The 72,089-nt window shown below is 44.2% G+C and overlaps 2 long non-coding RNA genes across 2 annotated transcripts; both read right to left on the bottom strand.

Moving 5' to 3' along the window:
- Positions 1-28,393: 28,393 nt before the first annotated feature.
- LOC142142859 (uncharacterized) lies at positions 28,394-29,593 on the bottom strand. Its single transcript, XR_012689365.1, has 2 exons — positions 29,431-29,593; positions 28,394-28,440 (listed from the first exon to the last, which is right to left on the bottom strand). It is a non-coding gene; the product is annotated as an uncharacterized LOC142142859 (long non-coding RNA).
- A 6,564-nt stretch (positions 29,594-36,157) lies between these two features.
- Positions 36,158-50,557, bottom strand: LOC142142858 (uncharacterized). Its single transcript, XR_012689364.1, has 8 exons — positions 49,916-50,557; positions 47,945-47,970; positions 47,092-47,111; positions 46,055-46,090; positions 45,705-45,740; positions 43,474-43,530; positions 41,778-41,801; positions 36,158-36,287 (listed from the first exon to the last, which is right to left on the bottom strand). It is a non-coding gene; the product is annotated as an uncharacterized LOC142142858 (long non-coding RNA).
- Positions 50,558-72,089: the final 21,532 nt, after the last annotated feature.

Here is a 72,089-nt window from a genome sequence, read left to right as displayed (position 1 = left end):
ACATATATTGCTGAGACTTGTTGTCCCCAGAGGTACAAATTCCAGGGCCAGCATTAGCGGACATGCCTCAACGGAAAAGGCATCAGAATGGTGTTTAGTACCCTTCTGACCCAGTGGATGCATGGACGCTGAGGCCCCACTACCTACTCCTGTTATGCCGGTGCAGGCGCACCTCCTGTATCCCTGTACCTGACATGGCTGTCTAGACCTCCAATGGGTGGACGGGTCTAGTGGCGACTCATCTATATGCTAAAGTACCGCTGAAGAATATTAGTTTTTATAACCTATCAAAGATATTGGCTGAAGGCCCAGATGGGCAAAGACACGAAAGGCTCCACTAAGAAAGCTTCTAAACAACCTGTGGCTGCTTCTCAACGCGCAAATTTACATGCTTTTCTGACATCTGCAATCGGGCTGGAAGCAAACGACATGGATTCGCCCACCAACCACTCTCAATCACCCCTACGTGGCTCCCAGGTAGCTGCGTCCCAGGTTGCCGCGACTCCTCCTGTCAAAGAGCAGTTAGAACTATCCCAGATCATGGGCATGCTCCGGACGTTGCCAATCAAACAAGAGGTCCCCTCCAAAAAGGACTTTGAGATGTTGGAGACCAGACTGAAGGAGGTGGTCCGCCACGAGGTGGCTACGCTTCAAGCAGACCTGGCACACCTGGGGCACAGGCTGGTGGCTCTAGAGGAGAGCAAAGGAAAGCCGATTTACTATCCTTGAATCCACGGTGTCGGCCCAGGGAAAGGCTTTACAGTAGATGAACTACAAGATGGACGACTTGGACAATCGTGGCCGCAGAAATAACTTGAGGATAAGGGACCTACTTGAGGATGTTCCTATACAAAATCTGGTGGACGCCCTTACGAAAATATTCAACGAAGTACTAGAGATGCCACCAGAGAATGTCATCACCTTTGATAGAGCACACATGGCATTGCGCCCACAAGAGGCCCCTTCAGAAAGACCTAGGGATGTCATCTGCCGCTTACATTACTTCACACAAAAAGATTAGATTTTGCGGAAGCTGCGTCGTCTGGATGGTCCCCAATTTAATGGCCAAGAGATCCAGGTCTTCCAGGACTTATCCTGGCATACGCTTCAGCAAAGGCGGATGTTAAAGCCCCTTACAGAAGAGCTATGGAAGAATAACATGAAGTATCGCTGGGGCTTCCCCTTTCTGCTGCCGGTGGTTCATGAAGGCAAATCAGCTGTTCTGGTGGAACCAGCAGGTCTTTCGGACTTTTGCTCATCGTTAGGCATCCCAAAGGTCACACTCCCAGAATGGCAAGTGTCTTTCTCACGTCTGACACTGATGGATGCCCCTCAATGGGTGGAAAGGTTTCGACAAGTGGGCAAGACGAAGAAGGCTCCTCAAAAGCGCCAAAATCAGCCAAACCAAGAGAGCACATGATCAACTAACAACGGTCTCAAGAGACTTGATATTGCAGGGAGGCGACTCAAGAAGGCTTATGCCGCTGTCGGTCTTTCGCTATTACACATGGGACACAGTAGAGTTGTCTTGCAGATAAGCTATTTGCTTTTCAGGTCCCTTTGTCTCTCCCTCTTATTGCACTACTCCCCTCTTCTTCTCCCCCTCCCGGTACTTGTTTCCATAGGTGGACAGTGTTCGATTGTCAAGAGAATGGTCGTAAAGCCTCTGAAAGGAAGGATCAGTTTCCTGTGGTCTGTGTGGCATGGACCGCTCTGTGTCTTTTCATTGTTTTACCTCTGAGGGGTCGGGGGTGGGGAGGGGGCCGCTCCCTGAGGCCAGTCGTTAGTCAAAACATTTGTAAAGTTAGGTTAGTTAAAAGCATAGCCAATGTTTTGTTCACCTGTATCAGTTTTGGTTATGTTAAGTTACATATTATTCCTGTATTAAGTTGAAATAGCAGTACAGAAGAAGTCTATTACAAAGTTGTCACTGACATTGTATCCCCCCAGTACCCCCTTAACCGCAAGAGTTTTTCCGAGGCTTGAGGGATATTTGGTCCCTCTTGTTTCCCCGGAGCAGTTTGTTATTTCTGTTTAAAGTACCAAAAGGTTATTTTCAAATGTTACTACTATCTGCATTTTCTCTCCCCATGTCCCTCCTTCCCAACCCCCACTTTCCCTGCTCCCACCCTATCCCACTTCCATTGTTTGGGGCCACATGGAAACGCATCCCACAGAACAGTAGCTCTACCAGCATGTATTCCCCTCGCAAAATAGATGACAAGGGATAAACTTAAATATATGACCCTTAATGTTAAGGGTCTCAATATACCAGGGAAGAGATCTAGGTTAATAAGGGATCTCATAGCAGCAAAAATAGATGTGGCTTTTCTACAAGAGACATATTTTAAGCTGGGAGCGGAACCGCGCCTTCGTAGCCAGCAATACCCACAGTTTCACCTGCAATAATCCTGATGGCAAGACACTAGGGGTAGCTATTCTTCTTTCCAGACGACTGCAGATTAAAGATATAGTAACCCACAAGTTGCAAGGGGGTAGAGGCCTAGCATTGACCTGTAAAATTTTTGACCAGCCCTTTACCTTGGTGACCCTATATGTGCCTAATCATAATCAACCTGTTTTCCTAGAAGCCATTCTGGACAAAGTGGATCCATTGAGGGAAGGTATTCTTGTGCTAGGAGGAGACTTCAACTGGGTGCTTCATCCTCCCGTCAATGCCTCTTCCGGGTTGACCAGGTATTCTGGTAAACTTTACCGCAAGGTGAGACGTACCATGCATGGACACCAGCTGGTCTACACATGGAGATTCAAACACCCTACAGAAAGAGATTATACTTTCTTCTCCCACCCCCACAATATATACTCACGATTAGACTACTTTTTCTTATCACACAACCACCTAGACCTGGTAAGGGAAACAACAATAGGCCAAGTCACATGGTCAGACCATGCCCCAGTATATTTATCTCTTTCACTACCCCAACCTGACCATAAAACATTTACTTGCAGGTTAAATGAGCTCCTGATTCAGGAGAACTACAGTAAAACACAAATTGAGACAACACTGGATGACTATATAATACTTAATGACACCCCCGACATATCAAAAATCTCACTATGGGAGGCCCACAAATGTGTTATTAGGGGAAAGATGATTCAATTAGGTACATTTATGAAAAAAGAAAAGATAGCTTACCGAGATCTACTCTTGGAAAAAATCAAATCCCTTGAAATGAGGCACAGTCTCTAAAGAATCAGAAACTCTGGCTGAATTGGCAGAGGTGAGAAAGACCCTCAATAGGCTGATGTTGGGTAAGATACAGCTGGGCTATCTCAAGTGCCGAAATAAATTCTTCCAGTGGGGTGATAAACCCGGAAAGGTTTTGGCCCGAGCCCTTCGAGCTCAGAGAGCTCAGCTGTATATATCACACATCAAATCAGACATCGGGAAACTCTGCATCACCTCCTCAGACATAGCTAGGACGTTCCACGCATATTACTCCAATCTCTATAACCTTAATAAGAAGATATCGCTGGCGGAAAGCTCTGCTAAACAGGAGCACATAGTGAACTACCTTGAGAGGGTTCAATTTCCCAAACTAGACACAGATGCCATACAATTGCTGGAGGTCCCTTTCACCCCCGAGGAACTAGAGGAAGCAATAAAAACAACTCCCTCAGGGAAGAGTCCTAGTCCAGACGGTTTTGCAATATCCTATTATAAAACCTTTAAAGCCAATTTGATACCGCTCATGCTCCAGGCCTTCAATGCGATCTCGGTCCAAACTCACTTTTCACACCAATCCTTGTCAGCACATATCACAGTATTGCCTAAAGAAGGGAAAGACCCAGCGCTTTGTCCAAGTTATAGGCCAATATCTTTGCTTAATGTGGACATCAAATTATATGCCAAGCTCATAGCAAACAGAATGAAACCACTCCTGCCTAAAATTATCCACTCAGACCAGGTAGGCTTTGTCCCAGGGCGCGAAGCTAGCGTCAACACTACTAAAATAATTGATTTGATCCAGCATGCCACTATTACCAAATCTTCCACCGTTTTACTATCTAAAGATGCGGAGAAAGCCTTCGATAGAGTGAATTGGCATTTCATACAGGGACCACTTAGTCATTTGGGTCTGGGGCCGGTGGGGTTAGCGAGAATTCAAACATCGTACACTCATCCAACGGCAAGAGTTAGAATTAATGGGGACTTATCAGAACCCTTTAAATAGAGCCAATGGAACGAGGCAGGGCTGTCCCCTTTCTCCCATGATTTTCATCCTATGTATGGAGGCACTCGCGCGATCTATTAGAGCAAACCCAGACATTTCATGGGTCAGGGTGGGAGAGAGGGAGTTCAAATTAGCCCTCTTTGCGGATGACCTTCTAGCCATCCTCACGAATCCGACCGTCTCAATTCCGAACCTGGTGTCGGAATTTTGTGTTTTTGGAGAATTATCTCACTTTAAAATTAATTATTCAAAGTCAGTGGCCCTTAATATTTCCTCCCCACCCAACATAATTGAAGGTCTGAAGTCGGCTTTTCCCTTCTGGCACCAAACGCCTCTCAAGTATCTGGGGGTGATCATAAACAAAGACAATTCAAAAATATACGCAGATAACTTCCTACCTATTGCTGTGACCATACGCGCCAATCTGAGGAATTGTCTTCAGAAGGACTTTTCCCTGATAGGTAGAGTTAATGTCGTCAAAATGAACTTACTCCCGAGAGTGTTATACCTACTACACACGCTACCAATTCAGGTTCCCACCTCATGGTTCAATGAGCTACACAAGGCCATTAGACATTTTGTCTGAAGGGGTAGGAGACCTCGCTTCAGACATGACATATTATATAAGCGCAAATGTGATGGTGGTCTGCAGCATCCACATTTTTCAACATATTACAACGCTGTTATGCTGAACAGGCTTCTAGACTGGTCACGAGGAGGAGGCGACAGACACTGGGTCTGGATTGAGGATTATGCTTTAAAGACAGCGATTGATCTTGTCCCATAGCAGCCTTCTCTTCCAATTGTTAAACACCCGACTATATCTCCCACCCTGGCCAGATGGTCAAAGCTGCGTCATATCCCAAACATCTCCACAAAGCACTCACCCTTGACGGCACTTTTTGATAATCCGGTCTTTCCCCCCAGCTTATCGAGACAGTCATTTAAACATTGGATCCAGGCAGGAATAACCTGTGTCGGCCAGCTGGTGGGCAGGTCTGGGGTCATACCCTTTGCTGAGATACAGGCAAAGTGGGGCCTACCTAATGTGGAAATTTGGAGACATATCCAGTTGAGACACTTTGCCTGCTCCAGGGGAATCCGTGAGGAGGCTGGCAGGACTCGCACACAGTTTCAGGTCCTTTGCACTGCAGCACACCGCTCTAGGCATACCCTATCATCTATTTATAAGATATTGATCGAACAATCATCCAAAGCGCTACCTAAATTCACAAGGGACTGAGAGCGGTAGTTAGACATAGTCATACCGGAATCAGAATGGGGTAACATATTTCAGCGTACCCATGTTAGTTCAGTCAGTGTGAGAGTGGTTGAAACTCATTTCAAGGTACTGACTAGGTGGTACCGTTGCCCCAGTCTCCTAGCAAAAATGATTCTCGGGGTCTCAGATCTAAGCTGGAGATGTCAGGGAGCTTTGGGCACTCCATTGCATATCTGGTGGGATTGCCCGGTAATCAGACCCTTTTGGGATACGGTTATTCTCATCTCCAAAACGATTGTGGGAACTGAACTACCAAATTGCCCATGGTTCTGGCTACTTAACGACACTAATATGCCAGTCTACAAATATAAAAAGTCCTTGGTAAAGTATCTTAATGGAGCTGCAAAGGCGGTGATACCGGTACACTGGAGGTCACCGCTGGTCCCTACCATAAAAGAATGGTTTACACGGATAGATTTCCATATGGTAATGGATGAAATAATTTATGCGGCAGAGGATAAAAATAGAGCATTTTACATACTGTGGTCGGAATGGATCGAGTTCAAAAATAAAGTGTTGTTCGCTCAGTGGAATGTATGAAGCTTATCACATACCCCCTCTATCTCCCATACCCACCCTCCCCCTCTTTCCTTCTACCTCTTTACCCCCTTTTCTCAGAATTATTTCACCTTATTTTATCGTATTTTCTCCTTTGAGAAAAATCAAGCAAATGTACCTCACCATGGGTGAAAACGCAACTGCTGAAGTGCAATGTAAAGTTTGAAGTATGGGAATTTTGAGCTAATGTTATTGCATATACTTGTATACGATGTTAAACTTCAATAAAAACAGATTATACAAAAAAAAAAATCATATCTTGCTTTTTTTTGCTGCTATGTCTTTTGTTTTTAATTCTACACTGACCCAACAGTACATGGGGGCATTATATTCACATGATGTTCAGGAGTTGCTCCTGCTAAGGGAGGAGGGTGGTTGCTAATTCATCTTTAATGTCACAGAGATGTAAGATAGTGTGTTCCATGAAATTCGTGTAAGTTGGAAACTGGAACTCTATTCTATGAAGTTTGATTTTTCAGAAGCAGAAAACAGCAAAGCACAACAAACAGATAAATCAGCATGAAGTCATCATACAAGTTGGTTTGAACTGGCCTCATAGCAGCATTCTAATAACTTCTTGTACTTTTTAGAACATATGTGTCTCTATGCAATCTACAATTCAGCATGATATCATAGAATTAGTTAAGCTGATGTCAGTTTAAGTTTCCCAATCTTTAAACAAGTTTCTGTAAAATCGAAATACTATTTATATCCTCCTCTCTTCTCCTCCCTCCTCCTAGCAGCCTAGATGTAGGCAGGAATGGAGGCCTGGCGCCACCATCTTGGTGAAGCTGATTGGCAGCTCCATTTTGGTGAAGCCCCGCATTGATGGTGCTCACAGTAAGGAGTAGATCGAGGAAATAAATTTCACATTTCTTTTCTTTCATCACCTTCTATATATATTTTATTTTGCTGCTTAATTTAATTAACATATAACATCATCAATGTATCTTTTCCACAATAAAATATACTCCTGGTGGTGTTGTTGTTCATAAGCAAAGGCCTTCCCATCGGAGCACACAAATCAAAGGCCATGAAACACAATTACCCGTCCGCCGGTAGCAGTGTGTTGCCAAGCAATTAACTGTTAACCAATCACTCTCACTTCAGCAGGACCTCCTATGGTGGTTGGAGGCATAGGACATGTTACAACACTAGACACCAGGGAGGGAGCATATTATAACATCCTCGCTGTACGAGGAAACGCAGGGCCTCTCACAACGTGTTCTGCTATGCTTCAGATGTAAAAGAAATTGTGGCGATCCCTAAGGAGAGGACAGTGTTGTACGAAGCCTTTTCCGTGGATGTGGCGGAGATGTCTTCAGCTTCCTGTATCTATGGGATTTGAGATAAGCTATTGATCATGTTATACAATGTACATGTTTTAACTTTAGTTCTTAACCAATTGAAATAACTTACTTCACACTAGTGGCCTCCTGGCCTTGTGTCACAGTTAAATACAGGAATACAGCTAGGAGCCACGAATATGGTGAAAATACTCTATGTTTATTTGCAGAAATGTACAAATAACAGGTAATCATGAGTTTGTAGTAAATACCAGGTGCAAGCTGATGCAGGAAGCAGGAGGTAATATGAATTTGCAGACACCACCAAGTACACAGCTAATGCAGGGAAACAGGAGGTATGGACAGATCCCAAGCAGCAAGTAACCAGAAGCATATCAGAAGGCAGGAACAACAAGTAACAACAGGATGTGACAACAGAGAGTAACATCAATAACCAGCAATGATTCCTGGGAGAGACAGGTATACACAGGGAACACCCAGGTGCCAGTGAAAGTTAGTGCAGCAGGTTAACTCCTAAGGAACTAGAAAGGTACAATAGCAGCACCTCTGGAGGATAGAGGTACTGCTGCAACACACAATAATAAAGTCTGATAATCCAGGAGGCAGGAGCTGCCAGGCAAAGCTGCATGCACTGCAAGTGGCTTGCAGGCAGATCCTGACACCTTGATTTTTGGGTGTCTGGTTGGTATGTGGGTGTTTTGCAGAACCAACAGCAAACAAGAATCATTATATAGGACCATTGAAGAAAGAAGATTTTATATTTCCAGATAAGCAAACTGTTGTCAATAATAGAGCTGGTTGGCTAAACTTACTGCACTATGGGGCATATTCAAATGTCCGCGGGATTGCCGAAAATCCCACGGTCCGCTCACGATTACCGATATTGCAGTAATCGTGTGCGGAAAAACATGTAATACGGTAATTTACTCGCTGTATTTTAGCTCGCAGCTCCCTGCCTACCCCTGTCCCGGCCGTCGCTATGGCGACCGGGACGTCACTTACGGGGGCTTGTCTTCCGTTGCCGGGGCAACGGATAGATGCTCCTCTCTCCAGCGCCGCGTCCCGGCATTGCAGGGCAGCCGGGCGCGTACACACCATCGGGGCAAGCCTGCGGGCTAATTTAAACAGCTAGATGTAATTAGAGAGCTGAGCTCTCATTAGTCTGCTTCAGTATTTAGGGCAATGAGGTCTGCTGCCTCATTGCTGGTTATAGCTTCTCCACTCCAGTCTGCTGACCTGCTTGTTCCCGTTCCTGTCTTCTGAACCTCTACTGATTTCCCGTGTATGACCCTTGGCTCTGAATTGGACTTCGCTTGTGTATCCTGTGACCCTGATCTCTGGCCTGTTTACCGTTTCTGCTATCCGCTTGTGACCCCTGACTTCGGCTTGTTTACTGGTACTGTTGTCTGCTGCCAGCCCTTGAACTCTGCGTGGACCTCACTCCGCTTGCCTGGGTTCTCCCCAGCCGGTACACACTTCACGACCATCAGGTGCTCCAGTGAACACCTGATTGGCAGAGTAGATTCCTGGTTGTGTTGTGCCGGCTTGAGGGGTTCCTAACATTATAACCAACCAAAACACTGAGACGAGGTTGTGATGGATGAAAGCGGATCCACACCGTCTCCGGCACAAGCCTAAGCAGGCCATGTTGAGTCCTTGTACCAGATGATCCAGGTATTGACTGAGCAGTTGTCCGTTCAAGAAGAAGCCGCGAAAACTTCACAACCCACTCCAAGTTCCAGCTGTGAACTTAAGGTGAATTTGCCGGATCGGTTCTCTGGAAATAGATCCCTGTTTCGGAATTTCAGGGAGAGCTGCAAGCTCTATTTCCGGTTGAGAACCCGCTCCTCTGGTTCAGAGCAACAAAGAGTCGGGATTATCATTTCCCTCCTACAAGGTGACCCCCAGTCCTGGGCCTTTTCTTTGCCACAGACCAGTCCTGCCATGCAGTCCGTAGATGCTTTCTTTGAGGCATTAGGTCTACTATATGATGACCCGGATCGAATGGCCTCCGCAGAAGCTCATCTACGGGCCTTGAAACAAGGCCGGCGGTCGGCAGAGGAATATTGCGCTGAATTCCGTAGATGGTCACCTGATAGTGGATGGAATGACCCCGCATTACGTAGTCAGTTCCGTCTCGGCCTGTCGAAACAGATTAAAGACTCTTTGGTGCAATATCCATCTCCTACTTCTCTGGAGGATCTGATGCACCTCTCCATCAAAATTTACAGAGCGGAAAACCAAAAAGGTGGCATCTTCACCTTCATCCGCCTTCATTTCTGTTTCCACGGATGGTGAGGAGCCTATGCAATTAGGAGCGTATCGTCTCTCCCCTAAGGAAAGAGACAGGCCACTTCTCCCGTTCCTTGCCAAATAAGCCGGGAAAAGAGCATACCTAGGGAACGAGGGGAAAGTTCACCTAGGTCTGCAGACTGTCTCCCCGAAAAATGCTGTATTGATCCCTGCACAGCTCACGTTCAGTGCTCGTACTGTGGACCTGTCGGCCTTCATTGATATGGAGCTGCAGGCAACTTCCTTGACATCGGGTTCACCTGCGCTGCTGAAATTCCAATGGTAAAACTCAATTCTGCTCTTACTGTCTGTGGCTTAGACGGAAGTCCATTGCCAGGTGGCAAGATTACCTGGGAGACTCCGCCACTACAGTTGAACATTGGCGCTCTCCACTTGGAGTCCATAGTCTTCCTCCTTATCGAATGTCCGTCAGTTCCTTTGATTCTGGGCCACCCCTGGCTATCCCGCCATAACCCTGTCATGGATTGGGTAAAAGGAGAAATTGTCCAGTGGAGCTCTCATTGTACACAGTCGTGCCTGACACTACCTCTGCGGGTGATTCAGCCTATTCCGGAGCAGCTTCCGTCACAGTATCATGACTTCTGGGATGTTTTCTCCAAAAAGGCTGCTGACACTCTACCACTGCACCGGGATTTCGACTGTGCCATTGAGCTGATTCCGGGCTCTAAATTACCCAAGAGACGCTTGTACTCTCTCTCCGGTCCAGAGACCAAATCCATGCAAGAGTATATTGACGAAAACCTGGAGAAAGGCTTCATCAGGCCATCCAAGTCCCCAGTAGGAGCAGGGTGCTTCTTTGTATCCAAGAAGGACGGTGGACTCAGACCCTGTATCGATTACCGAGGGCTGAATCTTATTACGGTTAAGAACACCTATCCCCTTCCTCTCATCTCCGTACTTTTTGACCAATTAAGAGGGGCAACTATATTCACAAAAAATGATCTTCGTGGTGCCTATAACCTCATACGTATTAGAGCAGGTGATGAGTGGAAAACGGAAATCAACACGCTCTCGGGCCACTACGAATATCTGGTCATGCCGTTTGGCCTTAGTAATGCCCCTGCAGTATTCCAGGATTTGATTAATGATGTGTTACGTGAGTTTCTGGGACACTTTGTTGTTGTCTACCTGGATGACATCCTCATATATTCAGATTCATTGTCAGTGCACCAGGATCATGTCAGACAAGTCCTACAGAAATTGCGGGATCATCATCTCTACGCTAAACTCGAGAAATGCGAGTTCGAGGTCCAGAAAGTATCCTTCCTAGGCTATATAATCTCCTTAGAAGGTTTCTCTATGGACCCAACTAAGGTTCAAGCAATCCTGGATTGGGTACAACCGAATAACCTCAAGGCGGTCCAGAGATTCCTGGGATTCGCCAATTATTACAGGAGATTTTTTGGCGGCTTTGCTGATATCGTGGCTCCTATCGTCACCTTGACCCGCAAGGGAAGTGATCCAGCTGTTTGGTCACCACAGGCAATAACTGCATTTGAAACCCTGAAGAAAGCTTTTGTGTCTGCTCAGGTCCTCAGACACCCGGATCCTAAGGTACCATTTATTCTTGAAGTAGATGCTTCTGACGTCGGTGCTGGGGCCATCTTGTCACAAAAAGATCCCCAGACCCACCGCTTACATCCATGTGCTTTTTTTCCCCCTCAGTTCTCCTCAGTGGAAACCAACTATGCCGTGGCAAACCGAGAACTGTTGGCAATTAAATGGGCCTTTGAGGAATGGCGACACTGGTTGGAAGGCGCTGCACACCAGATCTCCGTTATAACGGATCATAAAAATCTGCAGTATATACAGTCAGCCAAACGACTGAACCCCCGACAGGCTCGTTGGTCGCTGTTCTTCACTCGGTTTAACTTTATTATCACCTACCGTCTTGGGTCTAAAAATATCCAAGCAGACGCCCTGTCTAGAAGTTTCCTGGCACATCATGCTCTGGTTACTAGCCCAGAACCTATTGTTCCCATGTCCGTGATTCATGCTGGGTTAACCCAAGACCTAAGCTGCACCTTACAAAGATTTCAGAAATTGGCTCCTTATAATACTCCAGTAGGATGCTTGTTTGTCCCGGTGCATCTAAGGAAGGCAGTCCTTGCAGAAGCACACAATAATCAGACTGCTGGACATCCTGGAGTCTTCAAAACTTTGGAAATTCTTTCCCGTACGGTTTGGTGGCCATCTTTGTCTGCTGACGTCAAGGATCATGTCTTGTCTTGTCTTGTGCAAAATTCCTAGGACTCGTCCGGTAGGCCAGTTGGTTCCTTTGGCCATTCCTGCAAAACCATGGACACACTTGTCCATGGACTTTATAGTGGATCTGTCATTTTCTACAGGACACAATACCATTTGGGTCGTGGTAGACCGGTTTAGTAAGATGTCTCATTTCATTCCGTTAACCAGACTCCCTTCTGCTAGAGATTTGGCCGTCTTATTTATTCAACACATTTTCCGGCTCCATGGACTTCCTACTGACATCGTCTCTGATCGGGGGTCTCAGTTCATAGCACTGTTCTGGAAATCTTTCTGTACCTGTTAGGAACCCCTCCAGCCGGCACAACACAACCCAGAGTCTACTCTGCCAATCAGGTGTTCACTGGAGCCCCTGATGGTGGGGACAGAATGGGCTGCAGACTGACAGAGGGTCGTGAAGTGTGTACCGGCTGGGGAGAACCCAGGCAAGCGGAGTAAGGTCCAAGCAGAGGTCAAGGGCCGGCAGCAGGCAGCAGATCCGATAACAAGCCAAGGTCAGGGGTCACGAGCAGACAGGGAGGTTGGTATTCAAGCCAGAGGTCAGGGTCACGAGAACCACAGGCAGGGTCAAAATCCAGGCAAAGGGTCATACACGGGTATTCAGTAGAATTTCCAGCAGACAGGAACAAGGCAGAGAGCAGGTCAGCAGACTGGCAGACAGAAGCTATAACTGGCAATGAGGCAGCAGACCTCATTGCCTTAAATACTGACACAGACCAATCATGAGTTGATACACTCCTGCAGGCTAATTGCTTAGACAGAGCAGGGCCAATCAGGGCTTGACCCTGAAATACACAGTTGCAGGATAATGCCTGTAAATCCTGCCCTCCTCATGAATCAGTCTACCAGCTATCTGTTGCGCGCATGCCGGGACGCAGCGCTGAAGAGGCGCCCGGCCGTTGCATTGGCAACGGTTGGGGGTTGAAGGGAAAAGACGTCCCGGTCGTCATGGTGATGGCCGGGACTCTGGAGCGGGAAGGAAGCGAGCTGCGGCGGCTGTGAGTACCGCGGCGGCTCATGACAGTACCCTTCTCGGAATCAAGGTCAGTTTGTCATCCGCATATCACCCTCAATCAAATGGGCAAACCGAGAGGGTTAACCAGTCCTTGGAGAAGTTTTTACATTGCTACACATCAGAGTTCCATGACAACTGGTCTTCTTTATTACCCTGGGCGGAATTTGTCTACAATAATTCCTGTCACTCATCCACCTAAACCTCTCAGTTTTTTTGCAATTATGGTTTTCACCCCAGGTCTAACTCTTTATACTCACTCAAGTCCGTTGGTACCCAGGAGATCCGCTCCACTGCCAGGGATCTCAGAGTTATCTGGAAGAAGGTCCAGTCATCATTAAGACAAGCCTCATTTGTGTCAAAAAAAAATTCAGACGGTCATCGTACCATCTGCTCCCTCAAGGTGGGCCAGAAGGTTTGGTTGTCTACTAAAAATATCAGGCTTAGACAGCCTTGCAAGAAGTTGGGCCCTAAGTTCATCGGGCCAATTTCTATCGTCAAGCAGGTTAATTCTGTTGCGTTTAGGCTGAAAATTCCGAGCTCCTTAAGAATCCCCAACACATTTCATTGTTCGCTGTTGAAACCGGTACTATATCCTAACCAAACTCAGTCTTCAAGTGTGCCTGGGGGAGATTCAAGCAAACCACTAAGATACGTGGTCCAAAGGATCCTGGATTCTAAAAAAGTACAAGGGCAGGTGCACTTCCTGGTGCAATGGAGGAACCGCGGATTAGAAGAGCGGTCTTGGGTTCCGCGGAGACAACTCCATGCCCCAAAAAAGCTTAAAGAGTTCTTCAAAAAATTCCCTAGAAAATCGGGATGTTGGGGTGCCTTGACCCCTCCTCAAGGGGGGGTACTGTTATGAGCCGCGGCAGTACCCAGCCGCCGTGACTCTCCTACCTCCGTCCCGGCCGTCGCTATGGCGACCAGGACGTCACTTCCGGGGGCTTGGGTGCCGTTGCCGGGGCATCGGATAGACGCTCCTCTCTCCAGCACCGCGTCCCGGCATTGCAGGGCAGTCGGGCACGTGCGCAACATCGGGGCATGCCTGCGGGCTCATTTAAACAGCTGGATGTAATTAGAGAGCTGGGCTCTTATTGGTCAGCTTTAGTGTTTAGGGCAATAAGGTCTGCTGCCTCATTGCCGGTTATAGCTTCTGCACTCCAGTCTGCTGACCTGCTTGTTCCCGTTCCTGTCTTCTGAACCTCTACTGATTTCCCGTGTATGACCCTTGTTTCACTCACCGGACAGTGAGTGCCTCTGCGCTGGTGCGTGGTTCTCTATCCTTCCTGCCGGCGCCTGTCTTGAGCCGCGGCCATCCGCCATCTTGATGGACTGCGCATGCGCAGCATTCATAAACTCTTATGACCTTGCTTTTAACCTAATTGGTGGATAAATCACCTCTCCCTATTTAAGGCACCTGTGGCCACGGTATCGTTGCCTGATCTTGAGTCTCATTCCCTGTGAGTCTTTGAAGGTGTCTCCTGTGTCCTGCTCGTATCTTCAGTTTCCTGCTGGATTACTCGCTCTGCTCATCGGCGGTTCCCATACCCGCTACTGACTCCTGTGTCCTGCTCGTGTCTTCAGCTGTCTGCTGGATTACCTGCTCTGCTCATCGGCGGTTCCCATACCCGCTACTGACTCCTGTGTCCTGCTCGTGTCTTCAGCTGTCTGCTGGATTACCTGCTCTGCTCACCTGCGGTTACCATACCCGCTACAGTCTCTCAGCTCTCCTGCTGTGCCTGCATATCCTCTTTGGACAAGCTTCTCTACTCAGCAGCGGTATGCATACTTGTTATTGACTTTTAGCTGTTATCCTGCATATCCGCTTTGGACACGCTTCTCTACTCAGCAGCGGTATTCATACCCGCTATAGACTATTAGCCTTTACGCTGCATATCTGTTTGAACAAGCTTCTCTACTCAGCAGCGATATGCATACTTGTTATTGACTATCAGTTGTTATCCTGCATATCCGCTTTGGACAAGTCTCTCTACTCAGCAGCGGTATACATACCCGCTATAGACTATTAGCTGTGATGCTGCATATCTGTTTGGGACTAGCTCCTCTGCTTTCCAATTGTATTTATACAGTTATAGACTCTTACCACTCCTCCACTTACAAGTCTTCACCTCATCACAGCAGTGGTACAACTTGCTATACGCAGACCACTGACTCTCCTGCTACCTACCTACACCTGGACAAGTCTTCCCTTCACAGCAGTGGTACAACTTGCTATACGCAGACCACTGACTCTTCCGCTACCTACCTGCACCTGGACAAGTCTTCTCATCACAGCAGTGGTATAACTTGCTATACGCAGACCACTGACTCTCCCGCTACCTATCTGCACCTGGACAAGTCTTCCCTTCACAGCAGTGGTACAACTTGCTATACGCAGACCACTGACTCTCCCGTTACCTACCTGCACCTGGACAAGTCTTCTCATCACAGTAGTGGTACAACTTGCTATCCGCAGACCACTGACTCTCCCGTTACCTTCCTTCACCTGTTCACGTCCACTCTACTCTCCTACCAGTACAGCTGCAAGTCGCTGACTCTCCTACCAGTATAGCTGCAAGTCACTGACTCTCATCTATTCCATTGGCATTCTCTCTCCATCTGCTGTTATATACGTTCCTAATATTCACCCTACTGCCCAGAGTTTCGCTGTGTAAACTTCGCCCCTCTGGTAAGCATTGTCAACTGGTGAATCCTGGGCAGAACTCCTAGTGCCCGTGACACCTTGGCTCTGAATTGGACTTCGCTTGTGTATCCTGTGACCCTGATCTCTGGCCTGTTTACCGTTTCTGCTATCCGCTTGTGACCCCTGACCTCGGCTTGTTTACTGGTACTGTTGTCTGCTGCCGGCCCTTGAACTCTGCGTGGACCTCACTCCACTTGCCTGGGTTCTCCCCAGCCAGTACACACTTCACGACCCTCTGTCAGTCTGCGGCCCAGTCTGTCCCCACCATCAGGGGCTCCAGTGAACACCTGATTGGCAGAGTAGATTCCGGGTTGTGTTATGGCAGCTGGAGGGGTTCCTAACAAAATCCAGCTACAAATTACTGTATTACATGTATTAGTTTTTCCGCGACGGGATTTTCGGCGATCCCGCCGACAATTTAATATGCCCCTATATGTGCTCTGCTGCTTTTCCTTTTCTATTAGATACACTGTTGTTCTTTTTGGGAGAGAAGCTGCAGAGTTATCTTTGGGACTCATTATATATTGCAGTGGTTGGAGCACGCAATAGGACTTATCAGTCTGTATATATAAATATATATATATGCAATACTTATATGATAAATATCTTATTTGTATCATCTTGATTTAACTTGCATCAAGAAAACTTTATTGTCTTTTATTTTCGTATTTTCTTATGTTTAACTACTAACACTATGTCCTAACAATTCACATTACACATTTAAAACCTTGCGCCCAAGACATAATTTTTCTGAATCTGCTAGAAAGGGCAGAGTATTCACTTCTTATTAAGGCAGCATTATGCTCAGCAATACCAGACAGATGCCTCGCTGTAAAACCAATGCAGTTTGCGGTGTGAAACCCGTGTGCTTTGTCAATTTATACAGTACACTGAAAAGCTCTGCGCACCATACTCGTATGTACTCGTGTCATTAACTGTAGCATCTTTACCACACAGAAGGCAGCAATTAGTCAGATAAAGTTGTGTGGGTAACAGAACAGATGACCAGACACATATGTAGGGGAAGCATAGTGGCCTAGTGGTTAGCACCTCTGCCTCACAGCACTGTGGTCATGAGTTCAATTCCCAACCATGGCCATATCTGTGTGGAGTTTGTATGTTCTCCCCGTGTTTGCGTGGGTTTCCTCCGGGTGCTCCAGTTTCCTCTCACACTCCCAAAAACATGCTGCCAGGTTAATTGGCTGCTATCAAAAATTGACCCTAGTCTCTGTCTATCTCCCTCTTTGTCTGTGTGAGTGTGTGTCTATATTAGGAAATTTAGACTGTAAGCTCCAATGGGGCAGGGACTGATGTGAATGAGTTCTCTGTACAGCACTGCAGAATTAGTGGCGCTATATAAATAGATGATGATGATATGTGTAAAGCACTGTCTGAGGCATGTGGTTAACCAACAACACATTTTACTTAGCAGAGTGTTAGATGTATTTTCTGTGTAGAAGCTGTTCTACGTCAGTTGTGGCCACCATATACACGAACACTAGAACACGAGGACACGAAGACATGCACTGACACTGGAGGGAAGTAGGTTCAGAGAAAATCTGAGGAAAAACTACTTCACAGAAAGGGTAGTGGATACATGGAATAGCCTCCCAACAGAGGTGGTAGAGGCTAATACAGTAGAGCAGTTTAAACATGCTTGGGGTAGACATAAGAATATCCTTATAAAGTATAAAGGATCAAATACGGTTTAAGGTACTGTCAGTTAATAAAAAAAAATGGGCAGACTATATGGGCCAAGTGGTTCTTAACTGCCGTCAAATTCTATGTTTCTATGTTTGTAACTGTTAACCGGCAGATCTGGTACATCTAGGCACCTATTTAATAAAATAATTTCTGAACAACCCCCCCCCAGTGCTGTAATTAGTGGCATAGCTACTAGCTTGGCAGCACGGTGGTGTAGTGGTTAGCATTGCTGCCTTACAAAGCTGGGATAATGAGTTGTATTTTGACCAGGATTCTATCTGTGTGGAGTTTGTATGTTCCCCAGTGAATCCTTTGGGTGTTCTAGTTTGCTCCAAAACTCCAATGACATACTGCTAAATTAATTGTATTCTAACAAAATTGCTGCTAGTCTGTATGTGTGTGTGGGAGGGAATTTAGACTGTAAGCTCCAAAGGGGCTGGGACTGATTTTAATGACTGGATAGTGTGGAGGTCCCTCTATTATTCGCACAACCTTCGATGTTCATGTTCATATTACTGTGATAATATCATAAAATATATATATATATATATATATATATATATATATATATACACAAGTTAACCCGTGCATGATACTCATGCATTTTTTTGTCAAATAATGTCAGTATACCAAATTTCAGGTCATTCGGATGAGCCCTTTCTGAGAAAATAGTTTTTTCCACAGACACACACACACTAACACACGCCGCTACACATGCAGGGGCGGATCTAGAAAATGTTTGTTCCCCGGGGGGATGTTAGGGCGGGGCGATTTAGGCCCCACCCCCTTTCCGACTTCTGAGGCTGCCGGGGGCTGCACAGTATGTGCAGGTCCGCTCGGCAGTGACAGGCAGGGACAGTGTGCTGCACGGCTGCTCCGATTGTGTGTATATATATATATATATATTTTTTTATTTACTTTATTTGTAAACGGGAAAGAAGATGTTAGTGACAACATTAAATTAACCATATGAACATAGCAGGGTGAGAGGGAGGTATTCGGTGCAGGAAAAACAAGGACCCAGAATACACTGCAGAGAGAACATAGAGGGAAGCTTAGAACCCTCGCTGTGGATCTTATTGGTCGGGTATAGAAATTACTTAACCCTGAACAGATATGTGCATGACATGACACACACGCATGATTTTAAGTGCGTCGGCTTATGGCCTCTTTTCTCATAGTCTCTGTAGAGAGCTGTGTAATATATTCGGCTCTATATAAATAAAATATAATAATAATTCATACATAGCATATCACTGCCTGTCCCATTGATTAGTGTAACTGTACATAGCTGGTACTGTATTTGGACATACAATGGAGGTGTTCTACTGTAAAGTAGGCCGGTTATCCATAGCAAATTCATTGACCCAAAGGCAGGACCTGATCAATCAATAGACTAAGCATGCTGCAGCTTAAGGCGCAGGGTTTTGGGGTGTGCCAATGGATTTTTATACTTTATGTGGCCCCAGCAGTCACCATTACATGACAGGGAGTCTAGCAGTAAATCAGTTTGCTGTTAGCTGCCTGTCCATGTAAGCCACGGTTCTCAGTCTGTGAGATAAGGATTACCACTTCTCACAAGACCGATCTGATTTGCTAATGAAATGGCTGTAGAGTGGTTAAACGTCTGGGGGTGGGGCGATGAATTGTCTGAGGGTTAATGAATTGGCAGGAGGGGACATGAATTGGGTGTGGGGTGATGAATTGGCTGGGGATGAAATGGCTGAGGGGTGCTGAATTGGTTTGGGGATGGGGTTGTGAATTGGCTGGAGGGCAGTTTTAAAAATAGATCCACTTTCAAGTGACATGTTGGGGGTGTTAATTTAAAGAAATCCTCTTCATTGACATGTGCTCTATGATTCTATTGGCTAATTAAGTCATATTACATCTAATTAACTTTGGCACCTATAGACTCACGATTTGGCATAAATTGGCTGAATGGGTGTAGGACATTATATGGTTGGGGGGGCATGATATGGGTGGGGACAGGGTATGATCTTTGAATTGTGTGTCGGTCACAAGGATGCTCCCAGTATTGTTCTCTGTGGTTGCTGCAGTCACTAGAATGCTAAATACTAGTCAGATGGGGCTGGTAGAGGTTTGTAGTTGATTATAGCTCTTTGGCAACAACTTTTCATGTATTTTATTGTCAATATATGACAGTTCTAAGGCGCAGTTTTATTTGGCCATAATGGAATATTGTGATTGAACTAAAGAGTCTAATCATTCAGGGTTTGTTAAAATTTTGCATTATAATAGAAGTTTTGGTACATTTTCATAAAAAGACCCCGACTACAACAAAGCTGCTAGAGAGAATAGCAGGTAGTCAAACTGCTACAGCAGGTAAGAGAGAATGGTCCAAATCTGTATGCTGGAAAATAGTATTAAATATTCTTTTAATTAATTTGGGGGGTCACTATGGGTGTAATAGCCCAGGGTAGCCAGAACCCTTACTACGGCCCTGCCCAAACTTCCAAACCAAGAGTTCCCACACATACCAAAATTTCATTATTATGTAGATATCATCTAGTTTGCAGGTTTAACAAGAATTCTGAAGGAGGTGAAGCAATTTTTTTTTTCCAAGACAGAAAAGGCGCACACATTATCCACCAGCTGACTGCTCCTGACCATTGCTCCGTCAGACCATGACCTAAATGCCCATGGTGACAATTCCGGTGGAAAGTCTGGCTTGAAGGTTAAGGGAGTGAGAAGGGATGATAGAGAAGATATACATTTTAATGTCCATAGTCTGGTGCAGCAATGAAGAGTTGGACCAATGGTGGGATGGGATGAGTATGGTAAATTGACCCTCTATCATGACCCATTGTTTAGAGTCAATTGCTCTAATCCATTCTAATATCCTATTAAGTAGCATGGTCTGGTAGTATTTGAAGAACAGAGGTAGTTGCAGACCTCCCTGTGTTTTCTGCCTATAGAGGATGTTGTGACAAAATCTAGAGGATTTCCCCACCCACAACAAATTCCTTTAGAGATCAGTAAAATATCTGGGAGGAATGTAGATAGAGAGTGTATTAAGGAGATACAGAAACTTTTGTAGGGTGTTCATTTTATTGATGTTGATTGGCATCATTCAGGAGAATCCCAGAGACTGGCAGTTCCTAAACTCCGTGTGGAACTTAGAAATCGAGGGGATAAAATTAGCTTTGTACATGTTAGAGAGATCATTAGCTAATAATACCCCAAGATATTTGATGTGACTGGGGTGCCTGGTAAAAGGGACTGAATGTTGGAGCCCCTCTAGAGCGGGTGGCGATATCAGACCCATAGATTTGACATAATTTATTTTAGACGCAAAATAGTACCAAATGGCTTGATGTCAGGTTCCGTCTCCGCGCTCTCCACAGGCGCCGGAGACGGGCACCTTCTCTCCGCAATCCATGTCCTGTTGCCTAGCAGCAAAACTCTATCTCTATTCACCTGTCTGCAGCCAGCATGTCTAAACCGCCTAAATCTCCCTAACCATATCAGGAGGCACCTTAGAGTACTTAAAGCAGCCTCTGACACATGTCCAGTGCCAGAGTATTGGTTCTACCCTGCTCCAGCATTTAGTTTGCATTCCTGTTCCTGAACTCCTGTGTATAGACTTTTTGGCTTGTTTGACCTCTCTTTCGGATTTCCCTTGTACTTCGCTGCCCGCACTGTTATTGACCTTTGGACCGTCCCTGACTACTCTTGCCTACTCTCCGTGGTACCTCGCTTCCTTGGTTTCGACTTGGCCTGTCTGACTACCCTATTCGCTGCACTGGTGACTTCCAGGGAGAACCGCGACCTGCACATCGCACGCAGCCAAGCCCAAACCTCCTTGCGGGGGTCCCTGGTGAACACCGGTGGTGTGTTAGACTCCGCGCCTCTCAGGTTAGTAGCGCTAATATCAGTCGGTGATATTCGCTGTGTAAAAGTGTGACAGAATACTCTGGCCATGAGCGGACCGGAAGAACCTTCGGCCCGCGACTTATTACTTCACCTAGGTCAGAGAGTGGAACGACAAGAATCTAACCAGGCACAATTATTGCAATGCATTCAGGGAGTCATCTCCCATCTGGACTCCTTACAAGCATCGCCACCTACCACTTCCTCGGCCGCCACATCCTCTGCTGCATCAGATCCTACCGTCCCTGCTAGGGGTGCTGCCGTCAGAGGCCTCCGTCTTCCTCCTCCCGAGAAATACGATGGCGATCCGCTGAAGTGCCGTGGATTCTTCAACCAGTGCTCTATTCAATTCGAATTGGTTGCGGAGAATTTCTCGTCAGAAAGAGCTAAAGTGACCTATTTGATTTTGCTCCTCTCAGGGCAAGCATTGGCCTGGGCTGGCCCTCTCTGGGAACGGGATGACCCTATACTGCAAAATTCTGTGGTCTTCATTGAGAGGTTCCGAAAAGTATTTGACGAACCCGGAAGAGTTTCTTCAGCTGCATCCGGTCTCCTAGGGTTACGCCAAGGCTCCCTTACAGCAGGACATTATGCGGTACAATTTAGGACTCTAGCAGCTGAAATCCGATGGAACGATGAAGCTCTCATCACTACCTTCTGGCAAGGCCTTAATGATCGCATAAAGGATGATTTAGCCTCTCGTGACCTCCCTCCCAACCTGGACGACCTCATATCCCTCTGTATCAAAGTGGACATTCGCCACAGGGAACGGGCTCTCAAACGGGATCGCACTCGCCGACCTTTTCCTCGGTTGGCACTCAACGTTATCCCTCCTACTCCACCCTTGGAGGAGCCCATGCAGATCGGTCGTTCCCGTCTCTCTCCAGAGGAACGTGAAAGACAAATGAGGAACCGCCTCTGTTTATATTGTGGTGAACCAGGTCATCTCCTCTCCGTTTGTCCCAAGAGGCCGGGAAAATGCCACCTCCTAGGTGATAATAGGGGGGGTCAACCTAGGACCCCAGTGCCTTTCTCCCTACTCTCGGAAGGAGTCAGAGTTTTTGATGCCTGTCACCTTGGTTTCCCCCAATGGCCCATTTCCCACCTGGGCCTTTGTGGACTCGGGGTCCGCAGGGAACTTTATTTCCTCCAAGTTAGTGACTGAGCTCCGTCTCAATACGATACCGTTGACCCAACATTTGATGCTCACGGCAGTTGATGGGAATAGAGTCTCCAATGGCTCAATCTCTCTCTCTACTCTTCCACTTCAGATGGAAGTAGGAGCGCTTCATTCTGAGTTCATAAGTTTTTTTGTGCTTTCACAGTCCATTAACCCTATCATCCTGGGGTTACCCTGGCTTAAACTTCACGCTCCACAATTTGACTGGCAACGCACACAAGTTATCCGCTGGAGTCCCTCCTGCAACAAGAAGTGCCTGAGATCCGTTTCTCCATTGAAATCCAAGCTGGCCTGCCTCTGCACATCTTCCCTGGTTGGTCTTCCTGAAGCTTACTCTGGGTTTTCTGATGTATTTTCTAAAACCGCTTCTGAACTCCTTCCTCCCCATCGGCCTTGGGATTGCCCTATCGACCTTATCCCTGGAAAAAGTATTCCTAGAGGCAGGGTATATCCTCTGTCTTTACCCGAGACACAAGCTATGTCCGAGTATGTTGCCGAGAACCTCAAGAGGGGATTCATCAGGAAGTCATCTTCTCCAGCAGGTGCAGGCTTCTTTTTTATAAAGAAGAAGGACGGTTCTCTCAGACCGTGTATTGATTACAGGAGACTAAAAGCCATCATGATTAAAAATCATTACCCTCTTCCTTTAATTTCGGAACTCTTTGACCGTATTCGAGGGGCACAAATTTTCACTAAGTTGGACCTCAGAGGGGCCTACAACCTGATCAGAATTCGCAGAGGAGACCAGTGGAAAACCGCATTTAATACCAGAGACGGCCACTATGAATACCTGGTGATGCCTTTTGGGCACTGTAACGCCCCAGCCGTCTTTCAAGACGGTGGTTATATATTTGGATGACATCCTAATTTTTTCACAAGACCTGCCTACTCACATTCTGCATGTCAAAGAAGTTCTTTCTCGTTTACGTTCTAATCACTTGTTCTGCAAATTAGAGAAGTGTCTCTTCAATTGCTCTCAAGTTCCGTTCCTGGGGTATATAGTTTTGGGTTCTGGCCTTCGGATGGATCCCAGCAAATTGGAAGCTATTCACAATTGGCCTCAGCCTTCTGGTCTCAAAGCTACCCAGCGTTTTATTGGTTTTACGAATTACTATCGCCAATTCATCAAGGGATTTTCCACGCTAATCTCTCCCATTACTCTTCTTACTCGGAAGGGTGGTCAATCTAAATCCTGGCCACCAGAGGCTGTACAAGTTTTCCTAGCCATTAAGAAGGCCTTTATGCTTGCACCCGTCTTATCCCAACCCGATCAAAACAAACCGTTCTTCCTGGAGGTCGACGCATCCTCTGTTGAGATTGGAGCGGTGCTGTCTCAAAAGAATTCTGCAGGTCTTCCCATCCCTTGTGGTTTCCTGTCTAAAAAGTTCTCCGCCAGTGAGGCCAACTATGGGATTGGTGACAAAGAACTTCTCGCCATCAAGACCGCCTTAGAGGAATGGCGCTACCTGTTGGAGGGGGCACGCTTTCCCATCACGGTGTTTACGGATCATAAAAATCTCACCTACTTACAGTCTGCACAATGCCTGAACCCTCGCCAGGCCCGCTGGTCGCTATTCTTTAACAGATTCCAGCTGATATTGACCTTCCGGCCCGATACCAAGAATTTGCGTGCTGACGCACTGTCCAGATCTTTTGATTCCTCTGATGTCTCATCACCCATGCTTGCTAAACCTATCCTCAATCCCTCCACGATTCTAGCCTTGACCAATTCTTCATCTAAGACTCCTCCTCCTGGTCGTTCTTTTGTACAGGAACATCTACGCATTAAATTCCTAAGATGGGCTCATAACGCCAAATTCGCTGGTCATGCTGGGGTTAAGAAGACAGTTGTTCTTCTATCTCGCCTTTATTGGTGGCCCTCATTGCCCTCGGATGTCCATAAATTCATCCGTGCTTGTGAGGTCTGCGCCCAACACAAGACCCCGAGGAGACCCCCTGCCAGTCTTCTCCATCCTCTGCCTATTCCGGACCTTCCATGGCTCAGTATCAGCATGGATTTCATTACAGACCTTCCTGCCAGTCATGGCTTTAACACCATCTGGGTGGTGGTGGACCGCTTTTCGAAATTAGCCCACTTCATTCCCCTCAAGGGATTACCTTCTGCCTCCCAGCTGGCTCTCCTGTTCATCCGAGAGATTTTTCACCTTCGCGGCTGCCCGAGGGACATCATTTTTGATCGTGGAGTCCAATTTGTCTCCCAATTCTGGAGATCCTTTTGCAAACAGCTTGGGATCAGCCTAAAATTCTCCTCCGGGTACCACCCGCAAACTAATGGGCAGACTGAACGGACCAATCAGGACCTGGAGGCATTTCTGAGGTGCTACTGTTCGGATCAACAGTCGTCCTGGAGTGAACCTTTACCCTGGGCAAAGTTTACCAATAATAACCACCAACACGAGTCCACGGGTAACTCTCCCTTCTTTACCATCTACGGGAGACATCCCATTCTCCCCACCTTCTCTGATCTTTCTGATTCCTCGGTACCTGCTGCGCAGAATATGGTACACAATTTTTCTCAAATTTGGTCCCAAATATGTTCCAGATTACTAAAAGCTTCTGACCGTTACAAACACTTTTCAGATCGGCATAGAATGAATATCCCTGTACTTCGGGTAGGAGACAAAGTCTGGTTAGCTACCCGCAACCTCAGACTCAAGGTTCCCACTATGAAATTACCTCCACGCTATATTGGACCCTTTTCCATCTCTCATGTGATCAACCCTGTCACTTACAGACTTCATCTACCAGCTTCCCTGCGGATTCATAATACCTTCCATATATCTCTGCTTAAACCACTCATTCTCAACGAATTCTCCAGCAAAACCTCTCCACCTCCTCCTGTCAAGAATATTCATGGTGAAGAATTTCTGGTAGAACGCATTCTGGAATCTCATATCTCTAGAGGAAAACGCCAATTTCTCATCCATTGGAAGGGCTACGGCCCAGAGGAGAGATCTTGGGTCTATGAAGAGGATATTTATGCTCCACGTCTGTTGGCAAGATTTCTGCGGCATTCCTGCACCACGCGTAAGAAAGAAGGGGAGGATACTGTCAGGTGCCGTCTCCGCGCTCTCCACAGGCGCCGGAGACAGACACCTTCTCTCCACAATCCACGTCCTATTGCCTAGCAGCAGAACTCTATCTCTACTCACCTGTCTGCTGTTGATTGGCATCATTCAGGAGAATCCCAGAGACTGGCAGTTCCTAAACTCCGTGTGGAACTTAGAAATCGAGGGGATAAAATTAGCTTTGTACATGTTAGAGAGATCATTAGCTAATAATACCCCAAGATATTTGATGTGACTGGGGTGCCTGGTAAAAGGGACTGAATGTTGGAGCCCCTCTAGAGCGGGTGGCGATATCAGACCCATAGATTTGACATAATTTATTTTAGACGCAAAATAGTACCAAATGGCTTGATGTCAGGTTCCGTCTCCGCGCTCTCCACAGGCGCCGGAGACGGGCACCTTCTCTCCGCAATCCATGTCCTGTTGCCTAGCAGCAGAACTCTATCTCTATTCACCTGTCTGCAGCCAGCATGTCTAAACCGCCTAAATCTCCCTAACCCAATCAGGAGGCACCTTAGAGTACTTAAAGCAGCCTCTGACACATGTCCAGTGCCAGAGTATTGGTTCTACCCTGCTCCAGCATTTAGTTTGCATTCCTGTTCCTGAACTCCTGTGTATAGACTCCTTGGCTTGTTTTACCTCTCTGCTGGATTTCCCTTGTACTTCGCTGCCCGCACTGTTATTGACCTTTGGACCGTCCCTGACTACTCTTGCCTACTCTCCGTGGTACCTCGCTTCCTTGGTTTCGACTTGGCCTGTCTGACTACCCTATTCGCTGCACTGGTGACTTTCAGGGAGAACCGCGACCTGCACATCTCACGCAGCCAAGCCCAAACCTCCTTGCGGGGGTCCCTGGTGAACACCGGTGGTGTGTTAGACTCCGCACCTCTCAGGTTAGTAGCGCTAATACCAGTCGGTGATATTCTCTGTGTAAAAGTGTGACACTTGATTTCTAACAACAATTTCTTCAACGAAATCACAGGATTGGTGATGATTGCCAGTAGGTCAGCTGCAGATACCACCAGTTTATGTACCCCCCGGCACTCTGGACAGATCAGAGTTGATTCCAATGGACCTGGCCAAGGCCAAATTCAGGGGGAAAGCTGGCAACCTTGCCATATCCTATGCTTTAAAGAGAACATGTCAGAAAGGGAGCCATTGACTTTAAATCGAGCCACTGGGATCCTTATAAAGGCCTCTTGTGTTTCTATCGTAAGGCCCTTGTCTTCATTCTTGATCAAATCTTTTATATTTTATTTGCCTCCAATGAGCCTATGGTGTTATATATCTTATATTCTCTTTCTGATTATTTCCCCTTTTCCAGGTATCTTTATTATGTAGCTTGTGGAAATGATCACTACCTTTTGCTGTATTTTGTGGTTTGGCCCTCAAACTGTCTCTTATTGCCAGGATTTTTTGCATATTTCACTTCATCCTTTAATATTATTTCTATTTGTGAAAATCTACTGCACTATTTTAAACGGAGCCTGTATGTTCATCATATCCCTTTCTTTCCTGCATCTAACTTATTGAGTGCCTGTTTTATAATTAAAATTTGTTTATCTCTATTGTATTTATTATATTTTTCTAGGTAATTACCTTCTTACTTTTATTGAGCCGTTGGATAATTCCTTCTTCCATCTCTCTAAAATATTCAAGATCAGAAAACAGAGAAACTAATGATTTGATCTCTTGTTCTAAATGTATTGAATCTTTTCTCCTGAAGTTCCTTATAAAGATATATTTTTGCAATATCACACTTTGTCATTGTTTTTTTTTGCATTGAGGTATTGTTGGATGTTTTAAGCAGTATTAAGAAGGAAACATCAAAGGATAAAGAATCATCTAACATCCTTTTATGACCTATAAATGAACACATCACAAACTTAAATGTGAGTTTAACTCACTAACATCTATTTATTTTTGTTTGTTTTTAGTTTATTAGACTATGTTGTTTTTGTTAAAAAAAAAATTGCGTTATCGATTGATGTGTTCCTATGTATTGATTAGTTTATTGAATCTTCCTGAGTCTGAAAACCAATTGGAGGATATATATCTTCTGAAAAAAAAAGATTCTTTTAAGTTTGCACTTCTTCATTGGAATATTATTTGTATATTTTAGCATTATGTTTGTGTCTCCCTTAATGTGTTCTTCATGTGGTTACGGGTGCTGTCCTATATAGCATGGAGTAATTGGGAAAAATGGATATAGATATAGAAAGCGTTATAAAAGATGACTATGATGACTTCAGTCTACGTTTTAACTTTGTTTAAAAAATAAATATATAAATAAACAAACACATTTAATAAAAAATTGTGTGACCAGTTAAAAAAAAATCCATCCTGCACTAGACCACCAGCCCCAGGCTCCCCCGACTGGCCATGTAACACTATGATGGAGACCTGCAGAGTGGGATCCCCCTGTTATAATGTGAACCAGACCCACCCTGGTCTAGGCCCTCTATGAGGGGAAGCTGCAAACAAATGATCACTGAACAGTGCTGAGGTCAAGAGTCTGATTCCACCCAAGGTCCAATCTGTTTGTAGTTTGTATTTCTCCCCTTTCTTTATGTGATACGGAATATAGACTCTAAGCTCTACTGCGACATGGACCGATGTGAATGATAAATATTTTTCTATACCGTGCTGCATAACATAGTGGTGTTATAGAAAAAATAATAATAATAATAATGATAAAAAATTATTTTGACTCTCGGGTTGCCACCCCAATTGTCCTAGTGTAATGGGACTGGAGTCACTAGCAACTTGCCCCATTATAGTAAAATGTAATAAATGTAATAAGTACATTAATAAAATATACACAATGGTAACAAAAGGTTAACCGAGCATAAAAAATTAATATTTAAATAAAGAAACTCCTCTTATATAAAAAAATAATTTATTCCTCATTGGTGGAACAGCAACAGCACATGTATCTGAAAAAGAAGGAAGAAGGAAAAAAATGAGACGTGCTAACAATCGGAGAATTGCTCTGTATAAGTAATTGTTTCATACAAGAGACAATTTGTTTTGAGACACTGTAAAGATTTTTATACATACTATATTTAAACTTAAGAACTAGTGTTATGAGCCCATAGTATTATTCTTGTTACCCACATGTCCTTATACCTAATACATGTGTTCTGATTATTTAATCATCTCATCTTTCAGATACTTGGTTCCTTGACATCCACAGTACCTGGGATTCATACTCCTAGATCCCTGTGGTGTCTGCAGGATTCTGGATTGGGATGAGGTCATCTAGGTTTATGGCTTTATTTGATAGGATTAGTTGTGGGAGCTATCTAGCTGGTTGATGCTATTTAATGATCAGGGGCAGGCAAGTAGAGTACAGCAGGGGCATGTAAGTGGGCCCCTACCATTGCATCCCCCGGTGGGCCCTTCATGTCCCAGTCCGACACTGCACATGTAAGTGTAACACACACCCTGGAGATGTGGTCAAGTCAGACTTGGCTGCATTTAGTGTATAGATGTTTGCTGACGATGATGACAGTATCTGATGTATATTAAGTGTGTGTAATAATTATATAGATTTACATATGATTCCCCAACCAGAATAAGTATTCAGCACCCGTGCTATAGCTTGGGCTGGTTAACATTACAGCAGGAGTCTCATAATGTGACACCAGACCTGGCCTGGACAACATGGGGTGGGATTCCCTAAGTAAAAAATATATGGAAACCACAGGGCAACGAAGCCCTGGGGTAAATAGCATTGGGGGATTTCCTGGCACCCCTTAGGGGCAATAAGAGTAGGAAGTAAGCACCAGTTGTCCAGAAACTACCCAGCCCAAGAATGGATTAGTTGAGGGCCAAGGACATGGTATGCTTCCACTGATTACCAGGCTGGTCCCGCTCCCAGGAGGAGTTACCTTAGAAGGGACCATACCACAATGATTACTCACCTTGCTATTGACTGGAAGACATTCCGGAGTCTGCTCCAGATTCTGACCCTGTTAACACGAAGGAAGATTGTCGGTTTTACAGAAGTGCCTTACATAATAGCTGTATTATAGTTCAGAAGAAAGAAATCAGACTTGGAGGGACAGATTTTGTGGGGTCTGGCTGGGGTTAGGTACAGTCTGTATAGTAATGTAACCTTTATCTCTGTGCCATGGAGGCACTTAGACATAATTGGCTTGATTCATGTTCGGACGCAACCTGCTTGCAACTTGTTTTTAAAAAAAGAGCACGAAACTTGAGCACAGTTTAAATCCAAGCGGATGTCAAGATACAATTTGAATCTGGGTGTAAGTACGCTCTACCTGAAGTTGTTAACAGACAGAACAGTGCAGGATACACACATGCACAATATACAGTCCCATCAGAAGACATGCAAAAAAATAAGTCTTTAAAATAAATTAACAACTCATAATACTATAATCATTAATACCAATGTTTTGAAAAAAATAGTTTTTTCTTTTCTTTTTTCCATTAAATACAAAAATCTGAATGTTCTTAATGCGTACTGTACATACCACTTACACCTGTAGCTGGTGTAAATGATACGAATAAAAAAAGCATACTTACGAGATACCTGGGAATTGCGCAGTCGTAATTGTCATTTAAATTTGGACATGAATTGCATACAATTCCATTAATTGACATAAGGTCCTTTACTGAGCATGTGCAGAGCTAAATTACACAAGATACTGCACACAAATGGACTTACACCAGAAGATGAATCAGACCCAAGGGGGTAAATGTATCATACCCTGGTTTTGTCAACTGTTGACAAAACCGGGATATGATACATTTACCCCATGATGTATATTCACATATATATGTCCCCATTTGTGTGTGTACCACAAGGTGATGCCCCATAGCCACCCCATTTGTGAGATGTATTAGTAATAATAAGGGAGGTTGTTGCAGGGTACTGTTGTCTGTTATCTTGACTGGGGGGTGCTTATAAAAAATCATTAGAGGGGAGATGAAATTGGTCTTGTATTGGGTGTTGTTTAGCTGATGAGAATCAAATTATCAATGTATTGAGCTAAATGACTATTGTGATGTATATTATATTGTATCAGATCTGTGGTCTTATCATATTAAGTACCTTCTGTTCGTGGATCCCCCTGAAAAGAAGAGAAGACATATTGTAAACAATTGTGAAACATATCAGGATTATGCTTTAAAAATAGTTTGTCTCTAAAGATTAAATTAAAGTTCTTCACTTTTTGCCCAGGACCCATATTATGTTTGTGAATCAGCTCTGCAGCCCATGACTCTATAAGGTTTAGGTATTTGGGGATTGTATTTCGTACTATAACAGCTCATGCACCTTTATAACAATGCCTCTGATTACGTATATTCTGTAAATAAAAGTGCAGTAAAATGTATTAATGTCATTATAAGGCACACTCCTCCAAACTCCACCTTCACTATAACCCAGCTTAGGCCTGTGTGGTACATGGCTCATTATTGCTTAGTAGCACACAACAGGTCTGCACAGAGGATCATGGGTACCCACCAGGGCCGGATTTACAGCTAGGCAACCCAGGCACCTGCCTAGGGCCTAGCGGCTCTCGGGGGGGAGGGGGGCAGCTGGGGGGGACAGGAGAGAATTAAAAAAAAAAACAATTTCGGCCCCTCCTCCGCGACTCGTGTGGGGGGGGATGCCGCGAGTCGGGGCGGGGGGCTGGTGTGGTGGCTGGTCTCCTCCCTCCCTCCTGTGCGTGGCCTACTGTGTGTCACATGGGACGTGCACCACATGACAGGTGCCGTCCCATGTGTGAAGGGGATGAAGACACAGAAGACTGCTCAGCTCCTAGATGGAAAAAGGTACGTTGGGGAGGGGGAGGGTAGTATATTAATAGGGTGTGTATTATCTGTTTGTGAGGGGCCATTGTCTGTGTGTATGTGAGGGGCCACTGTCTGTGTGTATGTGAGAGGCCACTGTCTGTGTGTATGTGAGGGGCCACTGTGTGTGTGTGTGTGTATTATCTGTGTGTGAGGGGCCACTGTCTGTGTGTATTATGTGTGTGAGGGGCCACTGTCTGTGTGTATTATGTGTGTGTGAGGGGCCATTGTCTGTGTGTATTATGTGTGTGTGAGGGGTCATTGTCTGTGTGTATTATGTGTGTGTGACGGGCCATTGTCTTTGTGTATTATGTGTATGTGAGGGGCCACTGTGTGTGTATTATGTGTGTGGGAGTATTATGTGTGTGTGAGGGGCCACAGTGTTTGTGTATTATGTGTGTGTATGAGGGGCCACTGTCTGTGTGTATTATGTGTGTGTGTGAGGGGCCATTGTCTGTGTGTATTATGTGTGTGTGAGGGGTCATTGTCTGTGTGTATTATGTGTGTGTGACGGGCCATTGTCTTTGTGTATTATGTGTATGTGAGGGGCCACTGTGTGTGTATTATGTGTGTGTGAGTATTATGTGTGTGTGAGGGGCCACCACAGTGTTTGTGTATTATGTGTGTGTATAAGGGGCCACTGTCTGTGTGTATTATGTGTGTGTGTGAGGGGCCATTGTCTGTGTGTATTATGTGTGTGTGAGGGGGCATTGTCTGTGTGTATTATGTGTGTGTGAGGGGCCATTGTCTGTGTGTATTATGTGTGTGTGAGGGGCCATTGTCTGTGTGTATTATGTGTGTGTGAGGGGCCACTGTCTGTGTGTATTATGTGTGTGTGAGGAGCTGTTTGTAGGAGGGAAATAGGTTTATTTTTTAAATGGTAACACCATTAATTTAATGTTTTGGTTGGAGGGAGGCCTACTTATAAAATGTGGGTGCTATATTGATTTAACACTGGGGCTGGTTGGCATTCACTAAAATTCATGTACCCATTTTTTTTCCAAATAGGGTCTCCAACATTCCAGGATCCAGACAAGCAGCAACTGATCTAAAGTCACAGCAGCCACAAGCCGTGAAAGTAACGAGAACAGGTAGGAGAGAGCAGCACAGTCTGCCAACTATCCTGAATCTGGTGGGATTTATATTAGGAGGAGGTCTGACTTGTTTAAATGTTGCACTATGGGATTCATGCAGAAGACTGACATATTAACATGATTATTACATTCAAGCACTTTTTCATGTTTCTGTAGGTAGAGGGCTGCAGTCAGTAACTGTAGTGGCGGACTTTCTATGACGTGGTAGTGATAGGAGACTGCTGTTTTTTCATTACTGGACTTGCTAATCCTGAACTGCAGTTTCTTGACATGTTAATTATGACTAATACCTAAGTTTAGTTAAAGATAAGGTACAATTTGTGTGAATTGAAAGGTAAGCTGTGGTGAAAGTGGGGTTTATACGGTAGTAGGCCATACCGCTACTTCTCATACTGCCTTCATTATAAAATAATAAAATTTCATTCACTTGTTTACATTCCCATTACATTTTTCATACCGCCACTTCTAAATTTCCACTTCGACCACTGAGCTTAATATTCATCGTATGGAATATATGACCAGCATAATTCAAAATTCTGCTAGATTCTTTGACAAAATATGGGGTCCATGGTCATTATTCTTTAACTGCTGGGACCACAGTGTGACGTAGTGTCATGATAAAGGAGGGCACAGTGTGATGAGAGGGACAGTAATGAGGGGCCACAGTGTGATGCAGGAGGAGTAGCGTGATGCGGCGGCACATAGCTTACCCTTCTACTTAACTATAGGGGTATATGCTATGCTAAAAAATATAGAGCTATGGATTGTTTCGGGGGGGGGGGGGGGGGGGCAAACCAATATCTTGCCTAGGGCCCCATGAGGTCTAAATCCGGCTCTGGTACCCACCACCCACCATAAAGGCTGTGGAGACCCATGTTTTGGGTCCTGACCAATCAGTAATAAACCCTTGGTCTATAGGACTGGTGGTGACACAGTACATACCTTGCTCTTTTGATTCGTCATCCTACAGGAAAAGCAAAGTACAAGAAAAGTGTTATGTAGGCGCTATATAAATAAGTGGTAATAAGTGTTATATTACACAAACTAAACACAACCTGAAGCCCCCCTATCCCCAAAAAGTAACCACACTGCTGAAGCTGAGGGATAATTACATTAATATACATTTGTGCTACCCTCTGAGAGATTATAGTAACATGTTTAAAAATATACTAGATTAGGGGATGTAAATATGTTAAATATCACATCTACAGTATAATACAATTGTAAAGCTGTTGTGGAAATGACACCACACAAAGCGGCTGCACCCAGTATTCACGAGGTTGCAGCCAATCATTACACTAGGATATAGGGGTTAAGGCACAAGGAACGTTTTATGCTAATCTATAGGCGCTCACTGTTCTATTACACAGTAGAAGCAACATAAACACAGTGTAGACCAGCGGTTCCCAAAGTGTGCGCTGCGGCTCCCAGGGGTGCCGCGGTGCTGTCACAGGGGTGCCGCGGGAAAGTCAGGAAAAAACAAAACATAAACTCACCAATTCGCGCGGCACCAGGACCCAGCACCCTCTTCTCTCACGCAGCTTGTCACTATAGTGACAAGCTGCGTGAGAGAGAGGGAGAATGCTGGGTCCCAGCACTGCGTGGATTGGTCACTATAGTAACAAGCTGTGTGAGAGAGAGGGAGAATACAGGGTCCCGGCGCCGTGCGGATTGGTGAGTTTATGTTTTGTTTTTTTCTGGTTTTCCCGCGGCAGAGGAGGCAGAGTGAGAGTGAGCGTGGCAGAGGAGAGGGGACAGCGTGACAAAGGCCAGAGGATGTTGACAGAGGCCAGAGGAGGGGACAGCGTAACAGAGGGCAGAGGAGAGGGGACAGCGTGACAGAGGAGAGGGGGCAGCGTGACAGAGCGCAGAGGAGGGGGACAGTGTGACAGAGGACAGAGGAGGGGGCAGAGAAGGGGGACAGTGTGACAGAGGGCAGAGGAGGGGGACAGTGTGACAGAGTAGAGGGGGCAGTGTGACACAGGGCAGAAGAGAGAGGACAGCGTGACAGAGGCCAGAGGAGGCGACAGCGTGACAGAGGGAGAGGAGGGGGACAGAGGGCAGAGGAGGACGACAGCGAGACAGAGGACAGAAGAGGGGACAGCGTGACAGAGGGCAGAGGAGAGGGGACAGCATGACAGGAGAGGGGGCAGCGTGACAGAGGGCAGAGGAGGGGGACAGTGTGACAGAGGGCATAGGAGGGGGGCAGAGGGCAGAGGAGGGGGACAGTGTGACAGGGCAAAGGAGGGGGACAGCGTGACAGAGGGCAGAGTGAGAGGGAGCGTCACAGAGGGCAGAGGAGGGGATAGCGTGACAGAGAGCAGAGGAGGGGGACAGCATGACAGAGGGCAGAGGAGGGGGACAGCGTGAGAGGGGACAGCGTGAGAGAGGGCAGAGGGGGCAGAGTGACTGGATGCAGAGGGGGCAGTGTGTCTGGATGTAGTGGGGGCATTTTTGCATACAACTAAATAAGTATTTCTGTCCTGACCTAAATACTTATTCCATTTTTTTGACCCAACTACTTTTAAAACAGGACTGCTCAGTAATTATTTTGGAGGGGTGCATTGAAAAAATTATGGAGACTCTAAGGGTGCCGCGAACTGCAAAAGTTTGGGAACCACTGGAGTAGACTATATTCTGGTTTCTATGTAGCAGATGTTCTACAAGCGGTAACTGGAACAGATCTGCAGGATTCTGAGGAAGAAGAATAGTAAGGAATTATTCTGTAACAAAGAAACTGTCACCTTTTACCTATTACTTTCAGGGACAACTAAATGCTGGCACTACTGACTTTATAACAAGGTGTTTCTAAGTATGGCTTTACATCAAGTAGAAATTACTGTGTGCCATGTATGTGCCATGTATGTGCAATGTGTGTGCAATACGCTATTAGTGTATACACTTACCTTCTGGTCTTTTTCATTCCTAAAAGAACGAAAAAACAGGTGTAAGTCCATTTCTTCATCACTCATTAATGCATGTGGTAGTGTGTGTAGTGGTATCAGTGTACTGTGGTCATTTCTGGGCAGTGTTATATAGTCACTTATTACATATACATTATTATTGTTGTTATACATTAACATATGTCTTATTGATATGAGTCCTGTGGTATTATTATTATTATCCCTGTATTATTACATGAACCCTGTCATGTGTAACTGATTGAGACATTACCAGAGGTTGGCTTCAGATCTACATCTAAAAAGAAAAAAAATTACAAACACTGATGTGAATGTTCCCGGTCACTGATGCCATTAGTCGGCCTGGACCAGATTACTGACGTGCAGATCAGGGGCAGGTAAGTAAAGTGCAGCGGGGCCATGTAAGTGTAGCACACACCCTGGGGGGGGCAGATCAGGGGCAGGAAAGTATAGTGCAGCAGGGGCATGTAAGTGTAGCAAACACCCTGGGGGGGGGGGGGGCAGATCAGGGGCAGGAAAGTATAGTGCAGCAGGGGCATGTAAGTGTAGCACATACCCTGGGGGGGCAGATCAGGGGCAGGTAAGTATAGTGCAGCAGGGGCATGTAAGTTTAGCACACACCCTGGGCATGTGGTCTGGTCAGACTTAGCTGCATTTAGTGTATAGATGTGGACTGATGATGATGACAGCGTCAGATGTATATTGCGTGTGTTTAGCTATTATACATATTTATATATGATTCCCCTCCCAGAATAAATAGCCAGGACCAGGACTATAGACATATAGAAAATTAAATCATCGTTTCTTAGTATGTCTCCTACATGTTACAATTTAGCTGTATGTTACTCTGCTCCCTACTAATAGGAACGCTACACTTACTTAGGCATTTCCTCCTCCTCCTCATCCTCGGCCTTCTCTTTGGCCTCCGCTTCATCTGAATCATACCTAGATAAAATAATGATTGATATATTCCAATGAGTGACCCGTTTATCTTACATACATGACATAAAGCAGTATTAGGAATACATGTGTGTGATGTACGGCTCTTGAACATACAAGCATGTTATCACTGCTGGCCTCCTTCAGTCATGACACATTATAGCCAAGACATTGTTACCTGCAGTACTTCTACCCAGCACATGTGTATGAAGATCAGTTTGTCAATCTTCATGTTATACTTCTGACCCACCAGGGATGTAATAACCCATAATTACATAACATTCAAAGGGAGATCTCTAATGAATTGTGTGTACTATTCTGATGTATACAGAGGATCATAATATACGTTTTGGCTGAAAAAAGTTTGCTTCATGTTATTTTGTACACTGGCTGCCTGATCTGCGCCTCTATTAGTAAACAGCAGATAAAACAACAGACATTACACCACTAAGGGCAAGTACACCAGTGTAATGTAGTAACAACTAAATAAAATAAAATGACCCTGTACAGCTGCACTTAGACAATAGATTCCTGAGGTTCTAACTCTTCCGCTATAACTTGTTACTTGCTTTCAGTGGAGGACAGAAGTAGTTATTCATTGTTATATGAGCGCAGACTACAGCTGCTTTTATTTTACCACTTTGCAATATCAGGAATTATTTTACAAGATATAATAAAAGTTACATTTATATTAAATCTGTCCGAGAGAATCATTTATTGACTGCTGAACTATCATCCTATGTGATTTATTGTAAGGTAATGGGGCTGATGCATAGTGAGACGTAAGCCAGTGTGAGTAGCGCGTCTGGTGTGATATTGCTCTGCGCGTGCTCAGATAGCGGCTGCACACTGTACACCTATGCAGACTTGTTCCTATGTGACACCTGCGCCCCCTTACAGCTGGAGAGGTGGGAAGGGGGGTCCTGACAATGGGTGAGTACAGTAAGGACTATCTTACACAGTGCGTCTCATGCAGACCTGCAGAAACACACATATATGTCTGGTAGGAGGGGTTTCTTATACATCTGCTATAGGACAGGTGCAACTACTGGCTGATGACATGAACGTAGACAAGGCCCATATGCTGCTGATGCGGAGGCATCGGGAGATGTGTGCGGCTCTGCGTGTGGTGGAAATACACTATGATTCTGTGCTCTTATTTAAGAGTAATTTACTCCCATTATACAACCAAGTCGGCATCAGCCCCAATTTGTGCAGCTGTACAGGGTGGTTGTCTACTTTTTATTTTATTTAGTTGTTATACCCATTAGTGATTTATTGAATTGAGCCAAACAAGCCCAGAACACATGCACAAACACAGAAGTAAATGGATGTATTTCTACATGTATGTTACATGAACCCTGTCACGTGTAACTGATTGAGGCATTACCAGAGGTTGTCTTCAGTTCCCCATCTGAAAGAAAAAGAATTACAGACACTGATGTGAATGTTCCCGGTCACTGATGCCAATAGTCGGCCTGGACCAGATTACTGACGTGAAGACAAGAGACAACGAGGGGCAAATAAGAGACCAAAACAGAAGACAGAAGGCAAGGGAGGCAGCTAAGTGCATCAGACAGGAGACAGGTTACACAGACATCAGATAAGGGGGGGCTGACATTGGACACATGGATAAAACAAGGACAAGTCCTAACTCTAATGGGGCTGTTCCAAGAGGGGTGTGACATAGCTGGGAATGATTTAGGGGTGTGTTTATCATAGGGAGAAGAGCCATAAATCCGGTGAATAGGGGTGTATTCACCAGACATGGGGCTTCTCCCTATTTACTAACCTCCGACGCCGGCACTAGCTATCGCCGGGTATTGCCTTTTCCATCTATCTCCTACAATAGCTTCCCCATGTATGGGGAATGCTTTATTTAATTAAATAATGTTTCTAATTAAAATTATTTTTTAATAGTTATTTTTTTCAACTAATTTTTTATGTTCATTTACTTGTTTTGTTTTAATTTTCTTTGAATCAGCTACTTTAGGCCTAAGCCCGGGCGGTCCGTTGAGTGCGCATGTGAGAGCCGGCAATGCCGGGTCACACGTGTGCAGATGGGACCCAGACTGGCCAGCGAGGAGATAAGTCTCTGCTTACCGCTGCCTGTCAGTGACGCCGGGGATCTTATAATGATAAATAACAGTGATAGAAGATAGCATTGTGTATGTCTCTCAGAGAGCTCACACAGAGCAGGGGTATATTCTGTCTTTGAACTATGAGTCACGAGCAGTCACACTGAGTGACATCCATAGGCAAACCGCGGGGGGGGTTCCTGGTGTCTGAAAACCCCCCTGCAAGCCTGGGGCACTGCATAATTGAGGTTGCTGGACCCTGCCCCCGCTTCATATTGCTCTGGTGGAAAAACCTAACAGTAGTGCACGCAGCATTGCCCATGTATATTATAGGGATAGAAAGAGTTGGAGAGCAGCCAAGCACTGTCTAAAAGTATAGCCACGCCCCCATGCATGCTGGTCACGCCCACTGGCGGGGTGGTGTGGAAACCCCCCTTTACAAATCCTGCATTTGCCCCTTACATCCTACACAATGACATCTCACTTCTGAGTCTATTATGCGCCTGTTCATTGGTTGGAGATACAGGGAAAGGTGAGTATATGCTACTATGTATGTAGATATATATTTTTTAGATGTAATCTGATTCAGAGTAATCACCAACCTTAAATAGCGATAGCAGGAGAGCAGCGGTAATTGTACCACCGATGTCCATGGTAAGTGGGCTTCCCCATGGGAAGCTATCACCAGAGACAGCCGGTGAAAGGTGCCGCTGCTGATACCCAGCAATAGCTGTCACTGGCCCGGGAGCTTTTCTCCCTATCATCAATATGTCCTTTAATCTGTTACATTTATTCATAATAATAGATTCATATAATCAGTATATGACCTACTGCGCTAACAATCCTGAACTTACCTTTTATATATCATGGGGGAGAGGCTCGCGGGCCTTGGGGATTTTGGCCTGTGTGAAACAAGATATTTTGTTACAGACTTTATGAGTTTGGTGGTTGCATAAACCACTACAATCACTATATGTGCCTAAAATGTTTCCTTTTATACTCTATATAGACATATTTAGCCATTTCCCATTTTCAGTGTATGAAATATTTAGCGCTTGCTTGGACAGGTTATACATTTCTCCTTTCTCTACTGTGTGATGTTTTTTAAACTAATATAAATACAATGAGATGAAATCTTTCATAGGTAAGAATTTTGAGACTTGGACAGGTCAGCCTTGTTGTCAGTACTAGTACATTCAGTGTCATTTAATCTAATTATTATTGCCATGTAAGAAGCTCTTATATCCAGATTACAGTAGATTAATGCTACCTGAACACTGTACATTAACTATACATTAACTCTAGGGAGCCTCAAGTGTAAGCTTTGAGTAACTGACATGTGCGGCTCCCTACACCTGGAGGGACAGATCAGGGGCAGGAAAGTAGAGTACAGCAGGGGCATGTAAGTGTAGCACACACCCTGGGGGGGGGGGGGGGCAGATCAGGGGCAGGTAAGTAGAATAAATAGCCAGGGCCAGAGCTATGGACATATAGAAAATTAAATTATTGCCTCTTAGTATGTTTCCTACATGTTACAATGTAGCTGTATGTTACTCTGCTCCCCACTAATCGGAACGTTACACTTACTTAGGCATTTTCTCCTCTGCCTCATCCTCGCACTGCGCTTCATCTGAATCGTACCTAGATAAAATAATGATTGATATATTCCAATGAGTGACCCGATTATCTTACATACAATACATGACATAAAGCAGTATTAGGACTACATGTGTGTGATGTACGGCTCTTGAACATACAAGCATGTTATCAGTGCTGGCCTCCTTCAGTCATGACACATTACAGCCAAGACATTGTTACCTGCAGTACTTCTACCCAGCACATGTGGATGAAGATCAGTTTGTCAATCTTCATGTTATACTTCTGACCCCCCAGGGATGTAATAACCCATAATTACATAACATTCACAGGGATATCTCTAATGAATTGTGTGTACTATTCTGATGTATACAGAGGATCATAATATAGGTTTTGAATGAAACTATTGACCGTCAGAATTAGTTTGTTATACTTATTACGTATCATACACTGGGGGTTTGTTATAGTGTTCAAATAAATTTTCAATGTGCCTAGAATACACAGTAATTCTCCAAATATGTGTGAAGGTTAATAGTCTCATAACACACAACTGAAGCTAATATATGTATAATCTCCTGTAAATAATATCTTGTGATGTGTTGAGCTGTGATGTTTTTGACTATAATCCATAAGTTCCAATGTCATCAATTCAGTGTACACTGCTATAAGTTATTATGGATGTGGAGAGTCACCTAGAAGATTGTATACCAGCATTCAGTCTATGGGCTTGTGTTTGTTTAGTTATTTAACACCTGGGTATAATATCCTTATAATTTACAGTAGGGGTACATTATCCCTGATAAAAGTTTGCTTCATGTTATTTTGTACACTGGCTGCCTGATCTGCGCCTCTATTAGTAAACAGCAGATAAAACAACAGACATTACACCACTAAGGGCAAGTACAACAGTGTAATGTAGTAACAACTAAATAAAATAAAATGACCCTGTACAGCTGCACTTAGACAATAGATTCCTGAGGTTCTAACTCTTCCGCTATACCTTGTTACTTGCAGTCAGTGGAGGACAGAAGTAGTTATATGAGTGCAGACTACAGCTGCTTTTATTTTACCACTTTGCAATATAAGGAATTATTTAGCAAGATATAAAAAAAATTACATTTATATTAAATCTGTCTGAGAGCTTAATTTTTTCACTGCTGAACTATCCTCCTATGTGATTTACTGTAAGGTAATGGGGCTGATGCATAGTGAGACGTAAGCCATTGTGAGCAGAGCGTCTGGTGTGATATTGCTCTGCGCGTGCTCAGATAGCGGCTGCACACTGTACACCTATACAGACTTGTTCCTATGTGACACCTGCGCCCCCTTACAGCTGGACAGGTAGGAAGGGGGGTCCTGACAATGGGTGAGTACAGTAAGGACTAGTTTACACAGTGCGTCTCATGCAGACCTGCAGAAACACACATATATGTCTGGTAGGAGGGGTTTCTTATACATCTGCTATAGGACAGGTGCAACTACTGGCTGATGATATGACGTAGACCAGGCCCATATGCTGCTGATGCGGAGGCATCGGGAGATGTGTGCGGCTCTGCGTGTGGTGGAAATACACTATGATTCTGTGCTCTTATTTAAGAGTAATTTACTCCCATTATAAAACCAAGTCGGCATCAGCCCCAATTTGTGCAGCTGTACAGGGTGGTTGTCTACTTTTTATTTTATTTAGTTGTTAAACCCATTAGTGACTTATTGAATTGAGCCAAACAAGCCCAGAACACATGCACAAACACATAAGTAAATGGATGTATTTCTACATGTATGTTACATGAACCCTGTCACGTGTAACTGATTGAGGCATTACCAGAGGTTGTCTTCAGTTCCATATCTGAAAGAAAAAGAATTACAGACATTGATGTGAATGTTCCCGATCACTGATGCCAATAGTCGGGCTGGACCAGATTACTGGCGTGAAGACAAGAGACAACAAGGGGCAAATAAGAGACCAAAGCAGAAGACAGAAGACAAGGAAGGCAGCTAAGTGCATCAGACAGGAGACAGTTTACACAGACATCAGATAAGGGGGGGCTGACATTGGACACATGGATAAAACAAGGACAAGTCCTAACTCTAATGGGGCTGTTCCAAGAGGGGTGTGACATAGCAGGGAAAGACATAGGGTTGTATTTATCATAGGGAGAAGAGCCATAAATCCGGTGAATAGGGGTGTATTCACCAGAGATGGGGCCTCTCCATATTTACCAACCTCCGAAGCCGGCACTAGGTATCGCCGGGTATTGCCTTTTCCATCTGTCTCTTGCAATAGCTTCCTTATGCATGGGGAACCCTATTTAAGAAGGATTGTGACGGTATCTGTACTGCCACAAACCACTTATTGCAGCAGCCTTAGAGGGGAAATGCTTTATTTAATTAAATAATGTTTCTAATTAAAATTATTAATCAATAGTTAATTTTTTCAACTAATTTTTTATGTTCATTCACTTGTTTTGTTTTAATTTTCTTTGAATCAGCTACTTTAGGCCTATGCCCGGGCGTCCCGTTGAGTGCGCATGTGAGAGCCGGCAATGCCGGGTCACACGTGTGCAGATGGGACCCAGAGTGGCCAGTGAGGAGGTAAGTCTCTGCTTACCGCTGTCTGTCAGTGACGCCGGGGATCTTATAATGATAAATAACAGTGATAGAAGATAGCATTGTGTATGTCTCTCAGAGAGCTCACACAGAGCAGGGGTATATTCTGTCTCTGAAATATGAGTCACGAGCAGTCACACTGAGTGACATCCTACACAATAACATCTCACTTCTGAGTCTATTATGTGCCTGTTCATTGGTTGGAAATACAGGGACAGGTGAATATATGATACTATGTTATATTGTAGAGATCAAGAACTTCCTAATTCTGCTATTTACCAATAAAAGTTCCCCGGGGCAGCTGTGTGATACTCAGCACCCAACAATACTGGCTGGTATCAGTACTAGGAGTATTACCGTGTCACCAGACAGTCCTCCATGCATCTGCACATGTCTGACCTGGCTTGCTGGCTCACATATGCACACTGGGTCTGGGAGCCGGGATTTGGACTTCCAACTCCACTTTCATTAAAAAAATTGAAAACAAATAAATAAAATGTTTAACAAATATATTTTTTAAAAATGCAATTGATTCAGAGTAATCCGATTTAAAGAGAAGCTTTATTTAAATAAAAATATCTCCCCTGCTGTCAGCAACCTGAGATGGCGATAGCAGAAGAGCAGCGGTAATTGTACCACTGATGTCCATGGTAAGTAGGCTTCCCCATGGAAGCTATCACCAGTGACCGCCGGTGAAAGGTGCCGCTGCTGATACCCAGTGATAGCTGTCACCAGCCTGGGGGCTTTGGTAAATAGGTAAAAGCCCTAAATCTGGCAAAAAATCTAGTTTTCACTGGAGAAAGAGATTTCTTCCGTGTCATCAATACGCCCTTTAATCTGTTACATTTATTTGCAATAATAGATTTATATGATCAGTATATGACCTACTGCGCTAACAATCATGAACTTACCCTCCACTAAATATGGTGGGCAGGCCAGGGGGCCTTGACGCCTTTTCCTAGATTTTTCTGCGTGAAACAAGATATTTTGTTGCAGACTTTATGAATTTGGTGGTTACATATATCACTACAATCACTATATGAGCCTAAATTATTTCCTTTTATACTCTATATAGACATATTTAGCTTCTTCCCATTTTCAGTGGATGAAATATTTAGCACTTGCTTGGACAGGTTATACATTTCTGCTTTCTCTACTGTGTGATGCTTTTTAAACTAATATAAACACAATGAGATGAAACCTTTAATAGGTAACAATTTTGAGACTTGGACAGGTCAGCCTTGTTGTCAGTACTTGTACATTTGGTGTCATTTAATCTAATTATTATTGGCTTGTAAGAAGCTCTTATATTCAAATGACACTAAATTAATGCTACCTGCACCCTGTACATTAACTACACAGTAACTACACAGTAACTACACAGTAACATGAAAGGCCATATTGCACAGTTTTGGTTGTCTAGGGATCAGTCTGAATACCTGGATGGAGGTACAAAGATGATATTACCACTCCCTATATCTAATTATTATTGGCATGTAAGAAGCTATTATATGGAGGTACATTGATGACATCACCATTTCCATGTCAGCTGATGACCGCGCTGCAGGGGTCAATATGTGTCCTGGTTTTACATTCTATTTTACATTCTGCTGGCAACCCTAAGAAGCCTGCCCATTATAATGGACCCATATACTATTTGTTAGCAGTCACGGCAGCCGCGGGCACCACCGCGACTTTCACCTTTTCTCTGCAGCTGTCCCGGCCGACGCTAGGACCACCAGGACGTCATTTCCGGGGTCTTCGTCCCGGTTGCCTGGGCAACAACTGGGACGCTGTAGTTCTCCTGCCGCCGCGCCTGGCCAGCTGTCAAACAGCCGGGCGCACGTCTGTGTAGATTCAGCTGCTCAGCATTTGTCATTAGCAGCAACTCTCTCTCCCCTCATTGGTTTGCGGGGCTATGTATTAATTAGGCTGCTCCTGGGGATTCTGGAGGGCTCTTCCCTGATTGGTTACTGGGACTATTTAAGGCAGTGAGGACTGAGCCTCACTGCCGGTTATAGCATCCAGTTCCAGTTCTGCTGCCTGCTTCTCTGTTCCTGTGATTGGTGTTAACCTGTGATTGACTACCCGTGTATGACCTTTGCCTGTTTCTGGACCTTGAACCTCTGTTTCTGACCCTGACCTATTGCTTGAACCTGGACCTTGTATCTATCTATGCCTGTTGCCCCGATCTTACGCCTGTCCTTGGACTCTGAACCTGTGCCTGTGACCCCTGACCTTTGTTTGTTCTTTGGAAACGTTTGTCTGCTACCGGCTGACGCTTGCCTGGGCCCCACGCTGCCGCCTGCCATAACACTCTCTCCCTGGGTTCTCCTTCGCCGGTACACATATCACAACCCTCTGTTGTCTGCAGCCAAGTCTGTCCCCACCACTAGGGGCAACAGTGAATACCAGACTTCAGAGCAGACTCCGGATTTTGCTGTACCGGCTGGAGGAGTTCCTAACACTATTATGCAGGATGGTATTGCCGTATTATATTTACTAATATCATACACTATAACACTTTTTTTTTTTTTTTTATAAAGTAACCTGTGCCGGTAAATACATTTGAGACAGAATTATATTTATTTATTGTTTATAATAACTGACCATTTTGCTTCCATTCTGGAGACCAATGCTAATGAAACACTATTTTAGTTTTTTTTTCAAGACAACCCAATGTCAGACTGTTAATAATAATGTGATCATTACATACGTTGTTCATAGCCCAATGCTGTAATAAAACATTTTTCACCCCTATAGATTGGTGATTTTACAGTTCGATGACATCTATACGTGAACAGCTACTGATCACAGTACTAAAATACTAAAAAATAGTTATAACAATATAGAGTAGTAATAAAATGTTATAATTCCAAAACTGAGCAGCTGTGTCACCACTTTCAAGAATATTTCCCAATACAATAAAACACAGAAAAACAGGCAAAACAGTCTCCCTAAGAATTATACACTTAGAATGCTAGACTGACATAGAAAGGTATTTACTATTGTGGCAATTGACTGTCTTTACCCCCTTGTTCCCCATATTACATAAACCTGACTTATGGAGTCTCCAAAAGCAACAGCCTACTATAGTGTCATGTCAAGAAGTATTATATTAACTCATGTATAAGATACATACGTATAGGGCACATAGGGAGTCCGGTTTAAGAGTTCCCTAAATATAAAACAGTAAAAATAATTATAAGCATGTATGTAATATAACAATAATCAAACAACATAGTAACAAAAACCATGCTAAGTATGTATTATACACGTGTTGTATGTATGCTATGCATTGAATTGTGCAAAGTGACACTCACAATACTCTATTATGTATCTAAATGTTCTGTGTATTCACTTGCTTATTGTTCCTGTGAATAGTGAGCTTGTGGTGAACTGCAGGAGAGTAGGATCTTATATGGACAAAAAGTGGGGACTACTAACTGTTACTGTGCTATAATATATTACACTTTGTAATGATATACATACACAAACTCAATAAGATTCGGGGACGGAGATCGAGATCTGTTGGAGAAAGAAGATTGTGAAAATATATTATACATTGTCCTACTGCTGAATAGCATTTTGTTTCATTATCTATTGCTACTTGTAGAAGCTATTTGCTTGCCTGGGATTGTCTCCATTTCTCTGAGGAGCCCTGGACTGTCCGGGCCCCTCAGTCTGACAGACCGCGCTGCCCCTTCTTCTTCTTACCTTCTTCTCCGCAATGCTGTAGCTCCACCTCCCAGGCTCTGATAGGCTGGGAGCGCGGGAGCAGCGCCGCGCTCCCAGTGTATCAGGGATGGGGAGCTGCAGCATCGCGGAGGAGAAGGTAAGTTAATTAGGTATTTATTTTTGGGGGGGGAGAGGGGAACCTTAACTGTGGAGGGGAGAGGGGGTCCTTAACTGTGGGGTGGAGAGGGGGACCTTAACTGTGGAGGGAGAGGGGGACATTAACTGTGATTAGGGGGGAGAAGGGGACATTAACTGTGGAGAGGAGGACATTAACTGTGATTGGGGGGAGAGGGAGACCTTAACTGTAATTGGGAGGGGGGAGGGGGACCTTAACTGTGATTGGGGGAAGGGGGGTACATTAACTTTGGGGGGGACATTTACTGTGATTAGGGGGTGGGGGGAATTTACTGTGATGAGGGATAGGGGCGCATGTATAGCGAAGTGGGAGGGGGGCACATGTATGGGAGGGGGGCCCTGCTAGATTAATTAGTACAGGGCCCCACAGTTTCTGATGGCAGCCCTGCCTGCCCATTACACATTATAAAAAACAAGAACCAGGATCACAACTACTACACTGTAGGACGTCTCCTGTGCAGACCGGCAGTAATATAATGACAATCACAATCATGTGTAGCCAGGGATCAGCCATGAGACTGTACTTAGGGCAGATAAGAACAGCATTGCATTGGGCCTCACTGGTAATCTCCAACAGCATTACAATGGGAATTCATGTAGAGTAAAGATGGATGTACAATAACATGTTACTAATAAAATCATAATAATATATCTACCTGTCCTCGTCGTCACTCATCTGGAGAAAAGGGGAAAACATAAAGCAACTGTTAGAGTGAGTTGTTGTTTTTAGAATGAAATCTATAAAAATTCATAGTTTATCTGAACCAACAAGTTATCAAAGAGCAACATTGAGTTTTATTAAACAACTTACAATGGGGCTGTCCAGAGAGTCATATAAAACCACTTTTATTCCCTCCTCCTTACTATCTCCATATGACTCCATGGCTCCATCCTTCACCTTATATCATATGTGTAATAGAAATAAGTGTAGCCTACCAATCATTTTACATTATCAGTGGTTATTTGTGTTTCAGTGGTAGAATAGCAAGGAATAAAATGTGATAAGATAATGAAACTTTGTCTATATATGCAATGGTCTATGTAACCATTCCACAGGTCCTGCTGCTTAGTCACAGAGAAAGCAGCCATTGTCATGTTCTGTTTTGTAACCACCTAATCCTTCTCCCACCCACTTACACAGTTATAGGATGGGTAGCAACTTGCCAATATCTACACAACCATCCCCATTTCTACCGTCACAGAACCGGCATCATTACACAGTGTCAGCATTCTGCAGGACTTACAACCCAATACCATATACCCAAAATATGCCCAAAAGTCCATTCAAAGTTTGACATTCAGGTTTTAGAGGCAATTATTTATACAGTTATCTTGTACAAGAGAAAATTGCCACTGTCAAATTCCATTATATTATAACTGTGGCATATAAGTCAGCATTGCACATAAGAAACGTGTAAATGTGAAATAAAATAACAATATTCACAATCTGCTATACCTGATATTCTTACTTCTAGATTTATGTTGTTTTATATGTGCTGCTGCTCTTACCTTTTTTTTCCGCTTAAAATGAATTTCTACAGGTTCAAAGGAAAAAGTTCAAATTATTACTCAAATTCTTACATAAGAACAATATACGTAGGAAAACTAAACAGTTATTTTATTTCACCATCAGTCATTTGTGGTGATATTACAGGGATGAGAGTAATACCCAGACATTGGTTGGAGGACGTGATCACAGACAATAGAACTCTCAGACCAGACAGGAATTAGACCAATGGAAGATGGAGATTAGAAGCTGATAGGAAATATTAAAGGATAGAGCCAGAGCCAGATAAAACAACCTACTTACAGTAACTCACAGCAAGAAATGACTTACAAGGAGCAGTACAGTATCTCATATAATGTAATTATGACACAATGTGCCATGATGTCACAGTGCCAGCACCACTGGAAACCAGTGACATCATCATTTGCCTTAAAGTTACCAGCACATGCTCTAAAAGTTAAGCTGTTTTTCTTATATCACTTGTTCACTGTCAAGTTGAAATATTTTGATTGGACATCCATTATAATTTCAAAAACTGTTCACCAGTGCTGAGTACCAACCGACAAAAGGGCATGATCTTGTCTGTAGAAGAGTTATGCATTGTGTTGGGTTAGTGTTTGTCAGTGGTTATCTATTGTATGTTTATTTTCTTCATTTTCTCTATGTTCTCTTACAGACATAGATGTGCCAATGGAGCAAAGCATTATGCACAAACTATGGTTAAATTAGTTCATGCATCAGAAAATGTGCCAACATGTTACATATTTCATCTCTCTGAACTAGACCCTGTACCAGAGGAGTAATTTACCATACATGGTATGAAAGTCAAGGGCTGGCAACTATTAGAATGGGGAACAAACACAAGCAAGTGGCCCCAGCGTTTCTACCAGTGGGCTGCACCGGAAAAATGGGCGTGACGGGTGTGATTTGTCTAATGTGGGCGTGACTTTTATAGGCAATGTAATATATGAAAAAATATTATATCAAAGAGCTATAATCAAACACAACACCTACCAGTCCCAACTTAACGAAGCAGAGACTATTCTAGTGACCTATGTACAATACAGGACAGTGATCAAAGAAGGCTTGTATGCAGTGGTATACCATACCGTCACTTCTCCTACTGCCTTCCTTGTAACACTATTAAATTCCAATCACTTCCATTTTCCATATTGCCACTATTTATGTTCCACTTCAATCACTGATACAGGAAGCATTTTATTGACGTCTAAACAATACACATAGCATTCTAGTGACCAATATACAACACAGAGAGCATTCTAGTGACCAATATACAATACAGAGAGCATTCTAGTGACCAATATGCAATACAGGCGACGTTCTAGTGACCAATATACAGCACAGAGAGCATTCTAGTGACCAATATGCAATACAGGCGGCATTCTAGTGACCAATATGCAATACAGGCAGCATTCTAGTACCAATATACAACACGATAGCATTTTAGTGACCAATATATAATAAAGGCAGCATTCTAGTGTCTGATAAACAATACAGGGAACATACTAGGGACCAATAAACAACACAGAGAACATTTTAGTGACCGATATACAATACAGGCAACATTCTAGTGTCTGATATACAATACAGGGAACATTCTAGTGATCGATATACAATACAGGGTACATTCTATTAACTGATATACAATACAGGGCAGGATTCTGACTGAGATACATTTCAAGGGGCATTCTAGTAACTATTAAACAATGCAGGGAGTATTCTAGTGACCAATATACAACACAGAGAGCATTCTAGTGACCTCTAAACAATACTTAAAATATTCCAATTACCTCTATACAATAGAGAACAGTCTAGTGAACTCTTTACAGTACATAAATGATTACAATGACCAATTTAAAACACACAGAGCATTCTAGTGTAATATGCTATTAATCAGCCTATATTGTAATCCTCACATAAACCATTAAGGAAACATTTTTATTCAAAATTACCTATGATACTGGTACACTCTTCTGCAAGTCTGATCAACTTGTAGCTCTCCAGGGGGTTAATGTATCATTCTCCGATTTCTGCAAGTCGTCTTTACAAGCCATCTCCGCTTTAAATTTTCACAGAAAATCATGAAAATCAATGAAAATCTTTAGAATTGATTCAGAGAGTCACAATGTCAGCAAAATGAGTGTGATAAGTAAAAAGAAAATAAACTTTATTTGATCTGAGTTGCATTGTAATAATATTGTATATGTCTCATTTTTCAGTTATTCATTTGTATTAGTCTTGCCATTGTTTTTGACCTTGGCCAAGCTGGGTGCAATGTGTATTTTCTGTTTTATTTAAAAATAAAACTTTATTAGATCTGTGTTTAAGTCAAGTCAGTTGTAGGTCTACAAGACGGACATGATAGGAAATGATAAGAGAGCTAGTTGAACTTATGCTAGTGGTCAGTGGATTTGTCCTGTAGAAGGAGAAGAAGGATGATTTTGGAGCAGGATGAGCAGACAGCAGAAAAAGAGAGTACACCGAGTAATTCCTAGTTCACCAAGGCGTGTTAGAGAGCGGTGTAACCTTTCAGTGAGGCCATTTTGTATGATGACCTTAAAGGTGTTTTTGGCCCAAAAAGACAGCTCACAGTTATGCTGTCACTGGGCTTGAGAAAGGATTTGCCAGATTGCAATTTTTTTGCAACTGGCTCAGATCAGCAGCAGTAATGGGCATGGCCAAGGCACACATTCCTTGCATTGGAGTGTGCTTCTGAAATCAAATCTTACTGATTGGCCAATATACTATATAAATTTCCAAGCAGAATTTGGGCTCCATCCCTATGAAGAAATCGCACTTGGAGGCAGAGAAACGCGTCAAGTTATAGAGTTGTTGGTTGTACACACAAACACTGTGGCAGCTGTCGGGATATCTTCTTATGGTAGACTTATAAGTGCTGTTCTTTGAATGACCGGAAAGCTAAAAACTCATCGGGAGAGTGGTGACATCCTGCACTTAACTCCTACTTATTGCTTCAGAGCTATTGGAGAATGGAACAATGTTAATGGGAGAAGAGGGAGACTTTGCAATTGACTCTGCTTCACTGTTTCAAGTATAGACAGGACAATCTCTGTCTCTTCTCTCACGCCTTCATTTTATTGAAATATATTTTTCCTCTGGTGTCAGAGAGAATCATACAATAAATGGAACTAAATGTTCCCTATACATTGGATTGATCGATATTGCTGTAATTAATGTATTAAGTTAAATGCTATTTTTATTGCATTATGTATTGTGTAATGGATTCCATAATTGATCATTTAGAGTAGTATTATCAGTATAACCTATAATTATTACTCACCATACAGTAGGGCATTACCTGGCCTTTCATTCCTCTTTTGTGTCTTCCTGCTTCCAGCTGGATCATCATCATCATTTATTTTTTGATCATGTTCAGGAGAATCTCCCCCACATCCTCTTCTAATTCCAAAGTGTCATCCTCACTTGGTGTATCACCGGCTACACTCGGGCTGTTCAGGCAAACATCTTCAGAAATGCTGAAAGTTCCCTTCTTTATGGGTACACTTTCAGAATGGTCACGATTAGACATACCACTGTTGGATGGACTCTCCACAGGGATTGGTGTCATTTCTGATTCAAAATAGGGATGTGCACCGGCGACTTTTGAGGTCTCGTGTTTTGTGTTTTGGATCCGGATTTTCTCGATGTTTTGGGTTTGGATTTGTTTCGCAAAACAACTGCCGAAAGGTTTTGGTTCGAATTTAAGGTTTTGGATTCGGATTTTTTTTGAAAAAAAACTAAAAAGTGTTAAAATCAAGTTTTTGTGCTTATAATTTTACTCCTACACTATTATTAACCTCAATAACATTCAATAACAATAATTTCCACTAACTTAAAGGCTATTCTGAAAACCTAACACCTCACAATATTTTTTTTTTTTTAGTACAAAACGTTGCAACGAGGTATCTTTCTGGACTGCGTAGAGGAGTGTTCCCCACAATATAATTAAAAACCCATCAACTGGTCTGAATTACACCCAAAAAAAGTATCTGGACTGCGTAGAGGACTGGCCACTGGCCACCACAATGTAATATATAGAAAACCTTCAACAGGTCTGAATTACACCCAAAAATAGTATCTGGACTGCGTAGAGGACTGGCCACTGGCCACCACAATATAATATATAGAAAACCTTCAACAGGTCTGAATTACACCCAAAAAAAGTATCTGGACTGCGTAGAGGACTGGCCACCACAATATAATATATAGAAAACTTTCAACAGGTCTGCATTACACCCAAAAATAGTATCTGGACTGCGTAGAGGACTGGCCACTGGCCACCACAATATAATATATAGAAAACCTTCAACAGGTCTGAATTACACCCAAAAATAGTATCTGGACTGCGTAGAGTAGTGGGCACTGGACACCACAATAAAAAATATATAGTAAACCTTCAACAGGTCTGAATTACACCCAAAAATAGTATCTGGACTGCGTAGAGTAGTGGGCACTGGACACCACAATAAAAAATATATAGAAAACCTTAAACAGGTCTGAATTACACCCAAAAATAGTATCTGGACTGCGTAGAGGACTGGCCACTGGCCACCACAATATAATATATAGAAAACCTTCAACAGGTCTGAAATACACCCAAAAATAGTATCTGGACTGCGTAGAGTAGTGGGCACTGGACACCACAATAAAAAATATATTGTCACTCACCGGACCGTGAGTGCCTCTTCCCGGACATTTAGGAACCGTGGCCGTCCTCCATCCTGAGGGTCTGCGCATGCGCAGCCCTTTCCTATACTTCAGTGTATGTCCCTTTAACTCAATTGGCAGATCAGGCAACACTCCCTATATTAAGCACCTGTGGTCAACACCACGTTGCCTGATCTTGGAGTCTCATTCCCCATGAGCCTCTGAAGGTGTTCCTGTGTTTCCTCGTGTATTCAGCGCTGCTGATTCCTGTGGTTTCCAAACCACTTCTACCTCTGTGGTTTCCTAACCACTTCTACTACTGTGGTTCCCATACCACTTCTACCATCAACTGTATCATCGTGACTGTTTGCTGATTCCTATCCGTTGCCTCCGTGCACTACAGTCTCCTATACCACTTCTACCATCAACTGTATCATCGTGACTGTTTGCTGATTCCTATCCGCTGCCTCCGTGCACTACAGTCTCCTATACCACTTCAACGCTATTATATTCCATTGTGACTGTCTGCTGATTCCTATCCGCTGCCTCCGTGCACTACAGTCTCCTATACCACTTCAATGCTATTGTATTCCATAGTGACTGTTTGCTGATTCCTATCCGCTGCCTCCGTGCACTACAGTCTCCTATACCACTTCAACGCTATTATATTCCATAGTGACTGTTTGCTGATTCCTATCCGCTGGCTCCGTGCACTACAGCCTTCTCTCCTTATCCACTCACCTGTTCATCATCAAGTCTGTGAGCTGATTCCTATCCGCTGCCTCCGTGCACTACAGCCTCCAGCTGGCAACTCGCCTGTGTTCATCATCGTGACTGTGAGCTGATTCCTATCCGCTGCCTCCGTGCACTACAGCCTCCAGCCGGCAACTCGCCTGTGTTCATCATCGTGACCGTGAGCTGATTCCTATCCGCTGCCTCCATGCACTACAGCCTCCAGCTGGCAACTCGCCTGTGTTCATCATCGTGACTGCTAGCTGATTCCTATCCGCTGCTCCTGTGCACCTCAGCCTCATCTCATCTCTCCCGTGGGTTCGCAGAGTCCTGCTGCCGCTGCCAGTCCTATCGTCCATCTACTGCTGATCCGCTCTCCACGCCTTCCTGGTTCCCCTGCTCGCTACCCTCCTGTCAGCATTGGATTCGTGTCCCTGTTGGTCTACTTACCTGTGCGCTGCACCTACTAGACTCCTGCTTCTTACATCCAGGGACTTCTCATCCTGTCGGCCTCCTGCCGCCCAGGTATCACTGCACTCCTGTCTGACTGCCTTCTGAACCACGGTATGCATACTTCTCATTGACTGTGCTGGTGTATTGCATATCTTGCTGGACTGTGTTGGTTCTCCTCTGGAGTCTGCAATCCGCTGAGTCTTTTGCCATCATTGACTGTGTTACCTTGTGCTGGATTACTTCAGAGACTTCCTACATTTGCAGACCTGTTCAGTCATTTATATATATTGTGCATATTACTGTGGATCGTGTTTAATGTGCCCGTGTACATCCTGTGTTGCAGTCTCTCCCCGTACACCTCCTCACATATATTTTCAGTGGTACAACTTGCTGAAGGCAGACAACTGATTCCTGTTCCGGTATCACCTGTTCCATTCCTCTCACATAGCAGTGGTACAACTTGCTACCGCAGACCACTGACTTCCCGGATACCTCCACTTGGATTCCATTCCTTCACTCAGACAGCGGTACCACTTGCTATCCGCAGACCGCTGACTCTCATCACCTCCTCGTTTCTGTTGGACATTCCTCCTCACTATAGCAGTGGTACAACTTGCTAACGCAGACCACTGACTACCTCCACTTGCCCTTGTCCATACAGTTCCTCGTGTATTATTACCTCCATATTACCAGTGCTGCTAGTCATAGACTTTCCTGAGCATCTCATCATCTACTATTGCCTGTTCCGTGATCACCCTGCTACCAGAGTACACTATTACCATCTACATTGCTCTGGTAAGCTTACCACCTGGTGATCCCTGGGTAAAGACTCCTAGTGCCCGTGACAGTAAGATCAGGCCATGACTGACCCAGATACGGAACCTACCGCCAAAGAGATGCTGCAGCATCTGGTCAGCCGTGTGGAGCAACAGGATGCCCGCCAACAGCTGTTACTTCAGTGTTATCAGTCATTAACCTCCCAAGGAACATCTGGACAGACTGTGACAGCTACTCCTGAGGCTTCTGTGCTTTCCTCCGTTTCCCCAGTGCCATCCCAGGTGTCTACAGCTTCCACGCTTCACCTGCCTACTCCGTCAAAGTACGATGGAGACCCCAAAACTTGTAGGGGTTTCCTTAACCAATGTTCAGTCCATTTTGAGCTCCAACCTCAAAATTTTTCTACCCATCGTTCCAGAGTGGCCTATCTTATCTCTTTGTTTTCAGGACAAGCCCTGGCTTGGGCCTCCCCTCTGTGGGAGAGAAATGACCCTATATTGCAAGATAGTGCCAAATTCATTTCTACATTTCGAAGTGTGTTCGATGAACCAGGTCGTGTGACCTCCGCTGCTTCCAGCATCCTCCGCCTACGACAAGGACCTCATACAGTAGGCCAGTACGTCATTCAATTTAGGATCTTAGCCTCTGAACTTCAGTGGAACACTGAAGCCCTAGTTGCCGCCTTCTGGCAGGGGCTCTCCGATAAAATTAAAGATGCACTGACTACTCAAGAGCTTCCTTCGTCACTTGAAGATTTGATCTCTCTTTGCCATCGTGTTGATATGAGATTTCGTGAAAGGGAGGCTGAGAGAACAACTTCTGCTAAAGCACCTCTTCGTTCTAACCCTCAATTTCGTCCAGTTTCACCCTCTGTGATTCCCATGGAGATAGGACGTTCCAAATTATCTTCCGAGGAGAGAAAACGAAGAGTAAAGAATAGACTCTGTATCTATTGTGCTGATTCCACTCATATTCTCAGCTCCTGCCCTAAGAGATCGGGAAATGCCAGGCCCTAACTAGTTCTGGAGAGGTGAAGTTAGGGTCCCTGGAGTCCTCTCCATCTTCCATGAAATCTAAAGTCTGCGCTTTTGATGTTACGATTTCCTCTGCTACCAAAACCTTTGAGTCACAGGCATTAATTGATTCCGGAGCAGCAGGAAATTTTATTTCCAAATCATTAGTAAATCAATGGTCTCTACCAGTGATTACCTTAAAAACACCCATTACTGTGACGGCTATAGATGGATCACGTCTCATCAACGGTCTCATCACTCAGAGTACGTCTCCAGTAACACTTCAGATTGGTGCCCTGCATCATGAAGTAATATCGTTTTTAATCCTTCCTGTTACGACAAGTCCGATTGTCTTAGGCCTTCCATGGCTTCAGTGTCACTCTCCCCAGATTGACTGGCGCACCCCTCAAGTCACGTCTTGGGGGTCTGAATGTCACCATCGTTGCCTTTCCCAAGTTATTCCTCTTAAAGTACAGCAATCTTCCATCTCATCTACCTCACCGGGACTCCCTCCTCAATATGCTTCATTTACTGATGTGTTTGATAAAGCTCAGTCTGAACGTCTTCCTCCTCATCGTTCTTGGGATTGTCCGATCGACCTTCTACCTGGCAAGACTCCCCCCAGGGGCCGGGTCTATCCACTTTCGTTACCTGAAACTCAAGCCACATCTGAGTACATACAGGAGAACCTCCAGCGTGGGTTTATTAGACCTTCCACCTCTCCCGCTGGAGCTGGGTTCTTCTTCGTCAAAAAGAAGGATGGATCATTACGCCCTTGCATAGATTTTCGTGGACTCAATGCCATTACTATCAAGAATCGGTATCCCATTCCGCTGATTACTGAGCTATTCGATCGCATCAAGGGAGCCCGTATTTTTACTAAGCTGGATCTTCGTGGTGCCTACAATTTAATCAGAATCCGTTCCGGTGACGAATGGAAGACAGCATTTAACACCAGAGACGGGCATTACGAATATCTGGTAATGCCTTTCGGGCTGTGTAATGCCCCCGCTGTTTTTCAAGGCTTCATCAATGAGATCTTTCGGGACTTATTATATGTATGTGTCGTCGTCTATCTGGACGACATATTGATCTTTTCTCAGGACCTGCCTTCTCACCACCAACATGTGGCAGAAGTCCTCTCCAGGCTACGAAAAAATTCATTGTTCTGTAAATTAGAAAAATGTTCATTCGAATTGCCCCAGATTCCATTCTTGGGGTATATAGTTTCCGGAGTTGGCCTGAAGATGGATCCAGACAAGGTGAATGCTGTACTACATTGGCCCCAGCCAACTACTCTTCGTGCTATTCAGCGTTGTTTAGGTTTTGCCAATTACTATAGACGCTTCATTCAAGACTTTTCTTCCATTGCATCTTCTATTGTGGCCCTGACTCGAAAAGGGGCTAATCCTAAGCAATGGTCGCCTGAGGCTTTTCAAGCCTTTCAAACACTCAAAGAGTCCTTCTCTTCGGCTCCAATCCTTCGACAGCCTGATGTGACACTCCCCTTCTTTCTAGAAGTAGATGCCTCTAATGTGGGCTTGGGAGCTATTCTCTCCCAACGCTCTGAACAGCAAAAATTCCATCCTTGTGCCTTCTATTCTCGGGGTCTTCTGCCCGCAGAGAAGAATTATACTATCGGGGACAAGGAGTTACTAGCTATCAAAGCTGCATTAGAGGAGTGGAGATACCTATTGGAAGGAGCTCGCCATCCGGTGACGATCTTCACGGATCATAAGAACTTGTCATATCTTCAGTCTGCCCAATGCTTGAACCCTCGCCAAGCAAGATGGTCTCTTTTCTTTTCCCGTTTCGAATTAATAATAACCTTCAAACCAGCTGCCAAGAACAAAAAAGCTGACGCTTTATCTAGAGCTTTTGTGACGTCCTCTGATATAGAAGAGGTTTCCAACCATACCATTCTAGACCCCAAATGTGTCTCACTGGCTGTTTCATCCACCAAAACGCTACCATTTGGGAAGACTCTCGTGCCTCCTACTCTAAGGAGGAAAATTCTTTCGTGGTTCCATGCCTCTCGTTTTTCTGGACACGCCGGTGAACACAAGACCTTTGAGATGCTCTCTCGAAGTTACTGGTGGCCTTCAATGAGGAGAGACGTCAAAGAGTTCATTGCTTCCTGTGAATTATGTTCCCAATTCAAATCTTCCCGCAGAACTCCAGCAGGGTTGCTGCGACCACTACCCATTCCGTCCAAGCCGTGGACCCATATTAGTATGGATTTCGTTACTGACTTACCACCTAGTAAGAATCATAACACTATTTGGGTGGTGGTGGACAGATTTTCGAAGATGGCTCATTTCGTCCCTCTGTCTGGTTTGCCTTCCTCGTCTATCCTGGCCGAACATTTCATTAAAGAGATCTTCCGCATCCATGGATGTCCGTCTGAGATTGTGTCAGATAGAGGAGTACAATTCGTTTCCAGATTCTGGCGAGCCCTTTGTAAAACCTTGGGCATACGATTAGCACTCTCATCTTCTTACCATCCGCAATCTAACGGACAGACTGAGCATGTCAATCAAGATCTTGAGACTTTTATAAGGATGTTCTCTTCAGCCAATCAAGACAACTGGGTAGAGTTGCTTCCTTGGGCCGAATTCGCCCATAACAACATGTACCATGAGTCATCATCCAAAACTCCATTTTTTGTGGTCTACGGTCACCATCCGTCTTTTCCGGAATTTCCTGCCCTCCCGCCCACCCAAGTTCCAGCGGTGGAGACGGCCTGTCAGACCTTTAAAAATATCTGGTCTCAGGTCAAAACCTGTTTGAAGAAAACATCTATCAAATATAAATCTTTCGCAGATAAGAAGAGGCGGGCTATTCCACCACTAAAAATTGGAGATCGTGTCTGGTTATCTACTAAAAACATTCGTTTGAAGGTCCCATCTATGAAATTCGCTCCTCGTTTTATTGGTCCATATAGGATCATTCAAGTAATCAATCCAGTATGTGTGAAACTTCTTCTTCCTAAGAATCTTCGGATTTCTAATTCCTTCCATGTGTCCTTACTCAAGCCTCTTATTATCAACCGTTTTTCAAAACCTCCCTCAGCTCCGCAGCCAGTTCAAGTTCATCAGGAGGAGGATTTTGAAATTACTGAGGTATTAGACGCAAAAATTTCGCGAGGAGTACTCCGTTTCCTCGTTCATTGGAAGGGCTTTGGTCCTGAGGAGCGCTCTTGGATCAAAGCTGAAGATCTTAATGCTCCTGCCCTTTTAAAGAAGTTTTATTTCAAAAATCCGGACAAGCCCGGTTCCAGGCGTTCTGTGCCCACCTTTAAAAGGGGGGGTACTGTCACTCACCGGACCGTGAGTGCCTCTTCCCGGACATTTAGGAACCGTGGCCGTCCTCCATCCTGAGGGTCTGCGCATGCGCAGCCCTTTCCTATACTTCAGTGTATGTCCCTTTAACTCAATTGGCAGATCAGGCAACACTCCCTATATTAAGCACCTGTGGTCAACACCACGTTGCCTGATCTTGGAGTCTCATTCCCCATGAGCCTCTGAAGGTGTTCCTGTGTTTCCTCGTGTATTCAGCGCTGCTGATTCCTGTGGTTTCCAAACCACTTCTACCTCTGTGGTTTCCTAACCACTTCTACTACTGTGGTTCCCATACCACTTCTACCATCAACTGTATCATCGTGACTGTTTGCTGATTCCTATCCGTTGCCTCCGTGCACTACAGTCTCCTATACCACTTCTACCATCAACTGTATCATCGTGACTGTTTGCTGATTCCTATCCGCTGCCTCCGTGCACTACAGTCTCCTATACCACTTCAACGCTATTATATTCCATTGTGACTGTCTGCTGATTCCTATCCGCTGCCTCCGTGCACTACAGTCTCCTATACCACTTCAACGCTATTATATTCCATAGTGACTGTTTGCTGATTCCTATCCGCTGCCTCCGTGCACTACAGTCTCCTATACCACTTCAACGCTATTATATTCCATAGTGACTGTTTGCTGATTCCTATCCGCTGGCTCCGTGCACTACAGCCTTCTCTCCTTATCCACTCACCTGTTCATCATCAAGTCTGTGAGCTGATTCCTATCCGCTGCCTCCGTGCACTACAGCCTCCAGCTGGCAACTCGCCTGTGTTCATCATCGTGACTGTGAGCTGATTCCTATCCGCTGCCTCCGTGCACTACAGCCTCCAGCCGGCAACTCGCCTGTGTTCATCATCGTGACCGTGAGCTGATTCCTATCCGCTGCCTCCGTGCACTACAGCCTCCAGCTGGCAACTCGCCTGTGTTCATCATCGTGACTGCTAGCTGATTCCTATCCGCTGCTCCTGTGCACCTCAGCCTCATCTCATCTCTCCCGTGGGTTCGCAGAGTCCTGCTGCCGCTGCCAGTCCTATCGTCCATCTACTGCTGATCCGCTCTCCACGCCTTCCTGGTTCCCCTGCTCGCTACCCTCCTGTCAGCATTGGATTCGTGTCCCTGTTGGTCTACTTACCTGTGCGCTGCACCTACTAGACTCCTGCTTCTTACATCCAGGGACTTCTCATCCTGTCGGCCTCCTGCCGCCCAGGTATCACTGCACTCCTGTCTGACTGCCTTCTGAACCACGGTATGCATACTTCTCATTGACTGTGCTGGTGTATTGCATATCTTGCTGGACTGTGTTGGTTCTCCTCTGGAGTCTGCAATCCGCTGAGTCTTTTGCCATCATTGACTGTGTTACCTTGTGCTGGATTACTTCAGAGACTTCCTACATTTGCAGACCTGTTCAGTCATTTATATATATTGTGCATATTACTGTGGATCGTGTTTAATGTGCCCATGTACATCCTGTGTTGCAGTCTCTCCCCGTACACCTCCTCACATATATTTTCAGTGGTACAACTTGCTGAAGGCAGACCACTGATTCCTGTTCCGGTATCACCTGTTCCATTCCTCTCACATAGCAGTGGTACAACTTGCTACCGCAGACCACTGACTTCCCGGATACCTCCACTTGGATTCCATTCCTTCACTCAGACAGCGGTACCACTTGCTATCCGCAGACCGCTGACTCTCATCACCTCCTCGTTTCTGTTGGACATTCCTCCTCACTATAGCAGTGGTACAACTTGCTAACGCAGACCACTGACTACCTCCACTTGCCCTTGTCCATACAGTTCCTCGTGTATTATTACCTCCATATTACCAGTGCTGCTAGTCATAGACTTTCCTGAGCATCTCATCATCTACTATTGCCTGTTCCGTGATCACCCTGCTACCAGAGTACACTATTACCATCTACATTGCTCTGGTAAGCTTACCACCTGGTGATCCCTGGGTAAAGACTCCTAGTGCCCGTGACATATATAGAAAACCTTCAACAGGTCTGAATTACACCCAAAAATAGTATCTGGACTGCGTAGAGGACTGGCCACTGGCCACCACAATATAATATATAGAAAACCTTCAACAGGTCTGAATTACACCCAAAAATAGTATCTGGACTGCGTAGAGTAGTGGGCACTGGGCACCACAATAAAAAATATATAGAAAACTTTCAACAGGTCTGAATTACACCCAAAAATAGTATCTGGACTACGTAGAGGACTGGCCACTGGCCACCACAATATAATATATAGAAAACCTTCAACAGGTCTGAATTACACCCAAAAATAGTATCTGGACTGCGTAGAGTAGTGGGCACTGGGCGCCACAATAAAAAATATATAGAAAACCTTCAACAGGTCTGAATTACACCCAAAAATAGTATCTGGACTGCGTAGAGTAGTGGGCACTGGACACCACAATAAAAAATATATAGAAAACCTTCAACAGGTCTGAATTACACCCAAAAATAGTATCTGGACTGCGTAGAGGACTGGCCACTGGCCACCACAATATAATATATAGAAAACCTTCAACAGGTTTGAATTACACCCAAAAATAGTATCTGGACTGCGTAGAGTAGTGGGCACTGGGCACCACAATAAAAAATATATAGAAAACTTTCAACAGGTCTGAATTACACCCAAAAATAGTATCTGGACTACGTAGAGGACTGGCCACTGGCCACCACAATATAATATATAGAAAACCTTCAACAGGTCTGAATTACACCCAAAAATAGTATCTGGACTGCGTAGAGTAGTGGGCACTGGGCACCACAATAAAAAATATATAGAAAACCTAAAACAGGTCTGAATTACACCCAAAAATAGTATCTGGACTGCGTAGAGTAGTGGGCACTGGACACCACAATAAAAAATATATAGAAAACCTTCAACAGGTCTGAATTACACCCAAAAATAGTATCTGGACTGCGTAGAGTAGTGGGCACTGGGCACCACAATAAAAAATATATAGAAAACTTTCAACAGGTCTGAATTACACCCAAAAATAGTATCTGGACTACGTAGAGGACTGGCCACTGGCCACCACAATATAATATATAGAAAACCTTCAACAGGTCTGAATTACACCCAAAAATAGTATCTGGACTGCGTAGAGTAGTGGGCACTGGGCACCACAATAAAAAATATATAGTAAACCTTCAACAGGTCTGAATTACACCCAAAAATAGTATCTGGACTACGTAGAGGACTGGCCACTGGCCACCACAATATAATATATAGAAAACCTTCAACAGGTCTGAATTACACCCAAAAATAGTATCTGGACTGCGTAGAGTAGTGGGCACTGGGCACCACAATAAAAAATATATAGTAAACCTTCAACAGGTCTGAATTACACCCAAAAATAGTATCTGGACTGCGTAGAGTAGTGGGCACTGGACACCACAATAAAAAATATATAGAAAACCTTCAACAGGTCTGAATTACACCCAAAAATAGTATCTGGACTGCGTAGAGGACTGGCCACTGGCCACCACAATATAATATATAGAAAACCTTCAACAGGTCTGAAATACACCCAAAAATAGTATCTGGACTGCGTAGAGTAGTGGGCACTGGGCACCACAATAAAAAATATATAGAAAACTTTCAAGAGGTCTGAATTACACCTAAAAATAGTATCTGGACTGCGTAGAGTAGTGGGCACTGGGCACCACAATAAAAAAATATATAGAAAACCTTCAACAGGTCTGCATTACACCCAAAAATAGTATCTGGACTGCGTAGAGGACTGGCCACTGGCCACCACAATATAATATATAAAAAACCTTCAACAGGTCTGCATTACACTGCACATACGGCTGCTCCTCCATCCTCTCCATCATATACATGTTGGAGTTTCAGCGTGTGAAAACCTCTTGTTTTTGATAATGTCAGTGCATTTTGAATATTTTTCAATTTGCCCCACAACACTGAATGTACTTTATCTATGATACGCATCTATCTTTCTTGACTGCGTAGTGTGGTGGCCCCGGTACACAATTTGGTACCGAGGCCACAATATAATTAAAAAACCCTCCACGGGTCAGAATTCCACCAAAAAAGGGTATGGACTGCGTAGTGTGGTTTGCCCGGAACACAATTTTTTACAGCGCCAACAATATAATTAAAAAATTGGGCATCAACTGTCACCGTTGTTTAATATCTGATACACCTAAATATGGACTGCACGGTGGAGTGGCCCCGGTAGTAAATTTGGTGCCGGGGCCACAATACCTCCTCCAACTTCCAAGTGTTGTGTTTATAAAGACAGACAGCGTCTAAGTGTTATTAGTTGACTTACTTAACCCTAAAATTGTCCCTGTTGCAAATATTCGTGCAATGGAGATTTACTTTTTCATTGAAAGACTCAAGCTTTCAAGTGTAGTGTTTATAAAATATAAACAACAATACAGTACTTTTAGAGCACGTCAATACCTCTTGTTTTAAATTATGACAGGGCATTTTACTTTTGGTTTAATTTCTTGAATTTGTTTAAATTTGGTTTTACTTTTTGAACATGGCAAACGACTGTTGATTGGTCATATAATGCAAAAAAAAAAGTTCCAAGATGGAATTGTCCTTGGGCCCTCACACCCACCCTTATGTTGTTGAAATAGGACATGCACACTTTAACAAACCAATCATTTCAGCGACAGGGCCTACCAAACAACTTTGGTTGAAATGATTGGTTTGTTTGGGCCCCCACACCAAAAAAGCTATTCATCTCTCCCTGTACAGACTAAACAGGCTCTACTGAGGCAAGATGTCGTCCTCATGCTCAACCTCTGATTCCTCTCCCCCTACAGTGTGTACTTCCTCCTCATCACACATTATCAATTTGTCCCCGCTGGACTCCACAACCACAGGTCCCTCTGTACTATCTGGAGGGCAGTGCTGTACTTCATTGAGGAATTGATTATTCATTTTTATAAACATCATTTTTTCAACATTTTGAGGAAGCAACCTCCTTCGTCGCTCACTGACCAGGTTCCCCGCTGCACTAAAAACTCTTTCCGAGTACACACTGGAGGGGGGACAACTCAGGTAAAATAGAGCAAGTTTGTACAAGGGCTTCCAAACTGCCTTTTTTTCTGCCAGTAACAATATGGACTGTCTGACATGTTTACTTGGATGGTGTCAGCAAAGTAATCATTCACAATTTTTTCTATTGTGACAGTATCCAATGCAGCGAGAGTAGACATGTCTGCAATGGTTGGCAGGTCCTTCAGTCCGGACCAGATGTTATCAGCATCCCCGCCATCGCCTCTTTTAGGAAAACTGAGCTTTTTCCTCGCAGCCATAGATGTGGAAGAAAATGAGGGTGGAGCTGTTGGCATGTCACGGTCCTCTTCAGAGGACAATCTCCTGACCAGCAGGTCTTTGCACCGCTGTAGACTTGTGTCCGCCGGAAACAGAGACACAACATACGCTTTAAACCGAGGATCGAGCACGGTGGCCAGAAAGTATTCCTCTGACTTTAAAAGAGTGTCCACCCTCGGATCCTGGCAAAGCGTACGAAGGGCTACATCCACAAGAGCAACATGCTTGGTGTAATCGCAATGGCTTACCAGCTCCTCCCTCACTTTCTCCAGCTGCTTCTGCAACAGCCTGATCAGGGGAATGACCTGACTCAAGCTGGCAGTGTCGGAACTGACTTCTCGTGTGGCAAGTTCAAATGGCTGCAGAACCTTGCACAACACGGAAATCAGTCTCCACTGCGCTTGACTGAGGCGCATCCCCACTCCTTTGCCTATGTCGTTGGTGGCTGTGTAGGCCTGAATGGCCTTTTGCTGCTCCTCCATCCTCTGCAGCATATAGAGGGTAGAGTTCCAGTGCGTCACAACCTCTTGTTTGAGGTGATGGCAGGGCAGGTTCATGGTTTTTTGATGTGCCTCTAGTCTGCGGTAGGCACTGGCTAAATGCCGAAAGTGTCCAGCAATTTTGCGCGCCACCGCAAGCATCTCCTGCACACCCCTGTCACTCTTGAGGTAATGCTGCACCACCAAATTAATGGTGTGGGCAAAACATGGGACGTGCTGGAAATTGCCCATATTTAATGCCCGCACAATGTTACTGGCATTGTCTGACACCACAAATCCCCATGAGAGTCTAAGTGGGGTAAGCCACTGGGAGATAATTTCCCTCAGTTTCTCTAATATGTTGTCAGCGTTGTGCCTCTTATTAAAGCCTGTAATAAACAATGTTGCCTGCCTTTGCACGAGCAGCCATTTTGTAGATGCTGCTACTGATGCAGCTGTTGCTGTTGCTGCGGAAGGGGATGCATCTACCCAGTGGGCTGTCACAGTCATATAGTCCTTCGTTTGCCCAGAACCACTTGTCCACATGTCCGTGGTTAAGTGGACAGTGGGTACAACCGCATTTTTTAGAGCACTGAGGACACTTGATCGTACTTCTCTGTACATTTTTGGTATCGCCTGCCTAGTGAAGTGGAATCTCGACGGGATTTGGTACCGGGGACACAATACCTTCATCAACCCTCTAAATCCCACTCCACTGATGGCGGACACCGGGCGCACGTCTAACACCAACATTGCAGTTACAGCCGCAGTTATACGCTTTGCAATAGGGTGACTACTATCGTATTTTGTGGTCATGGCAAACGACTGTTGGACGGTCAATTGTTTTGTGAAAGACTTAGCGGCCTTACGACTTCCCCTCTGGGAAGATGACCGACTAACAGCAGCAACAGCAGCAGTGGCAGTAGTAGGCGTACCGCTGCAGGATTCCTCGGATGAAGGAGGACTCAGTCTGGCTGCTGACTTGGGCTGCAGGACTGAATCTGATGGAGATTGTGGAGGAAGTTGACGAGGAGGGTGTTGCTGGTGTGTATCCAACTGGATCATGGGATTTAGGTGTCCCTATACCGATGAGGGTCCTAGCCCCAGTTCCTGAACTAACCACTGAACTATGAAGGTTATTCAGGTGACGTATAAGGGAGGATGTTCCTAGGTGGGCAAGATCCTTACCCCTGCTTATTTGAGCTTTACATAAGCTACATATGGCCATACATTGGTTGTCCTGATTTGGATAAAAATAACTCCAGACCGAAGAGGTGCATTTTTTGGTCTTCTGACCAGGCATGACGATGGGCTTTTTCATCCCATGGACATCAGCTGTTTCCCCCCCTGGTGCCTCATTTACAATAACCACATCACCATCCTCATCATCAAGTTCCTCCACAGCGCCAGCTACATCATCAATAGGCTCCTCCCGAGCCACCTCTTCCCGTATAGTGATGGGAAGGTCAGGCTTGACAACCACCAATACCCTTGGACTCGCCTTGGGGATTTCTGATAATTTCTCTTTAGAAGGCAGAGTTGTTTGCTGTTTTGTTGCTGACAGCATAACTCTCTTCAATTTTTTGTAGGGGGGGGGGGAGGAGGAGGAGGGCTAAGATCCGTGGGTGAAGCTGAACCACTAGTCATGAACACGGGCCAGGGCCTAAGCCGTTCCTTGCCACTCCATGTCGTAAATGGCATATTGGCAACTTTACGTTTCTCCTCAGATGATTTTAAGTTTCTCTTTTTGCTACATTTTTCTTAACTTGGGCGTTTTGGATTTTACATGCCCGGTACTACGAGATTGGGCATCGGGCTTGGAAGACGACGTTGATGGCATTTCATCGCCTATGTCATGACTAGTGGCAGCAGCTTCAGCATTAGGAGGAAGTGGGTCTTGATCTTTCCCTACTTTATCCTCCAAATTTTTGGTCTCCATTATATGTAGCACAAGATACTGCAGAATGTGTGAACTTGGTAATATTGCAGTACCAATGGACTTATACTGCTGGATTGGTTTTGCAAATTTGGTTATAATTACTTTTTTTTTTTTTTTTTATAACTTTTTTTTTATTTTTTAAAAACTTGGGAATAATGGGGAAATAACTATGCCCTTAGAAGCACAGAGCACAGGACACAGCACCACTGGACTGAACAGGACACAGCACAGGACCCAGCAGCACTACTGAACTCAGCAGGACAGAGCACAGGACACAGCACCACTGGACTGATACTGCAGAATGTGTGAACTTTGTAATATTGCAGTACCACTGGACTTTTACTGCTGAATGTGTGAACTTGGTAATATTGAAGTACCAATGGGCTTATACTGCTGGATTGGTTTTGCAAATTTGGTTATAATTAATAATTTTTTTAATTTTTTATTTTAATTTTTTTTATAATTTTTTTTTATTTTTTAAAAACTTGGGAATAATGGGGAAATAACTATGCCCTTAGAAGCACAGAGCACAGGACACAGGACACAGCACCACTGGACTGAACAGGACACAGCACAGGACCCAGCAGCACTACTGAACTCAGCAGGACAGAGCACAGGACACAGCACCACTGGACTGAGCACAGCACAGCACAGCACAGCACAGAACTGAACTGAACAGCACGAGATATAGCAGGACAGAGGACCACCTAACACACCCTCCCTCTACCCTGATCAATGCCCGAGTGAAGATGGCGGCGACTAGCGGGGAATTTATAGGATCCGAGTATCGCGAGATCCAACAATGGGATTATGAGTCAGAGCCTCAGTTTCAGATTTGAATTTGGTGCCAATACCCGGATCTGTCTCGGATCCGACCCGGATCGGCAACCTTCGGGTGGGCTCGGATTTCATAAATCCGAGTGCGCTCATCACTAATTCAAAGCATACAATCAGGCCCGGCGCTACCATTAGGCAGAGTTAGGCAGCTGCCTAGGGCGCCGGACCTTTGAGGGCGCCTCCCACCCCCTAACCAATGATGGCAAAAGCATATAATAACATTTTAAAAAATATTAAGTTACACAGATGCCGGCACTGCTTTGCTGGGTTTCGCGCCGGCGTCATTATTCAGGCGCACTTCACCTGGAGGATGATACGATGTCGCTGCCGGCGGCCGGGTGTGTCCGGCAGTTCTCACTGTGATTGGCTGTAGCTCGTACTGTCAGGGCATTGGTGACCTGTGATTGGCCTGTAAACTTGCCGCTCATGACCCCTCTGATCTAAGCGCGGCCGTTCAATCAGCGATGGATTCGGGAGGTGCCACGGAGCAGGGGCAGCTTTGTCAGCTGCTGCAACATAGTGTGTGTGGATAGTGTGAGCTGAAACTATTGCAGGAGCGGCAGCAGGTGCGCGTATGACAGGCACTGTGGGGAGGGGGGGTAAAGAGTCTCTCTCGGCATGTACTTAATCTGAAGGGGGAACAGGGGTCATCCAGCACCACATGATTTGCTAGGCTCCCCGCTCTGACCCTCATCTGCATTTCTCCTCTGCTGGACGGTAGTGCTAAGCACCTCTCCTCCTTGCCCCTGCACATGATGCTGGCAGCCAGGGAATGAAAGTAAGTATGTCTTTGTAAAGAATGGAGTATCAGGCTTTTCAGTATGTTTAGTCCTTCTTACCCTCTGTCCTGTCAGTTCCATTCATTCTTTCTGCCCTTCCCCTTGCCTTTCTACCCTTCCCCTGACTTTGCCAGCCTCTCTGCTCTACCCTCATCTGCGCCACCCACTCTGCCCTTTCCCCACCTGTGCCAGCTTCTCTGCCCTTACCCTGTCTGCGCCACCCCCTCCTCTGTGTGTGCCAGCCTCTCCTTCTACTGTTTGTGCCCCATCTGTCTCTCCTTCTACTGTCTGTGCCCCATCTGTCTCCCCTTCTCCTGCCTGTGCCAGTTTCTCCCCTTCCTCTTTCTGTGCCAGTCTCCGTCCCTCTGTCTCCTCATCTGGGCCTCTGGGGGGTGATATTGGAGTAATGTGTGGGGAGAATAGTGGGGATAGTGGGGCACTTGCCAGCTTATTGCTATATGTTATATTTTTTATTTTAAATCTAACATTTGGAAACCCACCTTTAGATATCCAGTGTTTGCCCCTGGGACAGCGTTCTGCATCAGACATCGGCGCATCTGGACTGCAGACTTACCTGCCAACCAGGAGGAGGTAAGAGTTATTATATGTTTTTACAAAAGTCAAGTGTTTGAGGAAGTGGATATTGGAGGAGGGCGGTTGGTTGAAGCTTTGCCTAGGGCGCAGAGAATCCTTGCACCGGCCCTGCATACAATATCCTCTAAAGCATTACTGTTTTCTTGCATCTCGGCTTTCCCGCGTAACAGTAGTTGTGCACCACTTTTAGCCTGAAAATTACTTGGTCTTGCTTGCTCACGAGTGACCTTACAAGAAGAAGGCTCAGTAATATTTCTAGATCTGGCAATAATAGAGAAAGGCGAAGGTCTCATTCTTTCTTTGCCACTGCGTGTGTACAATGGCATGTTGGCAATTTTTTTGTTCAAAAGGGTAGAATATCAACGCACCAGAGAATCAAATATCCAGTCTTATTTCACTTAGGTAATATAATTATCGAATAACTGGAATGGTGCACCCCACACATGTACAGTAATTAGTACAAAACACAGAAGAGGTATAGAGAAAACACATGTATAGTAGGGGCACTTACTGATTATAAAGATATAAAACTTACATTTTATTAGTTCATTTAAAATAATCTGAATATCCCTAGAGAATACCTGAATCACGCTAGTAGCGAAATAAAACAAAAATTATACAAAAATGTGTAGAATGTGAAAAATGAAATAAATATTAAAATGGCAGAGAAGACTGCCAGTCCTCACTGAGCTAATGAAAAGTATCCTTCTAATTATCATATTATAAATGTTGTAAAGGAATATATATTCCTCATGCTGCTAGAATACCTGTTATTATATACAGGTTATCAAGGAACATATAGATAAACAAATTGGATTAATACTAGGAGGGAAAGGAATTAATCCTTTTGGGAGAAACATCTGTTTTAATAACCAGATTTAATAAGGTCTTTAAATGAATAAAGATATATAGCTATCATGCCTCCCTTATGTGTGACCCATTAGGTTTGGTATCATGATATAATATAAATCCTCCTAGTGTATTCAATTACTGTTGACTGATTGGATATTCAAGCAAGATATACACCAAACTCACTGTTGTCCTCAACAGTAATGATAGGTTTACTTAATTAACCTTATTGTAGCTGAAAGGATATAAGATAGCAACATATCACATTACTGTTGCTACAAGGATAATAACTCCTTTTATTTCATGGAGTCATTAGACAAAATTAACATGAAACGTGAGAGTGCTGTGAGGTATTTATAGATAATCAACCACCCATCCTAGATATATCACAGACTCACATATGTCCTAATTGATGTTTAATAGCATATTCACTCTTAAGCTATTATAGGCTAGCGCTGTGAGATTTAGGACCAGCGTATCATGTCCAAAACTGTCTGTCTAGTGTTAAGGCATAATATCCTCCCTGATCTTATTCCTATGTTTAGAAGCAGCGTGATTAAGAATTATTTCATTGAACTCAGCGAGGCGAACGCTGACGCGCATTTCGCTGGCTCGCTTTTACCAGGCAAGCCGAGGTCTGGATCTGACATCTCTTAAATAGAGCAACTACGCCCCCATAGGCATACGTCATGTCCTGACGGACCTATCAGGTTCCGTCAATACCGGGGACTTGATGTTTTGACAGGCATGTTCGTTATCCAATCATTGGATAGGGGGAGAAGTTTTCCCCCTCAATTCTGTGATCCGATTGGTCCCATCTGAATGAATATAGACAGATTAAAAATAAAAAGATCAAGTATATAATCCTGGTCTTTATAGAGGTAAGGTTACAATATGATATTAATAATTTCTCAAAATGGCTCTATTTAGTGAAAAAGCTCGCCAAAATAGACAAACATATGAGTCGCCTTTCTTAAATTTAGAGTATTCATTATCGTGGAACAGGATATAGGTTGTTTGATCATCGGGCCATTATGTATATTTCTACTAAGATCATAAGAGTGTGATATACCGTATTGGGCGTTATTATACTTACAAAACCGAATAGTACATGTTCAATGTTTCTCAAATGAAAATGTGTGACCATATGTTTTACAAGTGAATAAAAGTTAAATGGTGATAAAAAATGAAAAATAAATATATAGATAGGGATATTTCAATTAGAAATATCAATAAAAAAATGTTAAAGCATACACCTTGAATAGGTGTATGATGAGTGCAAAAATAAAAGTGAATAAATAGTTGTGAATTAACTGTTGTGACTAGTCTATTAATTTCAGCAATATTAAATAGATAATATACATATATATATATATATATATATATATATATATATATAGATATATATATATATATATATACATATAGATACAATGAACACTTATATATGTAGTAGTGGTTTTTGATTACTCATTAAATGGATATCTTTCATTATCAGAAATATGATGTAATAGCGGATAAAACCGTAATCCAATCATTAGGTAGGGAGAGGTATTCTGTAATCTGATTGTCTATGTCTGATTAGATATGAATAGGCAGTTGATACAAGAAGTCCAGAGTATAATCCTGGTACTAAAAAAGTGAAATTAGAGCGTATTTATAGTATTAGAAGAGTAAATCTATATAGTAAAGATTCCTAACAAACAGTTCCAAATATGTGGGTCCCCTTCCAAACTGGAGAATATTCATAAAATTGAAACAAATTCTTAAATGCTTTACAGTCGGACCATTATTAGAATACGAGGATTGAAATATATCATTTTAGGCTCTAGTGTATTGATACAAATCCACCCAATACATATTCAGTGTTTATCAGGATGAAAAAATGTGACCATTGTATGCATAAAGTGAATTTAGATAAATTAGTAGTGACATCAAATAGGGATATCAATACCAAAAATATCTAAGAAATATTTTATTCTAAGATGCACCTTAAAATAATGGTGCTTTAAAGGTGCATTTAGTGAATAAATGCGCTTAGTGACTTAACTAAGTGTTGTCAAAATATTAGTTTCAACAATATGGAGTGAATGAAAAATATATACAAACATAAATGAGTATTATATATGTAGTAATAATTTGTAATCGTCCTTTAGATAAATACAGTATAATTGGTTTTGTCATTGAGACCATGTGGTACCAGGCTGTTCATTAAAAAAATCTGTCTAGACTCTTTCCTCAATAATTCCTGCTGTAAATTACCTCCCCTGATTCCCAGGGATACCTGTTCCATTATAAAGGCCTGAAGTGTGTCTGGATTA

The sequence above is a fragment of the Mixophyes fleayi genome, chromosome 3 (assembly GCF_038048845.1).
Source record: "Mixophyes fleayi isolate aMixFle1 chromosome 3, aMixFle1.hap1, whole genome shotgun sequence".
Lineage (NCBI taxonomy): Eukaryota > Metazoa > Chordata > Amphibia > Anura > Limnodynastidae > Mixophyes > Mixophyes fleayi.
Note: the sequence above shows the minus strand (reverse complement) of the source record. Positions and strands in the feature narration are given on the sequence as shown.